The sequence below is a fragment of the Microchirus variegatus genome (assembly GCF_963457635.1).
Source record: "Microchirus variegatus genome assembly, chromosome: 1".
NCBI lineage: Eukaryota > Metazoa > Chordata > Actinopteri > Pleuronectiformes > Soleidae > Microchirus > Microchirus variegatus.
In genome coordinates, this window is record NC_139802.1 from 3,187,387 (window position 1) to 3,259,475 (window position 72,089).

Below are 72,089 nucleotides of genomic sequence, written 5' to 3' on the forward strand. Positions count from 1 at the left end.
GAGAGCGGGAGCAGGAAAAGAAATCAATCTGAGGTTGGAAAGAGGAAAAAAAAACGGTCTGAGATTTGAGACGCTGCGACAAAAGGAACACGAGGGAGGTAAATGTTGTCTAAAAACACACATGTTCTTAGAAATCACACGGGAGGGCACGGGGGAGGAAACACATCACAGTCACAGAGTGAGTGAGTGAGTGAGTGAGTGAACAGGGAGTGGGTGTCGAGATACTCTCAGAGATAATGCAGAGAGAACAGGGGAGGTGAAGACAGGAAAATCTAGTCCCAGTCTCAAACAATCTGTGCGAGCAAGGAGACATGAAACAAGAGTCGAGCCGAGTTGAGTTACAAGGGGGGAGAGGAGAGGAGAGGAAGGGGGGAGACAGAAAGAGAGGAGGGAGAGAAGCCGTGACGCCACGCGACGCCTGGGAGATGAACGGAGCCGTCGAGCAAGAGGTGAACACACATGCATGCAGCCACAGGAAGTAGCAAAGAGAGTCCTTGCAGGTGTGTGTGTGTGAGTGTGTGTGTGTGTGTGTGTGTGTGTGTGTGTACAGATGTCTGAGGGAGAGATGTGGTAGCAGCCACCGCTATCATTAGCATCACCAAAAGGGAGTTTCAACCTAAGATGGAGAACACACGCAGATGTGAGAGAGGCATGCTGACACAGTGGTTTCACACTTTACTCCCCTTCTCTCTCTGAGCTCCTTATCTGGTCAGCACTTTCTACCCCCAACACACTAGACAAGGTGTGTGTGTGTGTGTGTGTGTGTGTGTGTGTGTGTGTGAGTGTGTGTGTGTGTGTGTGAGTGTGTGTGTGTGTGCAGAGGCGATTCTAGAGTCTGTAGGGGCCCAAAGCAAACATTTCCGGGGGGCCCTTCCAGCCAGTGTTCATCATGTTATAAATAATCTGACGAAAAATGTATGCGTTCAAAATATTTCTTTTTTTTCCGAAATGAATGAAATAACATGGAAATTAATTAATTAATTAATTAATTAATTAATTAATTAATTAATTAATTAATTAATCGATTATTGTAATTAAGTATGTGAAAATATAAATGTAAAGAACAATAAAATACTGTAAATAGCTTTTTTAAAAACGATATAAACTTAGTTTAAATAAAAATTACATTACACTGTAAAGAACCCACATAGAACATTGGTTCTCAAAGTGCAGCCCGGGGGCCAATGGCGGCCCGCAGAAACATTTCTGACGGCCCGCAATGAATTACAGTTGCTAGTTTTAATCCAGGAGCGACTAAGCTTGTTAAATGTTTATTGGACATTACTGGATACAGACCAATAAGTGTAAACAAAAATACTGGGTATTTACCTGGTTTCTATAGGTGAATTTTAGTGTATTATTGTGTTATAAGCTGGTAATAAGCAGGTAGCTACAGCCCCCAATTACTAGCTATTTACCCAGTAAATATATGGTAACAGAAATGTGTTACTTTGTATTAACCTGTAATTAGAAGGTAAGAACAATGGCCAAAATACTGGGTAATTACCCAGTAAGTAAATTATAAAGAGTTATTATATTAATGCTTAAATTACATTATATTAACGCTTATATTACTAAACGCTAAACTGTAGAACTGCAATCTGGTCATTGAAGTTATTACAAATGGGATTTCTTTCTGTTTTTTTTTCCTTTGGCGGCCCTCAGTTCAAAGTTGGGTTCCTAAATTGGCCCTCGGGTATCAAAACTTTGAGAACCCCTGATATAGAACAATACAATACTGTAAATAGCTGAAAAAAACATATATAAACTGAGTAAAAAAGGATATGCATTACTGCACATTTCAGTAAAAACAGCCCTCAGGCTCCGAGTGTCGGGGGCCCCCTATCAGCTCGGGGCCCCAAGCAGTTGCCTGCCTTGCCTGTTCACAAGCTGCGCCTCTGTGTGTGTGTGTGTTTGTGTGTGTGTGTGTGGGTGTGTGTGTGTGTGTGTGTGTGTGTGTGTGTGTGTGTGTACCTGTGTGTGTGTGTGTGGGTGGGTGAATCACATTCTTCATTCTGCACCAATTAATAAGTCAGAGCAGGAAAAGGAACTTTATTCTTGTGCAAGTTAACAACGCTGAGAACGACAGCTGATTACACAACATGTGACACATTGGAATGAAAGATCAGATCAAATATCAGTGGAGCACACACACCGAGGGGGCGCTGTTGTGACGATTTGAGTGTGTCACGGTATTTGTCACTTTCATTTAATAACAGACGATAACACACGAGTCGTATTTTCCAGTCTGACATTTGTCAAAATAGAATTAGAAAGTGATGCATAACATGAGCAACGCAATGTTTTTTTCTTATAATAACAAACATGCAATCGGGTCAAGTAGGAAAGTACAAGTGATCCTAATCTTTTTTTCATCACTTGCTCATACTGTAGTTTCTGTAAGTCACTGGGGGTGTTTTAATGCGTCAGTCTGAGGTGCAAATAGAGCTGCAACTAACTTTAATTTCCGTAATCGATGAATCTGTCGATTATTTTCTCGATTAATCAATGAATCGTTTGGTCCTTAAAATGTCAGAAAATGTTAAAAAATGTTGATCAGTGTTTGTCAAATCTGGAAATGACGATGTTCTCGAACGTCTTGTTTTGTCCACAAACCAAAATGATTCAGTTTTAATGATTTCTTTGTTACGTGGAGCAAAGAAACCAAGAAAATATTCACATTTAAGAAGCTAAAACAATAAAGAATCTTGTTTTAATCATGAAAAAAGCTTCAAACCCATTATCGATTATCAAAATAGTTGGCTATTCATTTAGTAATCGATTAATAGTTTCAGCTCTAGGTGCAAACAAATCCAACTTAACGGTGGAGACATTTACATAATGCGTTTACAAAGTGAATAAATGAAATTCTTCATTTGCACATCAACTTAACACTGCCTACATATATTTAATATCTACATTGGAGAATATTTATGTCATATTTTAGTCAGATGGGTCAGTTTCAGACTCCTAATCCTAAAAAACAAATATTACAAAATGTACATTTTATAAACTAAACACTGCACTAAACCCTTTGTGTGTGTGTGCGTGTGTGTGTGTGTGTGTGTTGGTTGATGTAACAAAGACTAACATTTGTATCCATTATGTAAAACTGTTAAAGCAGATATCGTTTTGAAAATTTACATAACATAGTGTACAGTGGTATTTTTTTCATTTCATTTTACCCAGTGAGGACATTTTGGCCGGTCCATACAACTTTAATGGGCTTTTCTTTTTTTTTTTACCATTAAGAACCTGTTGTAGAGGTTAGAAGTAGAGTAAGGGTTAGGGCGTTTAGTTTAGTGATGGTTAAGGTGAGGGTAAGGAGCGAGGGAATGCATTGTGTCCACACAAAGAATGCAAAACCAGCCTGTGTGTGTGGGTTTTTAACTCTTTGATCACTTTAAAAAAAACAAAAAACACCCTGTTCTCTTGCTCACTTGGACAAAACTCCAATATATACTATACTATACTATATATATACTATATATATATATACTGTATATATACTATACTATATAATAATTTATACTCTGCTCCTGCTGCATGGAACGCGTTGCAAAAAGACTGGAAATTACCTGTACTTATTTCATTGGATGTGTTTTAAATCCAGATTGAGAGCACTCGAGACATCCTCCTTGACATGTAACTGTTTTTTATAATCTATAATTTTATGTAATTTTGTAAATGTAATTTTACTGTAACTTTATGTAACTTTTGCTGCCTCTTGTCCAGGACTCCCTTGAAAAAAGAGGTTCTTAATCTCAATGGGACCTTCCTGGTTAAATAAAGGTTAAATAAAAACAAAAAAAACATTCGTCAACATAAAGCAGAATTACAAAACAGTGGACCCAACTATCTCTGTAAAAAAAAGTCGATAAATGAGCAAAAACAAAACGAATACTCATTATTGTCCCGTCAGATGGGGAAGTGTCGATGTGTGTGGGATAGGCTGGTCTGAAGGAGAGATGAAAGAACATGTACATTAACGGTTTTATAATTTTCATAATGTCTTCCTGTTGTGAAATGTCGCTCTTGTAAATATATATATATATATATATATATAAATATATATATATGCAAAAAAAAAGAAAGGAAAACCAATGTGAGAGCAAACCTGTCGGCCTGCAAACATCTGCTGATAACAAGACCTGTTTGACATGTAAATTGTTCATTTGCACAAGTGTGAGTGGATCACACTGGGTTACCACATCACTGGGAGGGTCCCAGCAACAACAACCGCTGCTGCTGCTGCTGCTGCTGCTGCTACTCTCCCACACAGCAACATTGCAAAAGTGCCGGACCCACACACACACACACACACACACACACACACACACCCCCACACGCACACGCACAGATATGTCGCAAAACTAACTGATCTCGATCAGTTCCCTCTTCCTGTGCTCAGTAAAAGATGTTCGACCACTAGAGCAAGATGCAGAGATCGACGTGACAAAAACAACAAGTAGAAGTGTCACGGCAGAGGTGAGGCACAAAAACGAGAAGAGGACGAGAAGGAGACGATCAGAGGACAAGTCATCGTCGTCATCGATGCGTCACCTTCCTGACAAATCAATGACACGGGAGAGCGGAGGAGGTTTTGACTTTACTGTAACTACAGTCCACGAATGCAAACTTCACAGTAACTTTAGGGAGGAGCTTGTGGTCCAGATTACTGGTGCATCACCCACTGACAAACATGAGATTAATCTTCTTTTATTTCTTTTTTTTGGACGACGTGTCACAGCACAAACTTTGGATGAATGGTGGTGTGGTGGGTCACTGAAGAACAGCAGCCATTTTATAGGCCACAACAGGTGTTGTCATCAAATGAATGATGACAAAGTTCCACACTGTCCTGAACTGAACACAGCCAACATTAGTGTTGTGCTTTTTCCTGCTCCTACGATTGTGTAGTTCAGGCATGTACCAAAGTCCGGCCCGGGGGCCAATCACGGCCCTCTGTCAGATTTTGTCCCAGGAGAGACTGGTAACATTTCCTGTTACCTTATTATGTTATTAAATCTGACTCCAGATGTGAAACAAAATGCAGAATTGTTTAATTTGTTCACTCCTGCGTGACTTAGATTGGGTTACATCTCCAAAGCTAAGATAAATAATTGTGACAAGGACAATACAATTATTATAAAACATGGCCTTTGTGTGTAAATGTGGCTGTTAGAAAAAAAAAAAGACTACTATTGGTCCCCAGAAATCTTTGGCCCTCGTTAGAACAAGTTTGCACAGCCCTGTTCTGTTGTAGTTCAATAAATAAGCTTGGTCCAAAAGAACAGCATTTAACTTTTTTTGTTTCATAAAGTGAAGTCAAAATGAACACATTAGTTTTTATAAGTACCACCTGAGGAGATGCTGAGCTCTCAAAGTAACTCTATTATCACCAACGTCACAGGAGGCAGATTTATTCCCAATAAGATAATTTTCTCTCTCATCGTCCTCCTCTTCCTCTTCCATATACTTCACACACTGCTAAAGTGAAATTACATTTATTTTAAAGGTCCCATATTATGCAAAATCATAAACTTTTTAATCATTTAAATCCTTATATTTGGCACCCTGGAGGCCCTATCAGTCGGCAAAGATGACTCAGTCATGTTTTTGTGCTCCTCCTCAGTCTAAGTACAGGAAATGAAACACGCGATGTTGACTTCCGCGCTCACTGGGACGTCACAAAATTCCTGGAGTCGGGAAGCTCCGCTTTGTCCGTAAAACATGCGAGAGTGCAGGCGAGGGCAACGGTATCCGAAACCTAGAACCCACAGAGCAGCACAGAGTACAGTGGAGGATGACCACGGATGTCACCACACCATTGTAAGAAGACGCCGCTCTGCACCTCCACACCCTCACTAACTCAAGGAGGAAGTGAATAATGATGGAGTTTAAGGTGGAAAATCCTCATTTTTAAATGTGTTAAGCCAGTGTTGATGGAGCCGGTGCACATTAGTCATGGATGGCTAACGAAACGTACAAGTCAGTAGCTTTCCTTGCTACCAATATATATATATATATAAAATGTGTATTGTAGAGGACAATAGACTCAAAGAAATCATTGAGTAATCATCAGGAAAATAAAAAAAATGGTGGTCACTGGTCAATAACCACTTTTCATCACAACAATCTCCGCTGTTCAAGATCGTAAACTGTCACCGTTTGCAAGAACTGTGAGTAAAACAGTGTCATGTTATAATATATATAATATATATTATAATCATAATAATAATAACAATAGTATACGAGTGAACATAATAAAAAAAAATGTTTCCCCATGTACTGATGGTTCTTTAGTTTTGCCTGATCTTTGTTTTTCTGTTAATGTGAACACAGTAAATGCATCGAAGAGAGTTGATCACAATTGTTGACAACTTTAAATATCAGGGCATAATCATTGATTCTAATCTAAATTTTAAAAAGCATATTAAAAAGATATCCAGAAATGTCAGAGTTAGTTTGATTAATTTTAGACACACATTACCAACACATGCTGCTAAATTGTTTATGCATTCAATGATCCTTTCACATTTGTCCTGCTGTGCTAAGAGTTGGTCCATGGCAGGTGTGACTACTCCGAAAAACCCTTGTATACTCTTTACAAACAGGCTGTGAAAGTTTTTGATAAAAAAAAAAAAAAAAAAAAATTACCATCACTGTACCATTATATAAAAAAAACATAACCTGTTAACATTTAACAGTTTTCTTTGGTTCTCTGACATGTGCCTGATGTACAAAACTGACCCATGACCTTGCACCACCACCACTCAAGCAATGTGTATCATTCTGCAGGGACAATATAATAAGGGTATCTCGGGCTGCAATGAGAGGTGATTGTTCAACCAAATTTAAGAAGACCACTTTTGGGCGATCAGCATTCTCATACCAAGCAACTGGAAACTCAATTTTGAGATTGTGCAAGTCTTAATAGGTTTAAAAAGTCTCTGAAGACGTGGCTGAAAGAGAATCGATCTTGCTATCATTGATCCTTGTATATATTTATAACACCACATGTATTTTGTATGTTGCTGAGCTGTTGTTATCTGTTTTTTGATAATTGTCTGTAATGTCTAGTATGTTTTTATATAGAACCTGTTCTATACATGGTCCCTGTTAACAAAAACCAATTAACTAAACTAATTTCCATCTGATTTAAAGAATGATGGTCATGTCATTTTTCCCAAGTGTAGCCAATGCAACTTTTTTTTTTTTTAGGAATAAAAGCCACCACTTGCTGCTGGAGTTCCCCTTTAAAAGAGCACATGTAAAAGCGGTCAGCTGCAGCACTATCGACTCCCCCGAGCTGCTTCAGTTTGGGTGTTTATTCTCACTTTCCCTGAAGCATTGTCTCACTGTACCTATTTATGATAACCGCCCTCTCGAATGTGTACAGAAACAATCACACCGTTACTAGAAGAGCTGAATCATGAACCTTCAAACAGTCTGACTCTCTGACTCTTTACAAGAAGAGGAGTCTCAGCGCGACAGGGCTCGCGCCGGGGGCGGCGTGGGCTGCGAGGCTGGTGGTCGAGAGTGAGTGAGGAATGTCAAATGCGACAGAACCTCATGACTAAAAAGAGGAAATGGCACATGCATAACTTCCTCTATTGACACAAATCAAGTGGGCGCAAGACTCAACTGTAGTATAGCGGCAGATTACGGACAGTGTGTAGTCACCCCTGTGTCACTGCTGCCTTCATGTGAAGAAACATCCACCATATATGGTGAAAAGCCCGTGTTTGTCCGGAGGTCAAAGGCTAAAGGAGGTGTACGACAGTGCATTTATTTAAAAAAAATAAAATAATAATGCAGGTATACTTTGCAGGTATAGCGATGAGTACCGTGTAGAAGTGCCTTCCTTGTTCCCCAAGTTACAATTATTAAAATAAGACAAGGGAATTTCTCTCAATGATAATAATAGGTAATAGTTGGAGGTTGAGAACAAGGGTGAGACGCCTTCAAATATAAAAGAAAACAGAAACCTCACGTACTTCTTTCTTTCTTTCAAGTGCCACGTTCTCTCTTTCTCTCCCCACCTTCCTCCCACTCAGTCAGAGTGTATGAAACTGAAAGGCCAATGTCTGAAAAGGGGGAATTTATAAGGGCTTACATGCCCTAATTAAAGCATTTCCTGGAACTGTGCGTAACATGCGTGTGCGTGTGTGTGTGTGTGTGTGTGTGTGTGTGTGCGCGCGTGTGTGTGTGTTCCTCATCTGACAGACCACTCAATGCCACTTCCCCCTAACCCTCCAGTTAATGGACACATGGTAGTCACACACCAGCGAAGCCATGGTCACATGATTCTTTTCACACCAACAACAACGAGCACACAAACAAATTGCATCCTATTGTTGGTCAATAGCATTTCGTCTAGTAGTGTATTCTTCCATTTGTCCCCCATCATGTGTCATTTACATGCAGCAAAATTGTGCTCCCGTCTGTGCTGATGTATACTGTATATCTTTATCACGAGGGTTACATTAAAGAAATCAATTTAGTTTAGTTTATTTTCGAACATGTGAATAATAACAATAACAAAAGAAGAAATGAAAATTAAAAAAACAACAAAACATTTTTTTTTTAAATAAAAATTAATATACAAAATGAATAAACAGTTTCAAATCATTCTTTAGATAACCTGTTTTATAGGTTATAAGAGTCAAATTCCAGTTGACATAGGGCAAAATGGGGGCTACACACTGGACAGGGTTGACCAACATACAGAGATGAACAACCGTTTACTCTAAAGATGAAACAATTACTCAATTAATCGATTATTAATCGATGACTAAATTAATCGTCAACAATTTTGATAATCAATTCATCGGTTTGAAGCTTCTTTCATTATTAAAACTAGAGTTCTGGTTCTTTCAGCTTCTTAAATGTGAACAAACGGAGTCATTTTGTCATTTTGGTTTGTGGACAAAACGTCATCATTTCCAGTTTTGACAAACGCAACATCAACATCGTTTAAAGTTTTCGGACATTGATTGAACTGACCAAACAATTACTCGATTAATCGTGAAAATAATCAACGGATTAATCGACTATGAAAATAATCGTTAGTTGCAGCTCTAATTTACTCTCACACTCACATCTACAGTATGGTCAGATTAGAGCAGTGTTTCCCAACTCTGGTCCTCAAAAAATACATTTATTTTATTTTTTTTATTTTTTAAGACAAAAGTTGAAAAATTATTTTTTGGGGAAAAAAATTGACAAAAGTAAAAAAAAAAAAAGTTGAAAAAATGAAAAAAGAAAAATACAAAAGTTGAAATCTAAAATATATATATATAAATATATATTTTTTTTTTTTACAAAAGTTGAGCTTGATGATGAGCCGACGATTCAGTTGAATCAGGTGTTTTTGGAGCAGGGCAACATGTAAAACATGGCAGGGCAGAGTTCCCTGAGGACCAGGGTTGAGAAACACTGGATTAGAGTGTAGAACATTTTTGGACTGTGGGAGGAAAACCCAGAGAAACCCCACTCGCACACGAGGAGAACGTGCAAAGGCCCTCGGTCAAACTCCTATCGGGATCCGAACCGGTGACCTTCCTGCTGTGAAGCAACAATGCTAGCCGCTGCACCTCCCCGATGCCCACTTTTCACTCCTACACGAGCAAGTTTCTTTAATTGACCAACTACACTTTAACTGGAATTAAAATTCAGGAAGTTAATCTGTTGAAAAACAACAGAATAATCAAATCAACAACATTATTGTTAAGTCATTATTGATAAGAGGAATCAGCAACTGTGCCGAGACCAAGTCAAATATGTGGTACCAGATTAAAAAAATGTATGTTTTTCATATCAGGGTTTTATATCAGTGTTTCCCCAAAGCTGAAGAATAATGTGTTGTTATCTTTGTCAGTAAGATTTCAAAGCTTCCCAAAAGCACTGCTGCTTTGTGCACATTATCCACTACATTAAACACGTGCAGATAGGCGGGTTTAAACACAAGCTTATTTTTGGCATCATTCCTGAGGCATCTTTAAAAGCCGATAGCAGTTAATAGAGCGCCTGCAGTCAACAAACCACAGTGGAGTTAACTTCCAGTTTGCCTATAAAATATTTAAATGTTTGACCACTTTATTCGGCTCATATTGTTTTTTCAAGGACGAGGAAGGACCTCGAGGAGCCCGGCCCCTTCCACTCTTACAACCATAAAGGAGGTTCAAACCCCCCAACCCCAACAACTCTGTGTTTGTGAAGTAAATAAACACAAATATGATGATTGCTGTGTTAAAACATTACAGAGCAGAACCACACGAGACACCATCAACACACCAACTTCAATAATGTAATGATAAGAACTTCATTTCCAATAAGCATGTAGTACACATTTTTAAATTGGACTAGAACACAAGAACAATGATGCCTGCCTTTGTGATATATATATATATATATATATATATATATATATATATATATATATATATGCTAATTGTGGTGATCAAGTGATATTTGTAGGATATACGTAGCTGCAGCAGTGAATAGCTTTCATTAGAGCTGCATTAAACGATTATTTTCATAATCCATTAATCTGTCGATTTTTTTCATGATTAATTTAGTTATATTTGGTCAATACAGGGTCTCTGCAGGTTTCAACAAGTCAAATTTAAGACTTTTTAGGACTTTTTTTAAGACCATAATGAATACAATTTAAGACCCATTTCAAATCCATACTGGCAAAAACATACAAAGACATGAAGGAAAATTGGAACCACAAATCGTTGAACTTGCAATTCGGCTTAGCTGTGGGCTTTCATTAAGTTTTCTCCGCTGCTATGCTAAGCTGTAACACACCGCGGCGCGCGCACGCAGCCCGCTAGCTAGTGGTGCTCGATAAATTGTCACCGGGCAGCACAGGTGACGTACTTTAGTTCCGTGTTGTACTTTTGTTATCACATCCTCAAAAATAGAAACATTTCAAAGCGAGACTGAAGTTTATGCATGTTTTAAATAAAAGTAACAAAATTGTATTTCAGACCTTAAATGAGATTTTAGGAGAATTTAAGACATTTTAAGGCCTTAAATTCAAATTATTGGATTTAAGACTTTTTAAGACCCCGCGGATACCCTGCAATAAAATGTCAGAAAAAGTGTTTGTCAAACCTGGAAATGATGATGTTCTCAAAGATCTTGTTTTGTCCACAAACCAAAAAGACTCACTTTTAATGATTTCTTTGTCATCTGGAGCAAAGAAATGAAGATTATATTCACATTTAAGACGCCGAAACCATCAGAAATCTTGTTTTAATCATGAAAGGAGCTTCAAACTCTCTCAAAGCTCTAGTTTTCGTTTATTCATTATCACCTTTTTTTTTTAGAAATATTGAAAAGATGTGGTGATGTTAATTAACGTATTGTACAGAAACACCTGCACACACGTACTAACTCATTCAGTGTGTTTTTGACTTTATGAAAGTTGACATCACCTGGCAGCTCCATAACGTTTCGCTGCAGAACAAAACTTGTCAAACACCGATAATTCCATTTCTGCTTCGTGTGTGTATGTCGGCGGCGCGGTGGTGCAGCGGTTGGCACTGGTGATGAATCCCAGTTCAGCAGGAGGCCTTTGTGTGTGTGGAGTTTGCATGTTCTCATATTATGTGTGCGTGGCTTTCAAAGACATGCAGATCCTGAATCCTGGCTCTGACCCAACGGCTGGGACTGAAGCAAATGTAAAGCACGATAGAGAATGGATGGATTCATGTATGTACCTGCAGGATGCGCTCATTTTTGTTGGGGAAAAAATGGCTGCACTCGCACACAACCCTGGAAATTACTTCCTTTAGCAGCAGGCGGTGATACGAACGCCGATATGTTTCAAGTCGTATTCACACCCAATAGTCCGCTAGACTCAGTAAGATTGGGGACTCGGTTCAATTGGGGGTTGCAACATTCAGCCGGTCGGACTTTGCTTTCACACTTTAGTCAAGCGAACTGAACCTTTTTTCAATAACATATTCCCCTCCTCGCCTGAGGTGGCGCTGCATCAGCAATTACTGAAGGAGAAGATAAGACAACAATGAACAAGACAACAAATCCTATCGTTTTATGTGAACATACGACACATATACGCTCGACCCATGGATGTATAATATGAACTGGATAGAGCACCTTGCCCCCTCTGCCTTGAAGACAATTTTTACATGGTGGCCACTGTGGGTACTGCAACAGAAAACCCCATGGAGCCCAAAAAGCAATTTTCCCATCGACCGCAATAGTAAAAGAGACGCCTGTAAAAGTGTCCACAGGACACCTCGAGACATGGACACGGGCTTTTGTAGATCTTTATATGGTAGTGACACTACTGCGCGTGCTCTATGGGCCCCATAACCCGGAAAAGAAACGCGGAAGTCAAAAACTTTTTTGGCATATGCAGCTGGGTGAGCAGCGTCATAGGAATGAACGGAATTAAGGAGCGGTGCTCTATCCTAGTTCATATAATACATCCATGTATTGACCTGATATTTGGTTGCGTTTACACACAATGCCCCGCGTTGTAGTCCGCTTCCTGCGTTTGGTTTACTTGAAGCGAACCGAGACCTATGTGTTACCCTAGATTTCCACTGGACGCGGAACAGCCGCGGAATGGCCGCGGAACGGCGGCGGCGCGGTTCTGCTTCGTCCTCTGCCCGGCGTCGATCCCCACCGGGCGCGTTAAGGCAGCGGCGCGGAGCCTTGGGAGCCGGCGGTGTTCACGGAAGATCGCGCGATAATCTCGAACGGACGCGAGTTCGCGAGATCCAGCGATAGACTGTGTGTATAAAGGAAATAACAACAACAACAGCTTCTTTTCATTCTCCGACGTGGAAGAACTGTTGATCTGGTGTCATGAATTATTTTATGTTTCTCCACTTCAACAATCAGTCTCTCGTCGTACATTATGACTCTCCGAGACGCTCTGATTAATTGAGTGTTGACCTGGCAGCACCGGACACGACGCGATGTTCGACGTTCACTTTGATTCTGTGTCGCTTTTCCCGTCCGGTGCGAAACTGCTCTGTTGGAATTTACGAGGTTCAGCAGCGGCAACGGCAAAAATAGAACTGCCACCTATCGATAGCGCTGACGTTCCGCGGCCGTTCCGCGTCCAGTGGAAATCCAGGGTTAGGCGGACCAGAGTTTGCTTCTTTGGTGCGGCTCAGAGTTCAGTTGTGCATTCACACCTCCCCAAACGAACCAGACTTTCCGAGCAGGATTCGAATTAGAAGGGCTGATGTAAATATGACATAAGACGAATGTAAAAAAAAAAAAAAAAATCTATTTATTGTGAAATAAACTGCTCTGTTCATGTAAAACTAGACTTTTAGTTAGTCCAACTGAAATTGTACTAAATCCAATTTCTTTAAACTCAATCAGATGTTCAATCTAACCCAAAGTGGTGAAACCTTTCACAGCTCACAGCTCTGGAAAGAACAGAAGAAGAAGAAGAAGAAGAAGAAGAAGAAGAAGAAGAAGAAGAAGAAGAAGAAGAAGAAGAAGGCAACGGTGAGTAAAACCTAGTGACCTGTGCGTTTTGGACTGAGGAGACTGTTCTGTCAGCTTAAAGAATTTAATATTTTATGAAGTTAATGAATGGGAGAAAGATTCTGACAGGTGCTTCACATGGTGCCAACTCGCTACCAGCTGAATCGCCACCTGAGCACATTTCTATCAATAAATTGATTCCTTGCTCGTCGTCCAATGCGATGTCACAGTCGAGTTGCAGACGTAGCCTTTAAATGTGCACGGAAACACAGCGAATGACTCAAACTTGGGCGCCGAAAGCATCGTAAACACACAAGTACGCTTGAAACAACTGTCAAATCCGAGTTCATGCGACCGCTAACCATTCTTCCCAAAAGTGTTTCCACACTCCCCGAGCGCACAAACGCCGTAAATCAACAGGGAACCTTCAGAGTGTGCCATGTTCCACATTTGTCTCTTTGATGGCAGGCATTTTTTGCCACACCTTTGAGCGACGGCGCTGTCAAGGGAGCATACTTTGTATACTTTGGTGCCTGTTGCATGGTCAAACAGCTTCAGAAACCTCCTCCCGCCGCCGCACCTTTCCAAAACCAACAATCAATCTCAATAAATTTTCACTCCGCGCAGTCGAGACGCCCCCTCTCTCTTTCTCTCACTCATTCCACAAGTGCTTCTGCTACTTTTCATGTTCCCACATGAGAGCGATGCAATGAAAGTCTTGGAGGAGAGAAAACATGCACCATTATCCCCACTTATAGAGACTTATCTCATCTCGCCACGCTGACAAGCAGCTTTCCACCCCACCTCCACCTGTAGCTCTTTTTTCCTTTTTGACTTCAGGCACGTTCAGAATGGTACTTCATAAAAAAAAACGAGCGGGCTTAACGTAAACACGATCATCAAGGATATTTAACGTCTATCACGCGTCTATTAAAAACAACAGCGCCTACAGAAATCCACCTGGAGACTGATCCTGAAATCAGTGGTGTTGTGCAGAAAACATGTTTTGTGATTCCTACCTCCAGTCCATAAAATCAGGAGAAGATGGGTTGCCGGATTTTCTGTCCCTCTTGCTCAGTCCACTCTGTGTTCTTTGGCTCAGAGGTCAGCAGAGGTCAGACACCTGAGGACAAAGACACGGAAGTGATTAAAGGTGCCATATGTAAGAATGTGGCCAAAAACGGTTACTACATTCAAATTCAAAATACCGAGGTCTTTTAGGTTTTCGTTTTCTGACGTAACTGGCAACCCGTGGTTGCTCGGCAGCCGAGACTCTACCGACTGCAATGATTGGTAGACGGCGGTAGGTGGCGCCGCATGCCAAAACATGATTTGCAGTCTGCAAAACATTTTTTTTTAATGCAAATATTTTGTCTGTACTGTTGTTGTTGGTGAGTTCAGTTTGTTATATGAACATTATTCCTGAGTCTCTGTGACATATTAGGAGGATTTTATGGTCCAGTTGCTTTAGATTTATTACATAATGCACCTTTAAATAAAATAATCATATTGTTTAAGCAGAGACCAGTGGACACACACAGTCACAGAGTTGAACAGCAAGTGTAACTGACTAAGATGCACGAGTCATTTTTTTTTTTACAGTATAGTGAATGTAGATTAACACACACACACCTTTTATATACGATATAAAACTATACGGTTGCTTTTATAGTCATTTTTCACCCATAGAGAGGCTGCTGTATACCAATCACAACGTCTATCGTCAATTACAGTCGAGCAGAATATGCTCGGCAGGTTTGCGTTCGTCCTAAAGGCAGAACTTGTACGATTTAATGAGTTCTACATTACGGTGTAAGAGGGGTGCAGAGGGGACGGCAAACGTGCAAAGGCGCAGGACTAAATTTGGCCAAAATGGTAGGGTCCATCAGAGGCACACACACAGTCATGGAATAGGATACATCAACATTTAAAACTGCACTGAAACAATGGTTGAAAACTAAACAGACATGCACTCACAGTTAGATTATTCACTTTTTTGTAATGTCTTGTGATTTATGTATTCTTTTGTACCATGTCCTGTTGAATGTCTGCTGTACTAACCTGCCTTAGGACTGCCTTAGGATGAAAATTAGCTATTGTGCTAACTCTACATTGTTGCTCTATGCTGACATGTTGATGAATATGCATTGTCCTAATTCAAATAAATAACTAAAAAAATAAATATGCACGCATGCGGTTTAAAACCCCTAAAACTTTGGTTGTAGAGACACTGGACGCTCACAACCGACAACACAATCTAACTTCGGTAAAAAATGCTCACATTAAAGACTCCAGGAGTCGTGTTCTCCATTACAGCGTTAAGGGTAAACTCTGCTCAGTAAGGCAATGATAATTGGGTGGTGGAGGTGGTGGTGTTAGGGGGGGGGGGGATTCTTGTCAAGGAAGACGAAAAAAAAAAGAGACGCAGATAGAAACCAACCGCTTCCTAATTTGACTTCTCATGAAAAGAAGTTCTCCAACAGACAGCAGGGTGAAGAAAGCACGCACACACACACACACACACACACACACTGTAGTGAGGTGATGACATTATTTTTTTATGATTTCCAAAAGCTCATAAAGCAATAAAAAGTCTGCAGACCTGTCATACGTGAACGGAGTGTCAGAGAGAAGAAGAGATATCAGCCGCATGAAAGAGGCAGGCCTGTTAAAGGCAGCACAGGAGGAGGAGGTGGAGGAGGAGGAGGAGGAGGAGGAGGAGGAGGAGGGGGGGGGGGTCATGTCAGGACAGCAGGAGCAGGGGATGAGGCACAGATGTCTAATTATGTTGCAGACAAAGTTAAGACAAACAGAGCGGTGGCATTAAGAATTTATTTCTGACGGATCTTCCCCGTGTGACAGAACGCGTCGTCAGTGTACGTGAGAACGACGCTGAAACGAGGCATGTGTGGCCCCGTGAAACAACTGTCCTCACAATACAGGGCCCCCGAGATGATGAAGCGAGACAGGAAACAAACACTGCATTTAACTAAAAAATACTTTGTCAAACACCCGAGCCTAGAAGGCACATAAGGCATGAACTACCTGCATGGACGCCTAAATATTTAACCGAACAGGCTGCGCCTAAGACAGGGAAACCAAACTCAAGCCAGCTGAGCCTGTTAGGCCGGTCTGTCAGAGGGGCGAGTCAGCTACACAACCACCTCAGAAATGACACACAAACAAAGCCCACTGTCAGACACGCACTCAGACCTTAGACCAACATTACATTACATTATATTACATAGAGCAAAGCCACACTACTGACACACCACTGAAATGTGCAGCTGCAGTTTGTGGGGCCTCGTGTGGACACACACAGAGGGTGTGTACTGAACATTATTAAAAAAAAAACTATGTCTAATATTATGTCCAAGGCTTTAAAAAGCGATCAAACCATGACAAAGTGCTGGACAAAGGAGGATCCAATCAAATTCTGCTTATTGCCTCATAATGAAGGGCTTGTATCTGCTCTGGGACAGTGCCAGGATTAAAATAAAACACTGGGTGCGCCGTGATGATGATGATGCTGCTGCTGCTGCTGTTGTTGTTGTTAATGATGATGATTAACAGACCACTGAAGAGATCATTTAGGTGCAAGAGGGTAAATCCAATATGAGCAGCAGCAGCAGCAGCAGCAGCGGAGGAGGAGGAGGGAGGTCATGTGCGTGAGAGCAGAGCAGGTGAGTTTTGGATGTCAGCCGGTGTTCTCGGCTATTATTAGAGGCCGAGGCTCCGTGAACGCACCCGCCGACCCCCGCAGTTCCCCTACCTCACCTGTGCGCACACACACACACACACACACATATATATATATATATATACGTACACACACACCTGCTCCAAACACACACACTGGGTCTGTAGGTTCCAGTAAAAGCACGCATAAGACAAAAAAAAGTGCGCGCCTGTTTTATCATAAAGGGGAATAAAAGTCGACGGGAGTTACCGAATACTCGTGACGCGAGAGTCCTCCCGTGACCCCGATCAGAACCGGGAGGGAGGAGGAAAGAAGGAGGGAGGGAGGGAGGGAGTGAAGGAGGCAGGGAGGAGTGAGAGTACAGGCTACAGACTGAGGAAAGCCGGTGCTGTCATGGCAAAACAGACATTAAATCACATGTAACACAATAAAGAAGTGAGGTGACTTGTGCAGGTGGAGCAGTTACCTGAGCACCGGTGAGTGTGAGCGAGGACACCTGTCCTGACGCGTCGCCTCCCACCTGAGCGACCTCCACACTTCCTGGATCACTCAGTCCCACCCTGACTACTTCTTCTTCTTCTTCCACTTCTTCTTCTTTAAAAAAAAAAAAATTCTCGCAGCTTTTTGCAGTGTCTCTTCTTCTTCTCTGCTGCTGCCGTCGTCTTCAGCTCTGCTCAGCTCCACACACACACACACACACACACCTGAGCGGCTCCTCTTGACCAAACCTTGTGCGTCTCTGTGGCGCAGACCTCGGGTCCTCCTCTCTCCGCGTCTCTCTGTGTCTGACCCCCGGTCTCCTGTGAGCCTGCGCTCGCTGCTGTTTGGCCCACTCCGACTCCCAGCTCCTCCTTTCTGAGAACCAGGAAGCGGCTTGCCCTACTTACACCCAGCCAGGCGCGGATTGGCTCTGGCAGGGCTGGAGAAGAGACCGCCGGGGTGGGCAGGGCACTCACAGGGGGGGGAGGGAGAGAAGGAGGGAGGGGAGCGCACGGTCGGTTGGGGGGTCCGGCTCTGGTGCGGATAGGCCAACAGCGATGTCTATCGCGGGGATGCTGGCGGAGGGAGGAGAGAGGTGAGCAGGGTTTGAGACCCCGCTCCTCCCCCTCTGTCCTTTGGGCATCGCCGCTCCAAGGCAGGTGTAGTCACAGACAGGCAGAGGCGATTCTAGAGTCTGTAGGGGCCCTAAGCAGAAAGTCCCAGGGGGCCCTTCCTTCCAACCAGTGTTCATCACCATGATGTTATAAATAATCTGACACCAACGAAAAATTCGAATTAAAAAAATTTGTTTTCGAAATGACATGGAAAAACATTGTAATTAAAGAGTATGTGAAACTATAAATGTAAAGAACAATAAAATACTGTATATAGCTTTTTAAAAAAACTATATAAACTTAGTAAAAGAAATACATAACACTGTCAATAACCCACGTTATAAAACAATATAAATATATAGAACAATAAAATCAATCAATCAATCAATCTTTATTTATATAGCCCACAGTTTACAAAAAAAATACTGTAAATAACTGAAAAAAAACATATATAAACTGAATAAAAAAGATATGCATTACACTGTAAATAATCCTCTTCATTTTCCAACTTGCAGAACAATAACTTCACACAGGTTAAAGTGAGGTGGGGCCCCTTTAGGGAGGTTTCCTACTGAGATATCATTGCAAATCACCCATTGTTTTTTTAAGGGGGACGGGGAGGCGGCTGGTCACTGCACATTTCAGTAAAAACAGCCCTCAGGCTCCGAGTGTCGGGGGGCCCCCCTATCGGCTCGGGGGCCCCAAGCAGTTGCCTGCCCTGCCTGTTCACAAACTGCGCCTCTGCAGACAGGAAGAGAGCGTTCAAGTGAAATGTTCCTCGTAGAACTCCTTAAAATAAACCATAAGAGAGGATGATGCACCATCCAGGAACAACAGAATATTCAAAAAAGAATTCTCTCCACCCTTAGATCCATGTTTGTTTCTAAGTTTGTTTCATGCAAAGGACCAAACACAGGTGTACAAATAAAAGAAATGAAAAATATGCATGGAAATATGGAAAAATAATTACAAAAACAAAGACAAACTTCACAGCTATACAAAGAAAATAATACAATTTAGCCAAAGTAAGGAATGAAAAAAAGAGGACATACAGAATAAAGAATAAGAAAATACCATATACTGATAACCAGGACAATAATAATAATGATATGCATGGTCATGTAGCTGCAGAGTTGCAGGGATTTGTATGTTGAGATGTGTTGTAAAGTCTTATGAATTCCTGTGACAGAGAAGCACCTGTTCACAGAGACTCGTGCAGCTTCACTGTCTCACTCCAGTGTGTGGACCTCATGACACCGGCATGAAAACAGGACCGAGGCGTCGCTGCTGATGATGAAGACGATACAAAGATTAAACGCACCTTGTTGTGACAAATGAAACTTGTGAAGGATGCGTCACGTCCAGGGCTGAAGGCGGCAGAAGAAGAGCAACATCAGAACAACAGGGGCTTTTTATGACAAAACACTCAGACGCACTGACATCTGTGAGCATTTTCTTCCCCCCAGTGAGAAAGAGTGATGTATATGTTATTCTGTGACACAAGCACAGACACTGAACAACAGCCTTATTTTTGCTGAAGAGAGGAAAAAAAAAAAAAAAAAAACATCTCATCTTTGTTAAGCGTACACATCCTGTTTGAAGTGGTTATGAGGCTGGGATTCACCTCGCTCCTTCAAAAGTTTGAGTCTCATCTTCGTCAAACTGTTTGCTCCTGGAATGTGTGTTAGTGGGTTTGAAGTGAAGCTGCAGGAAGTCTATATATAATTTTGTGGTGAGCTCAGTCAGCCCACCCATTACCACCCCCCTAACCTTAAATCTGTGCTTGCTCTGTGGTCGTGCTACCAGACAAAGACCTTAAAATACATATGCAGCTCCGACTTATTCAAAAAGCAAAAGTTTAGTTCCCCCAATCTGAGTCCTCCCTCCATGATGTGATAGGTCATAAATATGGGGGGATTGTTGCAGCTACACTGCTGCTTATCAGATTAAAGTTTAAAAATACATATATTTAAAAGAGATAAAAGTATGAGCAACATCTACTTAGAATATTAAAAAGTGACAGTACTCATTATGCAACAAAGTGTTATAAGTGTGTGTACTATATTTTATTTATTTATTTATTTATTATTTCAGGACAATGCACATTAATGAACATATACAAAAGTACATGTAAATGCGCCAGGGGCTAATTTCCACCTGTAGCTCATATTAGGCAGATTGATGTTGACATAAAAAGAACAAATAATAAAACTAACTTTTATTATAATAAAACTAATGATACAAAACAGCAAGGAACAAAAAATGCAATATTATAATGCAATAACTTAACCTGTTTGTTATTGTGTCTCGAGCTGCAAAGTTCTTCCTCTGTCATGCACTGAAGCTAATATGAATATATTTAATCGTCTACCACTTTATCCCCCACATGAGGGTCAATCCCGGCTGACATACACTAGGCTAAAAGGCGGGATTCACCCTGCACAGGTCAGCGGTCCATCACAGGGAGACAAACAAGCATTCGCTCACTCACACGTTCACACCCACAGTTAACAACCGCTGCAGGAAACCAGAGAAAACCCTGCACACGTGGGTGAACCCAGCATATATAAAATGTCTTAAAATGGAAAAAAACACAAGTGTTTTAATATCGTACAGTGCAGTACTGATCATTTCTAGTGTCAAATTCTGCATAATTCATTCACTATAATTCCTGGATATAATAAGAACAAGTCAAGTGAAGGCTGTGCAGCTTGGAAATGCCGAAATAAAAGAGGAGAGATCCTTCAGGCTGTTGTTGTCGATGATGATGATGATGATGGTGATGAATGCATTTAACATCACATCAATTCCAGTGATTAAACTCCGCAGGATTCTCATTCATCCACATCATAGTTCAAATGCCATTAAATGAGAACTGGACTTACAGGCTTTGTTCTCGTTTCATCTGGTGTTTACAGAGGTGACGACAGGTGAAATGAGTTTAATCCAGTTTGCTGCCGATTCAATGACACCTGGGGGGAAACTTGTAATGTACAGACCGTGAGCTTTAACTGTGAGTTGTGTGGGCCTCAAACTCAGTGTGTGCAGCCTCTGTCTAGTTTCCAGTGCAGCCTCAGAGCAGAGACTCCTCTCTCTGAGTCTATTTCAGAGCCAGAATTACAGGCAGCAATTACAGCCCTGTTTATCCCCTCTACCTCTCTCCATGACTGGTAATCCAGGCTGGTTAACCTCTTCCACCTCCTCGCTCCACAGAGGCCTCTCCTCTTCACTTTAAATACCCCCCATTTTTTTTATTTTTTTTTTACAAATAAATGATCTTCCTGTTCACTCATGATAAAGATGTGCTTGGGAAAATATGAGCAATAAAACAAAAGCAGACACAATGGGAAGGTTTCAGATATGTAGGTGTTATTTAGACTAATAATTCCTCACAACTATATCCAGCAAATAGCCTGAGACTCCCACAAGGAGAAGGATGAATTAGCCCCACCTCATTTTAGAAATGACTGCTGTGTGTCACAATTTGTGATTGCGGCTTCATGGATTAGGCTCGATGGAGATGATGTAAGATGGGCGACACATTGAGCAAGGCGGTGTCCACGATGTGTCAATTTCAGACGGAGTGGATCAAATACATGTAAAAGAGCAACTAAAAATGGCTTATATTTGGGATTTTTCTACCAACCACAATAGACAGTGGTTTTAATTAAATGGGCTGAGATGAGTCTAATGACAGTGAATGAGTTATTTGAAGTCTTTCTGTCATTATCTGCTTTCACACAAAGAATTTGATCAAATTAAACAGCCTCCAACCAGTTTTAACCAGTACTGGATCGATGTGGTCACATGGGCATCAAACATGTTTGAAGAAAATATGTCTATATAAAGCAATATTGGATGATAATAATAATAATAATAATAATATAATATCAATATCATAAGTGAAGATGTGGAATGGGAGAGAGCGTGGATATATTCATATGAAATTTTGAGTGGCCCAATTTGGGCTGGAAAGTAAGATTATATATTTATATATATATATATATATATATATATATATATATATATATATATATATATATATATATATATATATATATATATATATATATATATATATATATATATATATATATATATATAATACATTAATATCCAGATTTGACAGAAATTCAAATCAACTTGATGGATGTGGCTTAATAAGAGATTTCTCCCGCATTGTTGGGGATTGTCTTAAATTGCAAACTTACTGGTGGAAGGTAAACAAGTAGATAAACCTTAAGCAGTTTACTTTTTTGTCCTTTATGTCAATTTTTTCCATGTCTTTCATTTTTATATGTATAGTATATAGGTTTATGGTTAATTTTAAACATAATGTACATGGATATCGTGCTTCTATGGGCATATATGTGGACTTTTGCATTGATGTATATCCATGTTTTGACATATTTATAGGGTTATATTATATTAACCAATGTGTACTTTTTCAATGGATGCTGTTGTGAGACAAGAAAAGTAAAAAATAAATAAAATAAATGATAACCCTATATTGTGCAAGATACTTCTTCCTATATAAACGCACTCATCTCATTATTAAAGTAACATCGCCATCTAGTGGACACTTTGCATCCAGCAAGTGTTTCCTCGTCTAAAACCTCCAGTGCTGAACACATGGTAAGAAATCCATCATTCATGTGCAGCCTGCAGCCTCAGGGCTCTTCCTCAGCAACACTTTGAGCACTAAACAGCGAGGAAACTAGAAAATATTGGCATTAAAATCGTGAAACAACTGTGAAAGCACTTCACTTTCGTTTTCACTTGATTACGCATCATTAAAAGAGGCTGATATTTAACTATCCGCTTATTTACAAGCTTCACCTTTCACCCGAGTGTGCTTGACCTCTGCTGAGTGATATGGGATTAGAATACAGGAAGTGCAGAAGTAGGAGGCAAGAGGCAGAAGAACAGCCACACTTACTCAGTTTCACACTCACACAGGTTCATTTTTACCACACACACACCACTGCTGAAACTGAGTCGCCATTTGACATTTAAATATCCGAAACCTCAAAGATAATGAGTCTAAATCTGAATCACCAAGTTCATTTTCCAAAATAGATTCTGTGATGAATAGAATAAACACATTTAAACTGTGATTGTGGTGACAAATGTGATTATTTTTTTAAGTATTATCTGACAGCTAATTTCAGACATTCAGAAGATTTTACAATAAAAACATTAACAGGTGAAATAAAATCAAGGTCCAAAAGGTCTCCTCGTTCTGCTAGGTAACAGGCAGTGGATGTCGTATTGGCTGGTTCTTCCATTTTTACATTATTTAGAAAGAAATATCTCAACTTTTTTTTTTTTCCATTTACGCTGAAATTTAACCAAATATTTCATATTGTTTTAACAACTCCAAATGTATTCAATGTTTGTTTTTTTTAAAGACTATAGTAAAAAAGCCCATCAAGTTAAGGCCTGAAAGTCGATGAGCTTTTATTTCAGTTTAACCCTTTAAGGTACGCGCCAAAGAAAAATAATTGATTTGCATTTTTTTTATTCACTTATGATAACTTATGATAATAACAACAATCAATACATATTTGTTTTAATTAGACCTTACAATATTTCAGATACAGTCCTCTACCAAACGATTGAGACATCTGTTCATAAGTGCAATTAGTAATCATTTTACCAACATTAACTAGTTTCTCTACCTTTACCATAAAATGACAAATCAACTGTTTGGTAGAGCATGTTTTGAAAAAAAAATGTGACCCTTATAAGACGTATTTTTGTTGAATTAAGTCATATAATTGTGTACAACTCGTCTGAAACTTTAATATTTCAACAAAATAGTCCTAACTTGGAAAGTCCCGCCTATATGTGTCATCAAAGGACGAGTGCATTTTTCGTAGTGTCACAGGCGCAGTGCCATCTAGTGGATTTTCTTTTTAGCATTACACAACTACACCAAATGGTAGAGATTGCTCATTCAGGTTGAGTTCAGCTTGACCAAATAGTTGAGTACTACCTTAAAGGGTTAAGGGGAAGTAGATCCAGATTACAGTTTAGATTTAATGAATAGAATTAAGGTAAAAAACATATCTTATAGGTGCCATATGTAAGAATGTGGCCAAAAACAGTTACTACACTCAAATTCAAAATACAGAGGTCTTTTAGGTTTCGTTTTCTGACGTAACTGGCAACCTGTGGTTGCTCGGCAGCTGAGACTCTACTGACTGCAATGATTGATAGACGGCGGTAGGTGGCGCCACATGCCAAAACATGATTTCAAAACATAAACTTGATTTGCAGTCTGCAAAATATTTTTTTTAATGCAAATATTTTGTCTGTACTGTTGTTGTTGGTGAGTTCAGTTCCTGAGTCTCTGTGACATATTACATTATATTATGTATTATGTTATTATTAGGAGGATGTTATGGCCAGATTTATTACATAATGCACCTTTAAGATTTATTTACCCGAAGTATTTCACTGTTGAGGTACAACACTTGTAGGGATTCTAAGCAACACTCCCAACAAGCTGCATGTCTGTGATTTAGCACAGTTTTGAAAAAGAATTGAGAGTTTAGAGAAATCATCTGCTATGGAGCCAGTATACTTACCCATGATAGCCTTTATGTGTTAGAAAAACACTCATGTACAGGCCTGAAAGACACAATCAGATGCACAAATGAGCTCTTACTTCATCACACTCGACAAGATGATATCTAAATCCACTTTATTCTTTCATCTAAATATACACCATCAACATCACCGTCATGGCTGTTATGAATACTATCATCAGCATCACAATCATCACCTTCAGTGCCGCCCTCCAGACCATCATTTTGACAACATTATTAGCTATTTTGTTCCTGTTCAAAAGCTAAAGCTGTGATAAATAAAAAATAAAACATTTGGTCCGTTAATATTATTCTAGGCAACATGGTATCAGGGGATTAAGACAGAAATGCCTTGTTGCTACGCACACGAAACATCAAACATCACTGAATATGGCGCCGGGCACTGTCACAGGGCGACAGAGGAAGAGGAGACCGCCGACTGAACATGAGGCCGATGGCAGCAGAGAGAGCAAAAGTGTTAGGCAATCTGAGGAAGAGGGAGCGAGTCTGTGAGAGTCAAAGAAGCAGTTAGCAACCAGAGCTGTGGAATCAGATGAAAGGCAGCGAAACAAACGAGAGATGAAAGATAAAAGAGGGCGACGAGTGAGGGGGAAGTATAACAACAGACCCACACAGAGGCACGTATTTACAGTACAGGGAGCCAGGTGGATCAAGATTAAGGCCCACTTTACATTACTCTTTTCGCGACGGCGGCAAAATTTGGGGTCGTACCTATGTTCCCTGGGTCCTATGTTCCCCGTTTTTCCCAAAAAAGGTCCACTTTGTATGTGACGGGGGAACATAGGACCCTTTTTTTGAAAAAGGGTAGGGTTAGGATTAGGGTAAGAGAAAGGGTCCTATGTTCCCCGGTCACATACAAAGCGGGGAACATAGGACCCGGGGAACATAGGTACGGTCCCCAAAATTTCCCGCTGTCTGGACGCGACGTCTTTGGACACACCGCCTGGAAATCTGGCAGGACACCCTCGGCGCTTACAGCTTTCCTCTTTACTTGCTCGACTGTACGATCGTAACCGGCCTCATCCGCATCCGCTGTTGCATTTTACTAGGGTTGGGAATTTCACACATTTTTAGAGTCGATTGTCGAGGTCCACGTGTCGAATTTTTACAGCAGCACTAACAGCAGCAACGCGGGGGGTGGAAATTATTCTACAGTGTACTATGTCATTTTAGGCTCAAAAACATGGCTGTAATGTCCATTATTGACCATCAGAACAGCGGGAAATAAATATGAGGAGCAAAAAAAAAAGAACGCGTGTGTCGCCGCTCGCCAGACGGCTCAGGTTTTTGAACCTGCGCTCGTTAGGTGTCCACCAGAGTGAAGTACAGTGATCCTGACTGGGTGAGATGCCGTCTTCATTTGTGTAGCGCTTGTGGCATGTCCCCCACCCCCGTCCTAAACTTAAGCGCAACCTCGTGCCTCGCACCGTCATGCGCAGAGCGCAGCAGGCTCCCTGCAGGATCACCTTTTCGTGCACAGCTTCCTCAACCTCCTTAGTTGTGAACTTTACGTGTTTGTGACACTTCGAGGTGCGCACGTGTCGATTGTCGATCGGACAAAAAAGTCCCATCCCTAATTTTTACGTCGGCCATCTTGTTCCTGGATGACTCCAGCTTCTTCTGGATCTCGTCCTCCGACCAGATACTGATCAGGCACTTGGTTTCGGAGGTGCTCCACGTACAGCATCCAGCGCCCTCCTTCACCCCCGCCATTTTTTTTTGGGAACAAAAGTCCCGCGGTATATGCTAATTAGCGTGCGCTATATGCTAATCGCCCAAAACCCTGACCTCCCGCTGTCGCGAGCCCGACGCATTCACTTTATACGCAATTTTGGAGTTGTCGGGGACTCCAGCGGAGTTGTCGGGCGACCACTTCGCAGGGGTTCCCGCTGTCGCCAGTTCCGCTGTCGCGAAAAGCGTAACGTAAAGTGGGCCTAAGTGGACTACAGTGCACAGCAGAGCAGTATTGCGTGTCACACAAAAACACAATTTACAGAAGTCGTCCGAGCGAACCTGTAGGGATAAAAGGTTTTTGTCTTCTTCAAAAACTAAACACCACACACCTGGGACAACAAAACTACCAGTGGACTCCTCCTAATATATTAAAAGAAACTGTATATGTATATATATATATAGGCATTGATTTTACAGTGATTTTTTTAAATGCTATATCCTTTCAATAATTATTATTCCGAAGAGAAAATATTACACTTTGGTGAAGAATGGGAGGCAACAGGGAGGTGGAGCGGAAACCAGAAAGTGTCTGCTCTATTGCCAGCATTTTGAGATCACAATACACATTCTTCTTCACAGCTGTTATTTTCTGTCATTGAGAGTCTTTGCATGTTTCACATGTATTGCTGTTTTCAATCTTTGAGTGTCAGCAATTGCTCAATCCTGTTTTACTGCGTACAGTACAGTACAGAACAGTACAGTACTATTTCCACTTCAGCTCCCCTGCCTGCTCACAACAATCACTAACACAGATATGTGTGTATACACCTGTATGTCTGTTTTTGACTCGACCTCAGCCTGAACCTCTCAACACACCCACATTAAGTCAAGTCTTTCTCTGAGATCGATGGCTTGGTTGAGTGACGCATGAACACCTGATGTTCTAAGACAATCACACCCTAGAGTGAATGCATACAACATATATCTGTTCAAACAAGACCTTTGGAAGTCTGTTGCCAACTCTGTATATCCACGGTTTGATTAGCCACAGCACAAAGTCCAGCATCCTCTGATATTTTCCTATATTTCCTTGTTACATGTTGGCAGGCAGTTTGTGTCTCAGCCCCTCTGAGTCTTTTCTGCCAAGTTCTAGCTGAGAGTCTTTTTTCCCATCTTTCGGCGAGGTGGTGTTGGCAGGGTGTGCTGCATGTGTTGACTGGGTGGGTGCAGTTGTAGACGCCTGAGAGGTCTGAACAGGGATAGAGGGTGTGTTGAGTTCAGGGGAGAGCAGCGTAGTGGCAGCTAAAGTGGTTGGCATTTGCTTTGGGTTGTGAGAAGAGACAGGTACCACATTTGGAGAGGTGGTGGTGGAGGAGGTGGCGGTGGAATTGGGGTTTGGGCGTAAAGTTGTTGAGGATGAGAATGTTGATGGTTTGGTGGAGCGACCAGAGCCTGAGGTGGGGCTTGGAGTGAGGACAGGAGGGGGTTGTTTTACAGGATGAACTGAGAATTTTACTTTAGTAGGTGTAGGAGCTGACGTTTGGTTTGGGAACTGGCTGATGGGGCCCCGGACTGAGCTAGAGACAGAGGGCTGCAGGCAAGTTGTTTGACTCTGGGACTTACTCAGCGATGGAGCATCTGCAACAGGGACTGAAGAGGTGGGCAGTGTAGAGGTAAGGGTCTGTGAAGGAGTGACAGGTGCGACGGTTTGCGAAAGAGTTTGGGAGGTGGTGGAGGTGCGGCGGGTACGGGTGGGATGAGTGGGAGTCAGGGCTGGAGAAGGGATTGGGGTCGGGGCAGGGCTGAGGCCAGACAACGGAGAAGCAGAAGGAGGCGTGTTGGATGTCTTGGCTCTGGGGCTGGATGGATGTGGTGGCGAAGAGGTGAGCAAGGAAGATGGAGGAGGAGAAGAGGTCAGAGATGATTTGGACCCATAAGGATGAGGTAGTGGAACAGGGGTGGACGGAGGTGGTGTGGAGGAGGGAGAAGGGGAGGAAGAGCGGGGGGGAGGTGTCGGGATCGGTTTGGGACGAGGCGTAGAGGAGAGCGACAATGGCCTTGTTCCTGCTGAAGGTGGAGTGGAGCAGGGAGGTGGAGAGGAGGAGCGAGAGGGGGTCATTGGAATTGGTTTAGGGCGAGGTGCTTGGGAGAGGTTGGGGATGGGCGATGATGGGGTGGGTGCAGGAGAAGAGGTAGCAGAGGAAAGGGGGTTTGGAGGGGAAGAAGATGGCATAGAAGCTGCAGAAGGCATGTGTGTAGCAGTGGGTGTGGGAACAGAGGCAGTGTGAGGTCCAGATTGTGTGAATGTGGTTGTGTTTGCAGATATACCCTGTAACATAATAGGGTGGAAGGGAAGCGTAGCCTGTGCTTGTGCATTTAATGGTATATTTGCTATCAGCTGTATGGGAACATTGGATGTCAGCATGCCTGCGCTGCCTCCTCTGGCTAACTGCCCTGCCAGGAAAGGAGCTGCCAACAAATTACCACCAGAAGCCTTCCGGTGGAGAGGCGGGTGTGGCTGCACCCCTGCCCATGAGCGGTGTGGCAAAGTGGGCTGCGAGGCAGACAGCAGCCTGGCCTCCTGGGTGAGTCGGCCCAGTGCTGGCAGACCTTGTGAGCTGTTTCCTCCATGACGTAACAGAGCTTCTTTCGCTCCCTGTTGACCTGGAACCGAACTGTTGCCATCTGCTGGGGCACAAGAGGCAGCTACAGGGTTGGCAGTTGGCACCTTGTGGAGGGGTGGAGTCAGTGGTGGTCCTCCTCCTGTTGGGGTTCCAAGTGATCCAGGTATCACTAAAGGGTGATCTGCCTGGAGACGGAGGCTGTAATGAAGAGTCCTTCCTTGCTGGACAGATGTTGGGACAGAGGACGCCGGCATGGGTGGTGTTTTAGCAATAGGAGGCGATGTTATTCCACCAGGGGGGGCCATGGTTGATGGGGAGGCAGGAAATCCTCTTGGCGACAAGCCACCCATTCCTCCCATCGTCGTCATCATCCCAATGAGGGAGCTCACAGATGGTCGGAGGGGTTGTAACACGGGAGCGCGCGGGGGTGACAGAGGGAAAGAAGACGAGGGAGAAGGGGAGATGAGAGGGGAAGGAAGGAAAAAAGCACCACTGAGTGCATGCTGCTGCTGCAGCTGCTGGAGATGCTGCTGCTGTTGCTGCTGCTGGTGCATGAGGGCGATGGCTACATTGCTGGTAGCGGCTGCAGTCTGCAGAGGAGCGTGGACCAGCGGCGCCCAGATGACGGGCCGCGGCCGAGGAGACACCGTGCCACTGCCCCCGATGACTCCGCCTCTCCCCGCAGCAGCTGCAGCAATGGCGTCCTGCATGGCTGGCATGCTGTCGTGTTTGACAATCTGCTGAACCAACATGCTGTCACAGGATCCCAGACTGCCTGCTGCAAGGCCTCCGCCTGCCCCGGGACCCCCTCCACCCCGGCCACCGCCGCCACGACCCATGCTGCCTCCAAGAGAGCCGGCCTGAGATGATTTCCTCAGGAGCATGGAGTTCTTCCTACCTGTAGTGGACAAAATGGAGACATTCAGAGATTTTAGGTGAAAAATAAGAATCTGAAAGCAGAGTTATCCTACGAATGCACAACAGACAGCTGGAGTTTAAGCCTCAAGGCTTTTCTTTCCGAGAACATTTCTTTTATTTCTTTCAGCTTGTTTTCAAGGATGATAGTCGACGTTTCCTGGGATGACGTTCGACAAAGAGAACTTACAAATGCAATAGAATTGGATGGAGAATTTGTTTGCCAGTGTTTGTCAAGGTCACAGCAGAATTATAAAGCTCTGCAAGTCACCGATGCAACGATAAAGTGCTGATAAAAACCTATGCCGCAATCTACAACATTACCAATACGGTCCAGACGGTCAACAGCGACAGTTTCAAAGGCACGCCGCATCATGGGATGTTCCTCCAGCACCTCGTTAAAGCTGTCCACACTGAGAGAGTACAAGCGGCAGTAAGTGTCTGCCCGGACACTGGCTGTCCTCCGTCCACGTGTCAACAAACAGATCTCTAAATGTGGGAGGATAGATAACAGGAGGTGGAGAAAAAGGGAAAGGACACAATTTGGTTTCAGAACCACCATAAACCCCCCCCCTGCCCTGAAACCTCACTTTTCTGTTGCCCAATTATTTTGTCCTCACCTCCAAAGTAAGACCCATCGCTCAGCTTGGTTTCCTTGTTGCCGCGGGTCAGCACACCGACTCGCCCGTGTTGGATGAAGTACATCTTCCGCCCGACTGTGCCCTCGCGGATGATGAAGTCGGCGGGCTGAAACACCTCGAAGCGGAGCTTCGTCAGCACCGCGGTCACAAAGTTGGGATCGGCGTTGGCAAACAGCGGCATGTTAGCCACCAGGCTCCGGCAGTTAAAGCTGACAATTTGCTGGAGGAAGAGAGAAGGGGGGTCTGAGAAATTTGGAAAACGGCGTTTATGGTTTGTTTGTTTGCACGAGCAGCTGTTTGTGACTTCTTTTACCTCTTTGAGTGGCTCACTGAGTTCTCCCAGGATGTTCTCCTCATCAAACATCTTCCCCTGGAAGCGGTGTTCGTAGTACTCGTGGATCTTCTGCCGAACATCTGCAGGAAGCTTATGGAAGGACATGTACTGCTCCACCTGCTTGTACTGCAATCACACACACACACACATATATACAAAGGGTCACAGATGCATACAACCACACCGGGTATGGGTAGGCAGATGCTTGAAGGAACAGTTCAAGTGTTTGTGTTTGTGACTGTATGAAATACTGAACTAGCTTGAGACACTCAAGAGAAAACATGGCCACCGGAAGGAGTGAGCTGGATGTGATTATTTATTAGGGGTGCAACTGTTCACCAAAACTTTGGTGTTTGACTCACGGTTCAGTTTAAACCTCGGTTTTTAAAAACATACTGAAAAATTTCCAGAAAAAAATGAATGGATTTTATTTATTTATATATTTTTATATATTTTTTACATTGCAATATCAAGAACTTGAACGTTACTAGTATAAAACTTCTCTTTAGACCAAAATAAAGACTTCTATTAATCTATCCAAAATTAAAAACTTTTACACTCGTCTGAAAAGCACTTTTCTTAACCCTAGAACACCATTGCTTGGTGGTTTTATGTGATTTTCATGAAAAACAAGTTTTCATCTTCATTATTTATTTTTATCTTTTTCGAAATTTTTTGTTCCCGAATTCCTAATTTTCCAGTAATTTTGGAGCATTTTTATATGGTTCCCTCACGATGCTTTTCTTTCATTTTGTTAGACATGACACAGTTTAAAATAAAAGAACACAAATTTGTCATGTTTTCATATATTTTGATATACTTTTTATTGGGTGTATTTATTATCTCGGGTGAAAATCACCCGACGTTAGTGATGGTGTTTTGAATTTGAGCGATAGTGTTCTAGGGTTAAGACCAGTCTACACACTCTAAATCTATACAGGCGTCTTGCTACAGGCATGAATAGGTGCAGTGCCAAGTTCTGATGTTCTGTGGATAAGTGATGCAAAATATAGCGGTAAAAGAAGCACACGCTGTCTTTTGCTGCTGTCGCCGCTCAGCATCGTCTTTGCAAGATAGTTTGACTCAACCATGTGTGGTGGCTGAACTGTGAAAATTGTGCGAGGAGAGATGAATGAAGTAACAGATGGGAGAGCCCGATGTTTCACCTTTTCCTGATATTGTCGTCTGGAGGAGTCCAGTGACTGGATCAGAGCGGTGGCATGGCCGATGAACATGGCGTAGCAGGTGGCTCCTACGATCATACTGAGCATGGTGAGCCACACATCTGTCATCCCCTCTGGAGCCTGTGCACCGTACCCAATGCACAACATGTGGCTCATGGCTTTGAATAGAGCATAGGAGTACTGCACGCCCCATGTGTCATTCTGTGAGTGGGAGACACAGACACACAGAGATTGTGACGGACTGAGTAGAAGAAGTTTGGAGTGTTAATTATCAAGGCTCTGTAATGCTGAACTGTTCTTATTTTAGTCAGATTTCAGGATTCTTTTTTTTCCCCTGCAGAGGAGCTCTGCCACAGCACTTCACTGAACAGAGAGGAGATTATAACGCGTAACAGCCGAGCAATTTGACAGTCGAAAGCTGCTCGGCTTCAAAACACGCCAGAAAGCATAATAACCACACAGACAATAAAAAGCAGGAGCTCATGTAATTAAATGTTAAAAAGGCGACAAAAAGACCAGCTTCTATTTCAACCGGTGTGTTTGTCACCTCTGAAATCCTGAACTTGTCAGGACCAGCAGTCCACATGGAGACCAAAACCTGGCCCTAATGAGGCAAAACCTTTTATTTAGGGTTTTTCTTTCTAATACTACCACTTTTAACCACTTTAACTATCCTTTTTAATGATTTTAATAATTTTAAAATAATGATTTTAAATTGCATTAATTTTCTTAATTGTTTTAATTTCATAATTGATTCTTGAATTTATTGTGTTTTTTATTTCAGATGATTTTAAATTGCATTAATTTCTGCTTGATTTTAAATTGTTTGATGTTTTAAAGGTACCGTATGTAAGAATGTGGCCAAAAACAGTTACTACATCTAAATTCAAAATATACCGAGGTCTTTTAGGTTTCGTTTTCTGACCTAACTGGCAACCCGTGGTTGCTCGGCAGCTGAGACTCTACTGACTGCAATGATTGGTAGACGGCGGTAGGTGGCGCCACATGCCAAAACATGATTTCAAAACATAAACATGATTTGCAGTCTGCAAAATATTTTTTTTTAATGCAAATATTATGTCTGTACTGTTGTTGTTGGTGAGTTCAGTTTGTTATATGAACATTATTCCTGAGTCTCTGTGACATATTAGGAGGATTTTATGGCCAGTTGCTTTAGATTTATTACATAATGCACCTTTAAATGGTTTTAATTTCTATAATTGATTTTTTTAATTGATTGTGTTTTAATTTCAAATGTATTTCCTGCCTGTAAAGCACTTGCACATGAAATACAAATAAACTTGCCTTGCCTTTATGTAAGTCTAGGTTAAAGTAAGGATTAAAAATGTTAATTGCGGTTCAGTTAAGGTTAGTCGTGATCTGGTGTGTGTGTGTGTGTGTGTACTGTATGCTTGCATTTAGTTTCAGGTTGTGTGTGTGTGTGTGTGTGTGTGTGTGTGTGTGTGTGTGTGTGTGTGTGTGTGTGTGTGTGTGTGTGTGTGTGTGTGTGTGTGTGTGTGTGTGTGTACTGTATGTTTGCATTTAGTTTCAGGTTGTGTGTGTGTGTGTGTGTGTGAGTCCAATTATACTAAGATATTAATGGTCCAGTCAGAGGGGAACTTTCTCTGGGGAAAATCCCAGCATCAGCCTGCTTAGCAACCGTCACCCCGGCAACCACTGAGACATGAGTCAGCTGTTCATACAGCAGCTGTGTATCTGTGTACGTTCACTGGTGTCCGGCCGGTCCCTTGGCTTTCCATGATGTTGATGATTTTAATTGGACGATCTTTTTTTATTTTTTGTGATGATGATAGTCGATTATATTCCAATCGGACGTGTCGCTGCACGAGCCAATTAACACAGATAAGCGGCAAACAATGTCTAATCTGATTAACGGCCTCACCTCACCCTGCACACACACAGATAGCCCGAAAACCAGGCCTTTGCTTTCGTCTGAAATAAATACTGCGCGCACTGTATAAACAAGCCGAGATAAAGGCTTGGTGTGATTCATTCAACAACGTTCCACTGAAACGGTCACATGCAGGTACAGGGACGATGGAGACTCACCACCATTAGGTTTTTGGAAACCCAGCAGTCAGGAGGGAATTCCTGAAGCATGGGGACGAGGAACTGAAGACAGCCGTCCCAGTGGCACAGCAGCAGCATCATACCGATCAGGTTTACTATCCTGACCATGGCACTGGCCAGGTCGTAGGTCATGTGGAATATCTTAGAAGGAGCGAGAGAAAGAATGAGGCTTTTTAGACTTTATCTCAGAATCGCTAATCAGAGCAGTATTCAAAACAAACAAAAAAACATTGACTCAAACTTAAATGAGTCGATGAGTCATTGTTTTCAGACTGACTGGGTTGTTTGTGACTGAGATGCTGCCATGACATGAGCAGCACTGACTGTGCGAAGCATGCTGTCGAGTGTGACACTGTTTCCACACGCAAAGCTGAGACTCAGACAGTTGCTCTCACTGATAACACGGCGGCTGCCACCAGGGACAGAAGGAGAATCTGCAAGATTTAGTGATATCTTGTGAATGTGTTTGCCACTTTGGTTCACACCCGTAGACAGTCTGAAAAGTGAAGTTTGTGTACCATTCACTCTCTGCACCAAAGAGAAATTCAACCATTTTACACCAGGGCACACTGTAACTCCAGGGGCGATTCTAGAGTCTGTAGGGGCCCTGAGCAAAAATTCCCAGGGGGCCCTTCCTTCCAACCAGAGTTCATCACCATTATGTTATAAATAATCCGACACCAACGAAAAATGTATGAGTTCCGAAAGGAATGAAATAACATGGAAAAACCTTGTAATTAAAAAGTATGTGAAAATATAAATGTAAAGAACAATAAAATACTGTAAATAGCCTTAAAAAAAACTATATAAACTTAGTAAAAAAAAAAAGAACCCACATTATAAAACAATATAAATATATAGAACAATAAAATACTGTAAATAACTGAAAAAACATATATAAACTGAGTAAAAAAAGATATGCATTACACTGTAAATAATAGACTTAATTTTCCAACTTGCAGAACGATAACTTCACAAAGGTTAAAGTGAGGTGGGGCCCCTTTAGGGAGGTTTCCTACTGAGATGTCATTGAAAATCGCCTGTTGTTGTTTAAGGGGGACGGGGAGGCAGCTGGTCACTGCACATTTCAGTAAAAACAGCCCTCAGGCTCCGAGAGTGTCGGGGGGCCCCCTATCGGCTCGGGGCCCCAAGCAGTTGCCTGCCTTGCCTGTTCACAAACTGTGCCTCTGGTTGCCTCCACCAGTAAGAAAAAAGCACTGTCTTGTGACTTTGGTGTTCAGCGGCTCTTAATTTTTTTTGCTCATGAATCTTGTGTGGGGAGTAGGTAGTTTACAAACTTCACTTTTCAGCCAGAAAAGAATGTCTAACACGGAGATAAAACGGCAAACATATTCATAGAATATTGTGGATTCAACGTCTATTACCGAAACACTGGCAATTTGAGTGTTGTTCAGCAAAGTCAATGTCGATGATGCGTCAATACCTTAAACAACCACACGTCATAAAACCCCCAAACTAGTCATTTAAAATGAACATCTCTTTCCCTTTGCAGCCACCGTCCTCACCTCCTCCCACTGGTGGATGTAGCGGATGAGTCTGGACAGGCGGAGCAGCCGCAGCAAGCTGAGGATTTTGGTGAAGCGCACGATGCGCAGAGCTCTGGCCGTCCTGTAGACCTCCGAGTCCAGACTGTCTACCATCAGGAAGATGTAGTCCACTGGGATGGACGACACAAAGTCTACGAGGAACCAGCTCTTCAGATACATCAGGCGGATGGCCCTGAGAATCACAATGAGATGGCATTTGGGCAACGACTCCAACATTTTTGGCTGGCATAAAAAAACGATCCTCATCAATATTCATCGGTGAACAGAACTGGACGCTGAACAAAGCTCTGCCGGCGGCTGCCTGTCACCTTTTCACATTGATTTGTGTAAACACTAACGCAGCAGATGGGCCAGAGGAGCACGTTTCAATTCGCGGGGACAAGAACTGCTGCGGTGATCGTACACAACTTCAGAGGTGGAAAAAGTACTAAAATATTGTACTCAAGTAAAAGTACCAATACTTTGATGAAATATTACTCAAGTAGAAGTAAAAGTAGTCATCTGAAAATTTACTTAAAGGGGAAATAAGTAGTTTATAGTGCCATCTAGAGGAGAGGCTGAAATTTACAACAAAGACCTGCTGCTCTGCTCACCCCTCCCTATACAAAAGTGGATTTTGGGTTATATAAACCCATAAATACTTTTTTTGGTTATATAAACCCATAAATACCCATAAATACTACATATTGTACCTTTAAAGGTACATATTTAAAGGTACATATTTAAAGTGGATTTTGGGTTATATAAACCCATAAATACTACATATTGTACCTTTATCCACTTTTTTATACATATTATGTGCTCCTGCATTGTCTAGTCGCTGTATAATAGTTTTTGTTTCATTTTCGTAGTGTTTCAAAAAGTCATGTAAAATAACATGGTCGCGGACCGCGGTTGCATAGCCACTGTTAGCAGCGAGACGCCATGTTTCTACCGGAGCCTGTAAGGACAAACGCGAGAGAACAAATTAAGCGTCTCTTTACTTGTAGCAGGAAGTCCCGCCTCCACTCTCTCCGCTTCGTCTGCTACGGCCGCGGTAGCTCCGCCCTCTCCCTCACCTCACGAACCTCATCTGCTGACACGGAGAAAGACGACGAGGACGACATTTGACCAGCTGAGGATACCGTAGCGCTCAGGGAAGGGAGGGGGTGAGCAGAGGAGCAGTTCTTTGTTGTAAATTTCAGCCTCTCCTCTAGATGGCACTATAAACTACTTATTTCCCCTTTAAGTAGAAGTAAAAAGTAGTTCATTTGAAATGTACTTTAAGTAAAAGTTACTTAGTTACTTTGCGTAGGGTGTTAGGGTAGTAGAAATATGACAAGGGGTCAGAAATCCAAAACTATTTTGGAGCTCCAACCATTTGGAACCAACCATTGGTCTGGTTCTGGTGTATATTTTCCCCCTGTAGGTCTTCATTGTGCTGAATTTTTATTTTTACTCAGTAACGGATAGGATTTATAAAGTAACTAAGTACAATACTTGAGTCAATACGTACTCAAGTAAAATACAAAATCCTGATTTTAAATTGTACTTAAAAAAAATACAAAATACACAAAAAAAAGCATTCAATACAGTAACTTGAGTAAACGTGTTTAGTTACTTTCCACCTCTGCACAACTTACACACACACTGTACGTGCACACACTGTACGTGCACACCAACAACATCTACCAACCTGGGGTCCAGCAATATCTCAGTGCTGTCCTCCTTCACGATGCCCGTCCTAAAGTTCAGAACCAGGTCGACCATAAAGAGCGTGTCGGAGACGACGTTGAAGATGATCCACGAGGGAGTGTTCTCCTCTCTGAAGAAAGTGATGCCCACTGGCAGGATGATCAAGTTTCCCACCATCAACAGCAACATCAACAGATCCCAGTAGAATCTAGAACGAGAAGAGACGCAGATGTTTTGTCGTATACTTTTCCATCACAGCATTTATCTTCTTGATCTTGGGTTTGTTCGATGCTCTTGGGCCTGTTGCACACATGTCATTTTGACATGTTGCAGTAGGAAAAGCACATGGAGTAATAATAACATTAAGTAGAGAAAGCACAGAAAGCACAGACCTCCACCAAGTCACTCAGTGTCCCACAGTGTCAGTGGAGCTAAATCAAATCAGTTTTTTCTTAGACCAGAACCTACATCCACAGAAAATGTAATAATAATAATAATAAAATCTGTCCTTTACTTTTTTGAGTTAAACTGCAAACAGAGAGACACATTCAGCAAAGACAAACCTCCTTGTCAGAGGTGATAATAGCTGAAAATGTTAGACCAGATGAGTGACACTGAAGTATACTCACAGTATATTATATATTGTTATCTATTTTGTGCATTATGTGAATTAACTCACTGTAATTGTAAAGTTAAATCTATATATTTTTCTTCCACAGACTGCACAGCAGTACACTATAATGAGTCTGGGACATACAGTGTCACATCTTAATGTGAATAAACCAGAATTGTTGTTTCTGCTATGACGAAGTAAAACCTGTGAAAATGGTTTATATTCATCCGCGTCAATGTCCTGCACACGACATGCGATTGAGCTCGACATCATATGAACTTCAACAAACTTTAAATAATAGATTGAAAGCGTCTCTTATGTCATCGTATCCTGACTGGTCCACATTTGCTTCTTGAGAAACGAAAATAATATGCGCTCAAAAATAAGAATACCAAGTAATTTAAATCAATCACACTTAAAGCTCACATAGAGTGGTCCTGTTACACATTATATGTTAGTTATGGAGGTCTACTTACATACATTAACTTGTTTTTATGTTCAAAAACCTCCTAGTTGCTGTAAACGAGCCGATAGAAATCTCTCCTTACCGACGCTCTCCTCAGCCGCGGTGTTTCAGACTGAAATCTCACACCCAGAAGACAGACTGTGTTGTGATTGGCCAATACCCGGAAGTGACATAATTAGCACACCAGCTCTCAGAAGCGCAGCTCCCCCCTCTGGAACGGTGGATGCACTGCTACTCATTATCAAAACATTGTTTTAACAGTGTTTAAAAATAGCTTCTTCACGACTCCCCGCCGCAGTCCCTTTGACGACCTTTGACCCAGAGTCAGAAGACACTGTCGCTCGTGAAACACCTCCACAACGGACGTTATTCTTCTCCTGCGGTTCAATGTACGCAACCGGATGTGCCCGGACTAGTGCCCGGACCAGGAGGATCTGCTGTTCTTGCTGAGCCCAAGATTACAATAAAACACAGCGTTCTCAGCAGTGGCTGAACTGTTTGTTTTGAAACTTCAGGGCTTCGTGAACAAGGTAATGACACAGATACACACAGCGTTAATTGGAACTTCCAGTCTAGGTCCGCTTCAAAAGTAATTTGAAACATGAATAACGTGAATATAATGTGCTTAGAAAGAAATATGATGCTTTAAATGTCTATAGTGTATATCTTATTTATAGGCGTATTTTTAATATCTTTCTATATTGTACTTTCACATAATGTGGACATGGACGTTACATTACATTTATCTTTACTGTCTTTGCTGCTGTGACGATGTAAATGTCCCCACTGTGGGACTATTAAATGACTATCCTATCTTATCTTAAATTCCGTGACAAATACTTCCTTTTATCTAACACATTCTTATGTTCCATTTTCCCCTGACACACTGTGGTCAGGTACATGCCCTCAGATACAACAGGTGAAGAAGAAAAAGTTTCCTCCCTGTCGAACAGGTATAATATAAATGAATGTTTCCTTCCATCTGCAAATGTTCTGACCGCACAAGGTTCATCCTTTATCATTTATCCTTCAGTCCAATAATTCACAAGAGAAATGCACTGAATTGGATTAAAAAAGGGAGAAAGGCAGACAAAGAGGAACCGAGGGAGGTAGACATGATGATCCGTAACCTTGGGAAGCCTCATCAGTCTGCGTTTCTCATGGTTAACGGCTGACGCAGGCTCCTCAAAATGCAGGTACAGGAATCTGTCATGTGATTAGGAGTCTGGAAGTGACAGGAGAGGCAATCCAATCATCTGGATATGAGTCCTGTCATCTTTCTATCTCTCTCATCCTAATCCGTTTAACCATCACGCAAACCTGCATCAGTGACTTGCTTCTTCTTGTTCTACCTCTCTCTCTCTCTCTCTCTCTACCTATCCGTCTCCCTCTCTTCTCCTCTCACACTCAAGCTCTGTGATCAATTGCTATTGAGCACTAATTTAGTAACACAACCTCATGGTGCGATACTACCACTAGACTGATGAAGATTAAGTATGAGTCATCACTGCTACATACACCCCCCCTCCACACACAAACAAACACACACACACACACACACACACACACACAAATTCTTGTACTTGCTGCATACTGATGACTGGGTTGCTGACAGAGTGAGGACCAGCATTTCCACTTTATAAATCAACACAATTACAAATATCTACAAAGAACTAGTGGTTGCAGTACCATAAGATGTCTGCAGGTGGAGCCCCAGAGCAAAATGGGCTGGATAACTTTTCGTTTTTTTGTTTTTTTTTAATTTTTGGTCCAAAATTTGACAAAAACGTCATACTATACTATGTCTTCCAAAATTTGGAAAAAAAAAGAAAAAAAAATTTGAACTTTTTTTTTGAAAAAAAGATTTAAAACACATTTGAAAAAAATAAAAATGTTGGTCTAAAATTTGACAAAAACGTCATTCTATACTATGTCTTCCAAAATGTGAAAAAAAAAATTGAAAAAAAAATTTGAACTTTTTTTTTTTTAAATATTTAAAAAACATTTGAGAGAAAAATTTGGAAAAAGAAAATTGAAAAAAAAATTGAACTTTTTTTTTGAAAAAAACATTTAAAAAACATTTGGAAAAAACATTTGAAAAAAAATGTTGGCCTAAAATTTGACAAAAAAGTCATACTATACTATGTCGTCTGAAATTTGAATTTAATTTTTTTTTTTACAAATTCAGTATAGCATGTTATAGCAACCTAAGGAAGTTATTTCAATGAATACAAAGCGAGGACCGGCCAAAATGTCCTCACTCCGTAAAAATGTCCTCACTTTGTTGGTTAAAAACCCTCACTGGTCCTCAGTATGCTGCAAGTACAAGAACACACACACACACACACACACACCCTGACATTGTCATTTACAGATCTATCACCTCATTATTAGTAGCAATGTTTACATCTACACAGTCGCAGCAATTCTGTTGATAAGTGGAGATTTATTGTTTAGTAGTTTATGAACTCTGATTATATGGAACATTTGGATGCATCACATTATACTACAATGGTAGCTTAGGTCTGTCAATTACTGTCCATATTACACTTTGTTTAGACAATTTGGATATAAACTAGATAAGATATGTGATGTGTTCAGGCACACTGTAAATCAGACATAGTTTTAGAGATATTTCAAATTAAAACTCCCACATTTGCACTTTTTCCAAGTGGAAAAAAATCTCAAATGTGAGATGTAATAAAAACAAAATGTTCCATACATTTTCCATAGTGTTTTCAGTATATTATATGCACTTCTGTCAGAAATGATTGTCAGAGACTTCCTCACCTTTGTATCTTTGGCTCAACACCGTGTGTGATCCCACCTGTTACACTCAATTAACCAGAACATAAAGAGAATCTCAGAGTGAGTTCTTCACGATTTTATAGAGACGTTAATGAAAACAGTTGCTGCTTGATTTCCTATCAAATGATGTTGCCGTCAACAGCTGTTTAAATGGTTAGTCTAACTTCCACTAACTTGTGTGCACGGAAAAAATGATTTAGTCTGCTGAGGAACATCATGGATGGCATGAAATGTGTGTCTGCACATAAATCTGTCTCTGTGTACTACATTTTGCTGCGATGTGGCAGCTGATATGAGCTCAGTGTTGGAATCTGTCCCCAGACAGCCAGGCTGACAGATGAGAGAAGACGACAGGTAGACAACAAGAATGATCTGCAGGTTTGTCGTGTTGTGCTGAATTTATGGCAAGGTCTGAGTTCTGTTTCTCTTTTCTGTGGACTGATGCAACATCGGGACACACACACACACACATTTCTGATGACGATTAGCGGTTAGCACTGTTGCCTCACAGAAAGAAGGTGCTGGGTCTGATTTCCAGTTTGGTAGTTTGTATGTTCTCCCTGACTCTCCGGCTTCCTCCCAGCATCAAAAAACACTAGTGCAGTGCCCGTAGGAAGTATATATTCCTATAGTGCAGGGGTGTCAAACTCATTTTCACTGAGGGCCACATCAGCATTATGGTTACCCTCAAAGGGCCAGGTGCAACTGTCATGCTGTAACGCAATCGCCATGCATTGTGGGAAATGTAGTTTATGGTCAACGCACGCCTTAAAGCAGCATAGACCTATTTTAACACAGATTTTTAAGACCAATTAATCACTCGCGGACCACATAAAATGAAGTGGCGGGCCACATCTGGCCCCCGGGCCCTAAGTTTGACACAGTTTGAAGATTTTTCCGTTATGGTAATGCATGATAAGGAACATAAAGGCTAACATAATACAAACACTGTGCAACCTCATTAGGCACAATGCAAATTTCTTTTAATTTTCGATTAGCATTAGCGTAGCTTGCTGTCGTGGCTGGCGTGGCTGTCAGTCACAACAGCTATGCTAATGCTAAACGGAAAGAAAAAAAAAATGCCTAATGAGGTTGCACAGTGTTTGTATTATGTTAGCCCTATGCTAATGCTAATCATAGCCTCGCTAGCTTACCTTTGGAAACAGGTTCTCAAAATTAGCAAGTTAGTAGTAGCATGCTAATGCAAAATAAATATGTGCTCGCGTATTGGTGAATGGACACCTAGTGGTGAACCGTGTGAAAATGTCTCTTCGCTCCCACCTCCCCGCTCCAGACAGCGCAGCTGCTGCTGATGAGCTTCTGCCCGCCTGGCGTAGCGTGATAATTCGGTGAAAGTGCAGCATGATAAATCAGCGGAAAAATTTAAATTACTCGAGATATGCCTGTCACAAACAGACAGACAGACACACAGACACAACTTGCTTTATAGATAGATGTTAGACACACTCAGTCTGGTTTGTCCCTTGTGGCGGCACACTCAGTCACAGAAGCTCTGATCAACCCTTGTCTGACCTGATCAAGACAGTAAAGATAATTTCATTTAATTTCATCATCATATCAGTAATGTATGCTCCTGAACAATGTGCAATAACAATATTTGCTGGTTAGCAAGACAAGTGCCGGTACTTCCTTCCTCACTCTCCCTCCATTCCTGTTTCATACGTTTCGGTCCTCACAAAGACATACATACGAGTACATACACACACTCACTTAGGAATTGCAAATGCAATCAAAGTCGTTCTCCATGGCCTCATCAGTATTCCATTTTGAACATGAACAGGTGCTGCAGGAGAACTGACCTGCATCTACCTGCTCAGCTGTTGTCAAACCAAACACTAATTCTACTGTAATTGAGGCCAAGTGTCTCCTGAGTGGCCTCTCACTGGTTCCTAGATCACAGTTAGCCAGATGTCTGTTCTGAGCTAAGTTTCTTCCCGTCATTCTGACAGACATGCAGACATGCTGACAAACAAGCACAACAGCGACCGTCTACTATATAATAAATCTCCCTTACATGTGTTTTTGCTGTTTGAAAAGCCAAACCTTGTGGCCCTCTTGCCTCAACATGTCAGAGAGTTGTTCGGTGCTTTCTCGCCACCTCTTCCTTCCTCTAGTTATGGATTCTTACAGGTGCAACTGTGACACATCCTTTCTTAATGAGGTGAAGAGCAAAAGAGCGCGTCTTCAGAGTCAATAACGGCACACTGGACTCTCAAGTATACATATAACACAGAGGCTGGTGCGTTCAAGGTCAACACTGAGCCAAAAACACAAACGGTAAATTAAATGTATTTCTCTTCCCACTGTGACATCACAAACGTCCTCATCAGACGTCGCTGCGAGTACTTAACTGAGAAGTTAGATGACTAAATTATGCATAATGCATACTAAAACTTGCATAATTTAAAGACGTCATACATAATTGATCATCCAATTGATTTCCCTGACAGGGCAATTGAAACTCTTAACGTCTCCACTAATCATGCACGAGTATAAATAAGTGAAGAAGGGACTGAGATTCATCCATCCACAACCCTTCATCCACCATCTAACCATCCATCCATTCATTCATCTTTCCATTCCCTATGTTCCTCATCAATCCTCGTGCACAGACTCAGAATCGATCGTCACGCTGACAGACAGTAAAAAAATGACTAAAACTTTTTGTGTGTGTGTGTGTGTGTGTGTGTGAGAGTGTGTGTGTGTGTGTTTGTAAATGAGTGGCTGATGAGACAAAAGTGGGCCAGGAGCTTGGGGGATCAAGACATCCATTGTTGCTGCAGTCTGTCTGGAGATTGTGAATACGGCCTCTCCCTCTGCTCGCTGTCCACCTGCACATTTAAAGGTGCATTATGTAATAAATCTAAAGCAACTGGCCATAAAATCCTCCTAATATGTCACAGAGACTCAGGAATAATGTTCATATAACAAACTGAACTCACCAACAACAACAGTACAGCCAAAATATTTGCATTAAAAGAAATCTTTTGCAGACTGCAAATCATGTTTATGTTTTGAAATCATGTTTTGGCATGTGGCGCCACCTACCGCCGTCTGCCAATCATTGCAGTCAGTAGAGTCTCAGCTGCCGAGCAACCACGGGTTGCCGGTTACGTCAGAAAACGAAACCTAAAAGACCTTGGTGTTTTGAATTTGAATGTAGTAACTGTTTTTGGCCACATTCTTACATATGGCACCTTTAAACATTGAGCGTGGATGACTGGTGGGCCTTAACCACACATTAAATGTGTGTGTGTGTGTGTGTGTGTGTGTGTGTGTGTGTGTGTGTGTGTGTGTGTGTGTGTGTGTGTGTGTGTGTGTGTGTGTGTGTGTGTGTGTGTGTGTGTGTGTGTGTGTGTGTGTGTGTGTGTGTGTGTGTGAGAGAGAGGCATGTTGACATTCACAAATCTGACCTTCCACATTTCCATATTCCATTAAAAAAATCAAGGAATTATTTATCAGGCTCTGTTTACTTATCATTTCCATTTCCTGTAAATCTGCTCGGTCCTTTGTCACACCTGTTTGTGTCTACATATTACCAAGAAATAGTAAAAAAAAAAAAAAAAGGTGAAAACAGATTGCCTGAATTAAAAAATCTGTATTTCTTTTTCTGGAAAAAACATTAACAAACATTAGATTAGCCGTTTAATTGACTCAGAAATTAATTGCTCATTTCCATCCAAAACATATGCCGAAGGAATTTTGTCTTTATCTTCAATACATTACTAATAACACTACATGAAGGAAACCAGAGACAAAAAGCCCCCAATTGCTCTCTTCTCCTTAGGTGTTATTGATGGTTGTTCTGCTCAGGAGAAAAAGAAAAAATCAAGCTTCATGTGTGAATCCTCCAGAGGAAAGAGCCATGTTCATGTGTTTTCAGCAAATTGACATCTCACTGATTCCTGATCAGTTGTTTTTCTCTTTGGTAAAAGCAGAACTCATTGTTTTAGTGTCTGTCCTCGTGTCCTCGTCCCCTTTATAAGCTCTTCATATGCTCCTGCCTTTCTCCAGGAATTTTCATCCACATTCTTTTTTTGACCTTTTCATACATCCCCTGATTATTTACCCTGTTCCTCCAAACAATCCGTGGCTCACCTCTATCCTCTAACCCTCACCTCACACACACACACTACTGTTGTGTGTCACCAGCAATATAATTAGACTCCTGCTGCCCACATGTCTCTCTCCTCCCAGTTGTCCTCCTCCCCATTTTCCCTGTTACCAACCCAAAGAGGCTGACGATCCGTTTCTTTGCCTGCAACTCTGTCTGTAAAAGTGTCCGTCGTTAGACCTCATGTGTGCACGCTTAAATAAGCACCTCAGCTTCCTTTGATCCACGTTTAGATTTGCATGTGCGATAAGTGGAATTTGTCCTATTTATAAAACCGCACCAGTGTAAGCCCTAGTGCGTAGAGAGGTGTGTACTCATTTTGTTCCCCTTTAAGAAGCTTTTCTGAATATTTCAGAACCAGAAAGTCTGGTCCTAATGAGGCAGGAGCTCATTTCTGAGGGTCCAGTTAAAGGATTTAGGGTGAATTCCAATTCCTTGCTTAACCCTCAATCTTAACCCTCAATCTCAAAAATGTGCGCTCCCTCTAGTGCAAGTGCTGTCCCGATTCTCAGAAAAATTAAGTTGAGGGGCAAGTTTAAGGGCTGTATCGCCCTCAATATTGAGATTTTCTGAGACCACCCTTGGGAAAAAGGGCTACCCAGAATGCATTGCATGTTCACATAACAAAGATGGCGCCGAAAGCAGCGAAACGAGTACGCTACAAATTAAGTATTTTCTTTGAGATATAAAAATGATGAAACCCATTGTATTATCTTAGTTTAGGCCCATATTATGGATTACTGACGTCATTGTTGCGTAACATTTATTTTTATTTTACAATCTTTTGTCAATAGCCGGCCGGTGTGGACAAGCGATCGTTTGCTATGGTTTACTTTTCAATAAGTCGTGGTGTGTGGTAACTGTCAGCTGAATATGTCAGTGGTTGTGGTATTTGTATGAGTATCATCTTATAACTAACTGACAACCTAATAACTTGACTGAAATAAAATAAATGAATAATCGTGACGTAAATGTGTTCTTCTTCTTCTTCTTTTTTGGAGTTGACAGACTGGACGCAGCTTTCGCGTTATTCTGCCCCCCACAGTCTGAAGACGTATCTGCATTTAAAGGGGTGTCCCATTTCTAAGTGACAAAATAACCCTCAACACTTGGTTTTGAGGGCCAGTTAAGATTAAGGGTTGAGCTGGAGGGTTAAGATAGGAATTGGAATTGGCCCTATGATGTGGTTAAGTTAAGGGTGGAGTCATTATGGTTATATTTGGACATGATGCTTTTGTATGTTGTGTTGTATGGGTGTGTTGCTCCATACCTGAAGTCACTGTAGGGGTGAATGATCCACGCCCCTGCTGATTTCAACCGTTCTTGCTCCAGTGCCACGGCCTTGTGGGATCCAAACATGCGCAGACTGAACTTGTTGACCCCGGGCAGAAGCATTGCTCCAAACTGTCTCTGGATGAAGGTGCTCTGGTTGGAGTTGCTGTAGTCCTCGCCGTCCAGCATCATGCCGAACCCACCCAGTCCGGAGTGGCCCCCGAAGTCCGGGGTCCCCGCTGCGGTCGTGTTGCAGGTCGTGGTGGTGGTGGTCTCTGGACCCGTGGCCACGACCATGACTCCAGTCATGGAGGAGGAGGTCGAGGCCAAGGCGGCACGGGAAGAGGCAAAGCCCACCGAGCGTGGCGGAGGGTGGGCTGTGGCAGAGGAGGAGGAGGAGGAGGAGGGCGGCGGAGGAGGCGGCAGAGGCACGGGGGTGGTCGGTGTGCCCGCTGTGCGTGAGGGCAGACCGTCCCTGCAGGCGGAGGAGCTCATGATGGAGAGACGACGTCCACGACCACCCGAGGTAGAGTTGTCCGCCCCAAATGAGCCCTTCTCTCCTTCCAGCGAGGCCTGCGACAGCCTGTAGCTCGGAGAGGGCAGGCTGCCCTTACTGCGCCGCTTACACTCCCCTCCTCCGTTCCGCCTGGGCAGACTGTCGCCACCCGACCCAGAGGTCCCCATACCTCCAGCCACCCCATCCATGCCAACTCAGGGTGGAGGAGGTGGAGGAGGAGGTTGAAGGCAGGGTGAATATAACCTGTAACTCCTGTGCCCACAGGAAAAAACTACTGCTAAGTCCTGTCAACCGGCTAGATTACATAAAGGTGAGAGAGTCAGTGTCAAATCTGAATGACAGAGTGAGGATGCTCAGAAGAAAGTCTGCTCATTCTCTCACTCCTTCACCCTCTCACCTCTCTGCCCTTGGAGACATTAAACCCTTCAGGCTGCCGATGACAGTGACACCAGCAGCCCCCACTTTAACCTCTTTCCTCCTGAAAAAAAAAATGGTTTGTCCCCACAGAAGTCACAGAAACAATAGTCCTCCTTCCTCGTCCTTGAAACGCAGCAGCTCTCCGCCCGAGGCCCTCCTCCCTCTCCTCTCCACAGCCGCCCTCAGCGCTCCGACGCCGGTCATGTTGGCACCGGATTCCCGGTCTTTTGGAGATAACGGAGCTCGCCGCTGATTGGCCGACGGTGCTGTGTTCGTGTAGTCTAGATGTCCAGACTGCTCACACCCTCACCGTTTCACGCTCTTTTTTTTTTTCTTTTGTTGTTGCTATTTTCACCATATATCATTATGTAATAAAAGGTGATGTGAGCGCTAAAGGAGGCAGAGTGAGGGGACACATTCACGCGCGGATGAATGACAAGGACACTTGCTCCTCTGTCAGGTTGTTAATGGACAAAAGGGACACACGCACGCACGCACACGCGGACTCTCACACTGATTCATCCAGACACGCATCACCATTACGACAATCACGCACGCACTAAAACCACAAGAGACAGAGGACCCGGTCAAATCATCCAGACTCTGTAGTCCATGTCCTCACCCACTCCACGACACCTTGTCATTTCCAGCATCCGCGCAGTAATAAAAAAAAAAAAAAATCACGCTCATCGTGACGGGAGGCGCGCCGAATTGTTGCCTATACACCCGAGACTGAAGCGCGCACGGAGGAGACACCAGTGGATCCACACGCGCGGAATGAACTTGAGTCAAGTGTTCGGAGTCTGACGAAACCCGGAATCTGCGGTCGTCTCATCAGCAGCGAGTCCTCACTTCTGACGACTTTCAACGACACAGTGTCCAGACTACATTGGATGATGCGCCGGCGTCCTTTCTCTCCCTCTTTTGCGCCGCCAGTGACAGGAAACCGGGATGTGCACTTCAATGAAAACACGCTCCAACCCGAGAGAAAGCGGTGAGCTCTGACGCCTCATTCAAAAAAAAAAAAAAAAAAAAAATCTAAAATAAAACAACTTGTTGAGCTGCCATGAGGCGGCAGCTGCATCGCACGGACGCTCAGGGGCGATGAAGTCCGGCTTCTATTCACTTCTTTCTCCGACTCAACACTCAGGAGCACGCGCGCACATGCAAATAAATGATTAAATAAATAAATGTGCACATGAATGGTCTGGATCCAATCGGCCTGTTGCCATGGCACCCGCATCCCTCATCATCATCATCATCATCATCTTCCTTCCCCCAAAGGCCGCATGCCCGGCCGGCATGAAGCACGCACACATCCCTCGCAGGTACAGGTCGCGCGTCATCCTCTCTCTCACCAATACAGAGAGGGAGCGCGTGATGGAGAGAGTGATGTGGAAACTTTATTCAAATGTTTGGAGAGAGAAAAACAGAGCGAGTGTCCTCTTACACAGTGTGTACAGGGTGAGGTGAAAGTTTAGAAGAGAAGGGGAAAAAACCCCACAAAGTAATTATTATGTTTAGCTCAAATTAAAGGTGCATTATGTAATAAATCTAAAGCAACTGGCCATAAAATCCTCCTAATATGTCACAGAGACTCAGGAATAATGTTCATATAACAAACTGAACTCACCAACAACAACAGTACAGACAAAATATTTGCATTAAAAAAATATTTTGCAGACCGCAAAAAAAAGCATGTTTATGTTTTGAAATCATGTTTTGGCATGTGGTGCCACCTACCGCCGTCTACCAATCATTGCAGTCAGTAGAGTCTCAGCTGCAGAGCAAACCACGGGTTGTTACAGTTACGTCAGAAAACGAAACCTAAAAGACCTCGGTATTTTGAATTTGAATATAGTAACCGTTTTTGGCCACATTCTTACATATGGCACCTTTAAATTAAGTTTTATGCCCCTGGAATAACACATACACATATAAAGGATATCAGTTAATTATAAAACTTTGTGTTGCCATTTTTTATATAAAATACACAATGAGTTAACCCATTTGGCAGCCTGTTAATTCGTCTCCTTGTAGAACAAAGAGTAAACACAGTTAACAGATTTTACAGCCCACTTTGAGGTGGTAAATTGGCACTTTGTGCAGCAGCCGTTTCACAGACTACGGCAGGAAAATCACAGGTGAAGAATGACTATAATGAATGATGGCTGAGGTCCATTTAGCTCTACAGGGTGCTTTACTGTCACACTGTCCTGAGTTGCATTAAAACAGAACAGAGCCCTCATTAATGTGATCACTAACGTTCAAAACGTCTGCTCTGCAAAGGACACATTCAGTTTGGGTGATTTTATGTTTACAACATTAAAATATCACATAAAGTATAACGCATTGTTATAAATGAACGCACAAACGGTAAATAACTAATAGTATAAATCCAAGCAGCTCAAAACGGGTCTTGCAGGATGATGCATCAGTAATAACAGTAATCTACAACCACGGCAGTCATTTGGAAGCATAAAGATGAAAGTCCCGCGTTTGAAAAGATTTAAGTGCGGTTAAGACGACCACGAAGATATTTACACAGTGGCTGATGCTCCGTCTGCGTTAGAGTGGCTATTAGAGGTTGAGATAAACTGCAGGAAGAGGATTTGAGACACATTAGCACTGGGAAGGAAACACAACAGAGGAGGAGGATGCCTGCAGAAGGAAGGCGAGGACATATAGTCACATACAGTAAAAGACCATCAGACAGAAAGAAGGATATAATTAGTTTATGAGGGAACAGTATGCAGATGCAGGCATCTGGGTCATCTCAGTGGACAAAAGGAGGTGTGGTCCAATCGCCGCCATCTCTGCATGTGCCGGCACTGCTCATAAAAGCCACAGAGACGAGCTCAGGACAGAAGATTAAAGCCTTATCTCTCTCCATTCTTTGACGTCTGCTAATAATGATATGCTTCAATAACGTCCGACAAAGATAATGTTCATGTTTAATTCGCTGCTAATCTCTCAAATGGATGAATAGAAATGAAGAGGCTGGGTGCAGCTCAATGATCACAGCTCCAGTCTCATGTCTTCAAGTTTTATTTTAAAGGGAGTCATGGCTTCAAAACATGCTATTCACAGGGTTTCCAAGTAATGCACTTGGCTTTGAGTAACAGTGATGTTTCTGTAGTACAGTCAGTACAGTCAGTACAGTCAGTACAGTCAGTACGGTCAGTGTGTCATTCAGACTTTATGGAGTTCAGCTCACTTCAAGTTGTTACTGGACACTCACTGCCCTCATGATGTTAGTGTGACCGGACCCTGGGATCCAGCCTGTCACTATAATCACCATGTCACCCGTTTTGAAAAACCCTCTTGCTTTACCTGTGGAGGTGGGTGAGAGACACAGAGAGGCAGTGTGAGTGAAGACAATGCTATAATGCGGAAGTACATACAATAAGAGCACACACACACACACACACACACACACACACACACACACACACTCTTGTACTTGCTGCATACTGAGGACTGGGTTGCTGCGAGGACCAGCATTTCCACTTTATAAATCAACACAATTACAAATATCTACTTCATGAATGACATCTACAAAGAACTACTGGTTGCAGTACCTTTTTTTTTTTAATTTATGGTCCAAAATTTTACAAAAATGTCATACTATACTGTCATCCAAAATGTGCAAAAAAAAAATTGACCCAAAATATGACAAAAACGTCATACTATACCATGTCGTCAAAAATTTAAAACAATTTTGACAAAAAAACTTAAAAAATCTTTGACAAATAATTTGAAAAAATCTTTGACAAAAAATGTGAAAAAATCTTTGACAAAAAATGTGAAAAAATTTTGACAAAAAAAATTTGACCCAAAATCTGACAAAAAACGTCATACTATTCTGTCATCCAAAATTTGAAAAAAAAAATTTGACCCAAATTTTTTGTCCAAAATTTGACAAAAATGTCATACTATACTATGTTGTCCAAAATTTGAAAAAATCTTTGACAAAAAATTTGAAAAATCTTTGACAAAAAATTTGAAAAAATCTTTGACAAAAAATTTGAAAAAATCTTTGACAAAAAATTTGAAAAAATCTTTGACAAAAAATTTGAAAAAATCTTTGACAAAAAATGTTGGGTCCAAAATTTGACAAAAACGTCGTCAGTCGTGAGTATAGAATGTTTACAACCACAGGAAGTGATTTCAATGAAAACAAAGTGAGGACCGGCCAAAATGTCCTCACTCCGTAAAAATGTCCTCTCTTTGTTGGTTAAAAACCCTCACTGGTCCTCAGTATGCCGCAAGTACAAGAACACACACACACACACACACACTGACCTATGTCCATGCCAAAGTTGACTCTGTTGTCGACATCATCGGCCCAGACGGGAGCAGGCAGAGGGTGGAAGAGGGCAGGAAACACTCCTCTCAACAGCTGGGACTGACGGGCCACCTGAAGAAAAGTGAAGCAATAATTCATTTTAATGTTCACTCTTTAGAAGTAATAGTAGTTTCCTTAAAGCTCACATAGAGTGGTCCTGTTGCATTATATTTGAAGGCGCCTTTGAAGACACTCATAGTTATGGAGGTCTACTTACATACATTAACTTGTTTTTATGGACAAAAACCTCCTAGTTGCTGTTAACGAGCCGATAGAAATCCCCCTTTTTTAATGCTGTTCCTCAGCCGCGATATTTCAGACATAAATCTCACACCTATAAGACAGACTGTGTTGTGATTGGCCAGCCAGCGTAGAGCCTTCCCAACTGTCTTGTGATTGGCCAATACCCGCAAGTGACATATTCAGCACACCAGCTCTCAGAAGCGCAGCTCCCCCCTCTGGAGCGGTGGATGCACAAAAATTGTTTTAACAATGTTTAAAAGTAGCTTCGTCACGACTCCCCGCCGCAGTCCCTTTTATGACTTTGAACCGAAGTCAGAAGACACTGTCGCTCCACACCACAACGGACGTTATTCTTCTTCTGCGGGTTCAATGTACGCAACCGGATGTGCCCGGAGCAGGAGGATCTGCTGTTCAGGAGAACCGATGTTTTTGTAACCGGACCGGGTTTTTTCAGAGATCTCGCTGAGCCCGAGATTACAATACACCATAGTGTTCTCAGCAGTGGCTGAACTGTTTGTTTCGAAACTTCACGGCTTCGTAAACAAGGTAATGACGCAGATACACAATAAACAACAGCGTTAATTGGAACTTCCGGTCTAGGTCTGCTTTAAAGGTCAGCTGTTAGACTGTACAACAAGCACTGCTCTCAGTGGACCACAAATAACCAGGCTACTCATTCTTCCCTTCCACGTGCAATACACTGTAAATTCACATTAGTGCAATATACATATACTTATATAATTGGCCATGTTCAACCTTTGTTTATTTATACTGTAAATATCAAGTCCATACTGTGTATATTCTGCAAACCGTCTATAATGTACATTCTTTTTTTAACTTATTTGTCTTAGTCTTGGTGTTTTTTAGCCTTTTTTGGTAATACATGTTTATTATTTATTATCTGTGCTGCTGTAGCAATGTACATTTCCCCACTGCAGGACAAATAATAGGACTACCTTGTCTTTATTCTGCAGCACTTGCATACCACGAGTCTTGACAGTTGAGCACACATGCCAGACCAAAAGAATGTGACGGCTAATGCCAGTGAGCTATTGTGCCCAACCAGTCTAACTGGTCACCAATGAAAACAGACATGTAACATGGAGTGTGTGGGAGAAGACGCCGTGTTCTTCATCACAGAAATGCCAGTCCAATAATAACAGTGTTGTTCTGTCTCCTTGTTTGAAGCTTTTTTTTGCCAACATGTTTGTTTGGAGGATAAATAAGAGAGTCGCCTTCAGTTGGACACTTTCCACTGACATTATCTGCTGTGTCTGCTGCAACATTCAAGTGCAACTTGGACAATGAAAACAGTCCGTTATTGTGACTGGGAACTGGTCAAATGTGACCGTCTTATGAAGACGATAAACGAGCGCATTTGAATGCAGCATATTTATAACCAGAGTCTGGCTTTGGTACTCGAATGCGACAGCTGGACTGATGCCAAAACAGAAGCTCTGATAACATCAAACAGAAGAGGAGTGTGACGTCATACCCTGCTCTAAACATTTGAGTAGCCTTCAATGTTGGATAAATGTCTTCGTCTAGACTCGTTCTGTTAATGTGAGGAGCTCTGTGAGGCTCAGGTGTCAAACTCAGACACCTGAAGTGGTCCTGACTGTAAACATCTTTGACATTTTAATAATATAAAGAAATTTAAATTTGCTGTGCAGATAAATATTGCTACACACATTTCCTCTGATACAACCTGCAAAGGTCTTTATACCTCAGGAACTTTCCACCAACAACACAGTGAAACTGGCTGAATAAACACTTTTTACTTTAATTACCTTATGACTTGTTTTTTTTTCTAATTTCACGCTGTCATTTCTCTGTTTCAGAGAAAGATATATACAAGTTCTATGAATACATTATCATCACTTTGATTTTGGGTGATTTGTTTGCCTTGTTTTATTGAAGAAAGTGGCTTGATTGGTTTTCCATACACATCATTTCCACAGCGTCAGCAAAAATGGGTTCAATTACAACCTATATGTCGTATACCAGGGGTCTCAAACTCAAATGACCTGGGGGCCAATGCGCATCTATTGTGGTGAAGAAGGGGCCAGCCCAGAGAACAAAAAGTGAGAAAAAAAAAAAAAACTGTTCACAATATTGCATCATGATATCACATGTATATTTAATAATATTATTTATGATGCAAAATTAATGTATTCATATCAAAAACAGACGCTTATTTTAAATTACACCAATAAAAGTGTGGACAAGTATAATTAAAATTTGTGCCAGGAGCCGTTTTGGTCACTGCCATTTGTGGCTCGGGCCCTAACAAGTGTATTTATACTGTATAGGTCATTGAATGTTGTATATGATACATTTAATAATGGGATCATTATGACCAAATGTCTTATTATTACTGTTATAAAAACATTAACATTGCTAGCAAACGTGTGTTTAAATGAGGGTGAGGTCATGGGCCATTTTTCATTATAACATGATATTAAGTGGGGGGGGGCCGCATGTGGCCCCCTGGCCGCCAGTTTGAGACCCCTGTCGTATACTTTTATGTTAAAAAAAATCATTAAAGTTGAGTAAAACTTCATTTCAACTCCTGTAATTATGCAAGTGTGACTCTACGTAGAGTCACAGAGTCATGCTTCCGTGGAAGTGGCATCAGTTCCAGATGTGATGCTCTGAATCCGACTCCGACCCCTGACCTCTGCAGATTATCCCCACATGGTTTAAAACCACAGGTGTATCTTGACCTACTTTAAATGAGTGAATGAGACATTTTCAACAAACTAATCCGGCACCTTTCGCACTGTCACGCTTCACAACCGCAGACGGAGACAGCAAATACTGACTCCATCAAATACGCTTCAGATTGGAGAGTGAGTCATGTTTCTGGGAAGGACAGCGTACATTGCTCGTAAAAACACAATCGATTTCTAAACGTCAATCTGTGAGGCGGAGTTCATAGAGCGTACCTGAGGACTTCTGGTGACTGCGACGATGGGACAGCGAGGTCGGTACCTGGACAGGAGATGTGCCGATCTGCGAGGGACAAGGACGGGAAGTGAGTTGATTGTGGAGAGCATTTAATTCAATTCCGTTCAGTTTGATTCGTATAGCAGCACTGCACATAGTAAAGCAGAATCATATATTTAATATTGTAGAGCTCATGTGTCAAACTCAGGTTGCTCAGGGAACGGAAGCATTTCCATTCATTATGTATAATTATCTTAATTCGGTTATATGGTTCCATACGTGGATAAACGTTATGATATCTTCGACGAAGAGCTTTCAAAGCAAGCAGGCACAACTGAGAGAAATACACAGGTGGAACACAAACATTATAGTCAACAAAACGATGCAAAGGGAGAAAACAGTGCTGCAATATTAAATCTGCACCTCTGCTCACTGAAGACTAACTCATACCTTTGAAGAAAAACTGTAGGAAAAACATTGAAACTGTACAGTTGTTTACCGCATTATTTGCGTCCCAAGCCAAAACATGCACGAGTGGGTCTTTTATGTTTCAACTTTATGTTGACAGCAACATTAACGTTTCTCAGTTTCCTAATCTTAACGATAGAGAGAGTGACTTTACTGTTTCTGATTGACATCTGAACAGTAAATGAGAAGATATAATGACACGTTACACCTTGTTCAGTAAATGTGTATTAAACTGCTAAGACTAAACAGGATCATTTGTGCTGTTTCTATGTCAGACAAAAGGACAGTGAAGGAGTCACGAAATATCTTTAAATATGGTGATTGGGAAAACATTTAAAGTTAGGATCAAATAAATGAAGAAGACTCTCGGTTCAGATGTTAAATGTCGTCACATATTGACAGTAAGTATTTCTTTGATTCAGTCAATCAAATTTTACTTGTATAGCCCACAGTTTACAAAACATAGTTCGTCTCACGGGACTTCACAGGGTTGGTAACATCCGACCAGTGTGAGGAAAAACTACCAGGGAAAAAACTCTTATAACAGGGAAAAAAGGTAGAAACTAGGGATGTGAATCTTTGGGTGGCTCACGATTCGATTCCCATTCCGATTCTTAGGGTCACGATTCGATTCAAACGATTCCCAATTCAAAAATTGATACAATGCATAGTGCGTTAAGGCAAATTATGGCATCAAAACAATAGAGTTTGTATAAGATAATGTGATAATGTGATCACACAAAGGCAAACTTAAGACAAAAGTCAACATGTATTCATTCAAAACAAATAAAAACTTACTTACTGTACAGAAATTAACTTGCATAAATAAAAGCTTAAGCTAGCTGCCCTTTTTCTCCCAGAAGTTACAAAAATAAACTGTACACAAAGAACAGAAACTGGTGTTTTGTGTGGTTTTTCAAAATAGAAATCGATTTTTGACTAAGAAGCTCTCAATAGTGCCAGTTTTCAAAAGAACACGTTGAATGAGGTCTAGGTTTTTTGCAGAATTGTCAAAATACTCAGGGTTAGATGTAGAGTACACACCTGCCAGAGGTTGTGAGGACTATGATGGCTCCAGCGCAGCATTTGAAGGAGGACTCCACAGCTCCTATAGCTGTGACCTCTGTCGGATCAGAAGAGAGGGGAGTGAGGCGGCGCAACTCCTCGAATAGCTGGTGGTGGAAAATGGCCGCCTCCGCTTCCCTGCAGATCTGACAGACACAGAGCAGCGAGCGGGATTATCAGGGGGAAAGCTAACGTCGGACGAACCAGAACGGACAGAATCAGAAAACACATACCGAGTGCATCATTGCGACGGCCTCAACGGGAAACAGTCCTTTGGCTGTTTCTCCGGAGAGCATCACGCAGTCGGCTCCATCCAGCACGGCGTTGGCGACGTCGCTGCCCTCTGCTCGAGTCGGCCTTGGGTGGGCCACCATGCTCTCCAGCATCTACACACACACACACACACACACACACACAGATTCATGTGAGTCCACAGCCAAAATGTCACCATTTGAAAATGCAAATCGCCTGGATCGCTATCTAACCACGCTGAATCAAAGATGAGAAAGTGATGTGAGGAGCTTAAAGGTGGAGAATGTAGAAAAGAGATAATGGGTGAATTCCAATTCTTTGCTTAACCCTCAATCTCAAAAATGTGCGCTCCCTCTAGTGCAAGTGCTGTCCCGATTCTCAGAAAAATTAAGTTGAGGGGCGAGTTTAAGGGCTGTATCGCCCTCAATATTGAGATTTTCCGAGACCACCCTTGGGAGCAAGGGCTACCCAGAATGCATTGCGTGCCAAAAGCAGCAAAACGAGTACGCTACAAATTAAGTATTTTCTTTGTTAATAGAGAAATTATGAAAACCATTGTATTATCTTAGTTTAGGCCCATATTATGGATTACTGACGTCATTGTTGCGTAACATTTACATTTATTTTTATTTTACGATCTTTTGTCAATAGCCGGCCGGCCGGCAGCTTTTATGAATATTTCAGAACCAGAAAGTGGTTCTAATGAGGCAGGAGCTCATTTCTGAGGGTCCAGTTAAAGGATTTAGGGTGAATTCCAATTCTTTGCTTAACCCTTAATCTTAACCCTCAATCTCAAAAACGTGCGCTCCCCCTCTAGTGCAAGTGCTGTCCCGATTCTCAGAAAAATTAAGTTGAGGGGCGAGTTTAAGGGCTGTATCGCCCTCAATAATATTGAGATTTTCCAAGACCACCCTTGGGAGCAAGGGCTACCCAGAATGCATTGCGTGTTTTCACATAACAGAGATGGCGCCGAAAGCAGCTAAACGAGTACGCTACAAATTAAGTATTTTCTTTGTTAATAGAGATATAAAAATGATGAAAACCATTGTATTATCTTAGTTTAGGCCCATATTATGGATTACTGACGTCATTGTTGCGTAACATTTATTTTTATTTTACGATCTTTTGTCAATAGTCGGCCGGTGCGGACAAGCGATCGTTTGCTATGGTTTACTTTTCAATAAGTCGTGGTGTGTGGTAACTGTCAGCTGAATATTTGTATGAGTATCATCTTATAACTAACTGACAACCTAATAACTTGACTGACAAACGGATCAGAATAAATAATCCTGACGTAAATGTGTTCTTCTTCTTCTTCTTTTTTGGAGTTGACAGACTGGACGCAGCTTTCGCGTTATTCTGCCCCCTACAGTCTGAAGACGTATCTGCATTTAAGGGGTGTCCCATTTCTAAGTGACAAAATAACCCTCAACACTTGGTTTTGAGGGCCAGTTAAGATTAAGGGTTGAGCTTGAGGGTTAAGATTGGAATTGGAATTGGCCCAATGGCTTTACGAATGGATGAGCATCACAAAAGGAGGATGACCTTGTCGGATCATAGACATACCAGAGACTTCAGGATTGTGAGTCAATGATCAGATCTGCCTGAGAGACTGCATTTTTGTAGCAACCGAGAAGCAGCAGCTAAAGCTAATTAGTGTTTGTGTGTGTGTGTGTGTGTGTTATAACATTGTCACTCTGAGTCAAGGGCTGAAGCACAAATAAGATACAGCACGGTGACACTGCATGGCTGCAGGAATGTGTATGCATGTGTGTGTGAACTACAGAGAGAAAATGTGTATACGTGTTTGATGATGACTCAACTGGACAGGTCGGTGCCCGTTTGTGTTTCTTTTCAGTTCCTGTTATTACCGTTAAGTTTACTCCGATCAACGTCGCATTGGATTTTGTTAAAAACACTGTAGTTTCAGTGGAAATCTGCATATTTTATCACATCTAAACCCTTTTCTCTGTGGGCTCTGACCTGCGTGGCACAGATGACAGGTTTGCCGGCAGAGTTGCAGCGTCCAATCATCATCTTCTGTGCAACGAAGACTTTCTCTGCAGGGATCTCGATCCCCAGGTCACCCCTAGCAACCATCACACCGTCACTCTCAGCCAGGATCTCGTCAAAACTGACAGACAGATAAAAGGGGATGAGACGGTGAATGATGTGAGCATTTAGGATAATAAAAAAAAAAAGAAGCAGAGCACAAAGAGTGGAATTAGCAGGGTTCAGAAGGCAGAAACATAGAATAATACACCGACAGCACTTTGTTCTGCAGAATACATTCGATCAGGTAAACGGGATGTTGTCTCAGTCTTGGAACGACGATCAATTTCTTAAATAGATGAAACAAATCTATATGTCACAACAAGAAGCTGCGGATGAAGAAAATATGCAGCTGCAGGGGATTTAAAAAAGGACAAAAATCATGATAAACATGTAAAGCGATAACATAAACTGTCTGATATTTTAAAGGTCCAGTGTTATCTAAAGGTGAGACCGTTGTGAAGCCTTGAGATTTGGACAGCGTCATGTCCGTTTTTGAAACTGGAAATTCACAGACGTCACCTGCTACCAGGCTTCCTCACAATCAGAACATAATTTAAAAAAAACTGACATCGTTGTCCTGTTGAAGAAGAGCCGAAGCTAGTAAACTGACATCATCAACTCCTCAGGAAAATGTTTACCGACGTTATAAACCGAGTAAGAAACAGGCTAATTTTCTTTTTGCAACCAGCAGTCGCCCCCTGGTGGCTAACTGCTACTTCCACCCTACTGCTTTGTTTTCGAGAAGAAAGTCAGCTCACTGTCAAAGTGAATCAGGGCAAATGGATAATTTCCTGATTTTCAAAAAATCATGGCAATTAATCCCTTAAGAGCTTTGCAAATATTTTCAATGGATCATTGTTCAGAGCGATGCCGACTATTATGATGGTAAATTTCAAGTAATCCCGAGATACTTTTTTGTTTTTGAGACTAAAGTCAGCTCACTGTCAAAGTGCATCAGGATAAATTGATAATTTCCTGATTTTTAAAAAATCATTAAAATTATTCCTTAAGAGCTTTCTGAAAAATGTCTATGGATACTTGTTCAGGGCGATGCCGACTATTATGATGGTAAATTTCAAGTCATTCGGAGACACTTTTTGTTTTCGAGAAGAAAGTCAGCTCACTGTCAAAGTGCATCAGGGAAAATGGATAATTTCCTGATTTTCAAAAAATCATTAAAAATATTCTTTAAGAGCTTTGCAAATATTTTCAACAGATCCTTGTTCAGGGCGATGCCGACTATTATGATGGTAAATTTCAAGTCATTCCGAGATACTTTTTGTTTTTAAGACTGAAGATTTCTTAGAATGAGTAAGAAGCTCATTCTGTCTGGTTTGTCTACTGTAGAAAAACGAGGGAACAAGATGGCTGCCTCTGTAAAACAAGCTCCTGTCTGAAATAAATATAACAGGCTCACTCTAAGTCTATGAAATGCAAAAAAAAATATTTAAAAGCAGTTCTGCACTTATACAAACTTACTTGTGGGAAATGTATTCAATGTCTCCTAATATCTAAATGTCACACACTGGACTCTAAGTGGCAGCTATAACCCACACAAATATATTGATCATAGCTCTGTCACATCCATCACTCACTCCACAGGAGTGGGAAACTGCCATCAGCGGTGGATTTATAAATTCTGTCACAGCCTCATTAAGACAGACTCACAGTCTCGAGCTGCCTCATCACTCAAAAAACGCCCAAGTGACTTCAAATCAAAAGCGTTTTTCCTGCGACTCACTTCAGAACCCCTTGTCGGCTCTCCACTTTGCTGATCACTTTAATGTCTTTTCCATGCGCTCCCAGAGCTCGCCGTACATCCTTGACATCCTGCGCCGAGCGGATAAAGCTGGCGAACACCACGTCCACACCCTGAGACACACCAAACCTCAGGTCGGCCTCGTCCCGCTCGCTGACCGCCGGCAGGCTGATCAGCTCGCAGCCAGGGAGGTTGACGCCTTTGCGGCTGCAGAGCAGACCACCGGCCTCCACCACGGTGTCCACCCAGTCAGGACCTGCAAACCACAAGGAATTAAGGACATTTATCATTTTTGTTTACAATTAAAACAGATCCTGGGGTTTGAATCCCACTCATCCAACTTCCAGCTGTTTGGGATTAAATTATCTCGTGTGGGCCGCAGCTCCCTGTTGAGCTGTGAATGTACAACATGTGAGAACCCATTAAAAATACATGGAAAGTGTTTCTAACTTTCCAACTGTGAACCTAGTATAACAGATATCACTGCATTTGTTGACACCGTCTCTCGTAATTGTCCATGGCTGACGACGCATGACGGATCTGTGGCTTTCAGGTGGAAAAGAAATTCATGTGTGTTGATAAGTTGTGATTAAAGGTGACAGAGTGGTCCTGTTGCACATAAATGTTAGTAATGGAGGTCTACTTACGTATATTAACTTGTTTTTATGGTCAAAAACCTCCTAGTTGCTGTAAACGAGCCGATTGAAATCCTCTTTTCTGACGCTGTTCATCAGCCGCGATGTTTCAGAGTGAACTTTCACCCCCAGAAGACAGAGTCTTGTGATTGGCCAATACTATTCAGCACACCCGCTCTCAGGAGCACAGCTCCCCCCTCTGGAACGGTGGATGCACTGCTACTCATTTCATTATCAAAACATTGTTTTAACAATGTTTAAAAATAGCTTCGTCACGACTCCCCGCCGCAGTCCCTTTTATGACTTTGACCCAGAGTCAGACCCAGAGTCAGAAGACACTGTTGCTCGTGAAACACCTCCACAACGGACGTTATTCTTCTTCTGCGGTTCAATGTACGCAACCGGATGTGCCCGGACTAGTGCCCGGACTAGTGCCCGGACTAGTGCCCGGAGCAGGACAATCTGCTGTTCAGGAGAACCGGTGTTTATGTAACCGGACCGGGTTTTTTCCGGGAGATCTCGCTGAGCCCGAGATTAGTGATCAGTGTCTGAACTGTTTGTTTTGAACCTTCAGGGCTTCTTGAACCAGGTAATGACGCAAATACACACTAAAAAACAGCGTTAACAGGAACTTCCGGTCGAGTTCCGCTTTAAAGATTTAGTCTTTTCAGATCTAAAATTCTGCTGCAGTTTTTCTAATGTTTGGGAAAAGCTGAGCTGAGCTATAACTTAGAAAAACCCTGAACCAAGGACAAGAACAAAAACATTGTTACTCAAACCTAAAAAAAAAACAATTTATGTTATTAAAGAAGAATTTTATTATCAAAGAAGCAATGTGGGGAACTGAAAGACTCCAGAGTAACTGTGAATGATTTATTCAGCTAAGCAAGGTTTTCGTTAAATGAGGAAATCTCATTCACAATGAAACACAAAGGCAATCATTATGTGACCAAGTGGAGCGAGAGGTCATTAGGTGAACACGACTGAAGAGATGTGAAGGCTAATGAAATGAGGAGCAGAACGTAAAAAAGGAGACAATGCCAGACAGGATGTGTGTATGCAGCTACACGATGTAGGAGTATGTGTTTAAAATGCATATATTTAAAGGTGCATTATGTAATAAATCTAAAGCAACTGGCCATAAAATCCTCCTAATATGTCACAGAGACTCAGGAATAATGTTCATATAACAAACTGAACTCACCAACAACAACAGTACAGACAAAATATTTGCATTAAAAAAAAATATTTTGCAGACTGCAAATCATGTTTATGTTTTGAAATCATGTTTTGGCATGTGGCGCCACCTACCGCCGTCTACCAATCATTGCAGTCAGTAGGGTCTCAGCTGCCGAGCAACCACGTGTTGCCAGTAACGTCAGAAAACAAAACCTAAAAGACCTCGGTATTTTGAATGTAGTAACCATTTTTGGCCACATTCTTACATATGGCACCTTTAAATAAATGTGTGAATGCATACTGTAAACTGTATGCAGGTATGTACAGTATGTGTGCAAGCAGACTGTAAAACAAGCACACACTGTATTCTCTTTCTTTTTGTTTGGTTTTCAACAACACATTACTTTAGGGAGAAGTTTTAAACCTCGTTGGACTGCAAAACAAATAAAATATGAGAAAAAAACTAAAAAACTGTTCTTTCTACCTTATTTATTTCAGTGTAATGGATGTTTTACCAGTTTCTGTGACTCTGAGTCCGATGAGGCCGTCATCGATGTAGATCTTTCCTCCCTTCTTGATGACTTTGGAAAGACTGGGGTAATCAACCCAGATTATCTTTCCATCTGTCTTGTCTTTGTCACTCTCTGCCGTCACCACACGAACACTGCTGCCCTTCTCCAGCTCCACCTCCTCCTCCACTTTCTGTTCAAACACACACAGAGTCAACATCACAGAAAGACATACAGGGTAAAAAAAAAAAGAAAGAAAGAAAAAGTTATGTTGCCTTCAAGTAAACACCATACATCTCTTTTTCTTATCAACACAAAGCAAAGGGCACTGGATTGACAAGGTTTCATAAGAACTTTAAAGGTGTATTATGTAATAAATCTAAAGCAACTGGTCATAAAATCCTCCTAATATGTCACAGAGACTCAGGAATAATGTTCATATAACAAACTGAACTCACCAACAACAACAGTACAGCCTAAATATTTGCCTAAAAAAAATATTTTGCAGACTGCAAATCATGTTTTGGCATGTGGCGCCACCTACCGCCGTCTACCAATCGTTGCAGTCAGTAGAGTCTCAGCTGCCGAGCAACCACGGGTTGCCAGTTACGACAGAAAATGAAACCTCGGCATTTTTATGTCAACTGGATTTAAACAGATATATTGTGAACAGTCCTACATATAGTCAACCACACAAACACAGAAGAACCAACTAAACCAACTTTTACTGACACAAATACTGCACGTTACAATATATGGCAGTGGTTCAAACTCTGATGTCGTCATCATCTCCAACATCTGCAGAATATTTCAATCAAACAATCAATCAGCATTTATTTATAAAGCACTTTCCATCCACAGGGGACTGCCCTGGCCCCCTTTCCCGTTCACACCACACACAATGGATGTCATGCACCACTCTGAGTCACGCCACATCCAGAAATACTCAGATCACACGGTGATCGCAACATGTATTAGATATGGAGAGGAAGGGGAGTACAGGCAGCTGATGAGGGGTTTTATAAAAACGTGAGTGAGAAGAACTATTACTACCCCTGAACACAACAAAAACCAAAAAGATGGCAGTGGATTTTTGTGCAGGTTTATGTCCTCTCTTCAGCCAGTGAAAACTAAACTGGTCCCTGAACTTAGATGCTCTGTACTGAGGAGACTCCAGTCCTTCCAGGTGTGCAGTGACATGTTCCACGTGTTTAACCAGGATGTGTTGGTGACTCACAATCTTCTTCACGCTGCTCTTTGCTGGGAAGGCAGCATGAAGGACAAGGACAGTTTAACAGGTGGTTAAACAAGCCGACTAGAAAGGCTTCATCAGTGACTGGATGGAGGCTGGAATCACGGGGGAACTTTGTGGTAGCGATGCACAGGATGCGAGGAAGGCGCAGAACATGGTGGACGATAAAATGCATCCTTTCTACAGTAGGGGTGGGTCCAAATAGATGTATTGTCATCCTTCAACGTGAAATACGATAATCAATCCACCATCAATTTCTTAATTAGTTGAATTAACAAATTAAGGCTCTCTAAAGTAAACAGTCTCTGCCAGTTTCACTCGCTGGGCGTCACTACTTCATGTCTCCTCGCGGCGGTGCTGCTCAAATGAATGAAGGAAATTTGAGGGAGTGGAACTTTACAGTGTTATAATAGTGGAGAAAGCTACGTTAAGAGATGCTCCATTCATGTTCAATACATAGACTTCTCTGTGTTGTGAATAAATAGATAAATCCTGCACTTTCAACTTTTTGTTTTTCAACGTCTTGTTTGCTTCAGTTAGACAGATATGGTGATGTATATGATTGTCTTGCATTATATTGATTGTCATAGAATCGTTGTATCGTGATATCATGAATCGATTAATGGTTTATTAATCGATTGCTAAATTAATCATCAACTATTTTGATAATCGATTCATCGGTTTGAGGCTTTTCTCATTATTAAAACAAGATTTCTGATTGTTTGAGCTCCTTAAATGTGAATATTTTCTTTGCTTCTTTGCTCCATAAAACAAAGAAATAATTAAAAGACACATTAACACATGTTTTCAGACATTAGGGTCTGGAAATCCTCCTGAGTTTCCTCCCGCTCTCTGTGGATTTTCGAGAGTTTCTCCCTCTGCGTTCTCACAATGAGCTCATGTGGACACTAAACATGGACATTCTGTACGCGTACATACAATCTGTGGAGAACCTCCAGAGTCAAATACAGCTAAATACAGTAACAAATATTATATGCAGTGAAAACATAATGATTACAATTGAAGTAAACATGTGTCATCAGCCTGATATTCTTTTCCCACATGGTACCTCGGGTGATTATGATGAAAGCATCAGCTGCAAAAGGCCAATTTACAGCAACACAGGAAACATAATGACAAATTTAGTGTCCTTTGGGAAAGTGGGAATCCCTGGTATAGAGTGTGTTGATGTGTCACTCTCTGTTGTGTAACGGGCTCTAAAGGCCAGTGACTAAAGGGCTGTTGTAAATAATGAGCTGCTCACATGTTTGTAGATCATCATGGATCAGGACAGTGATTTGAATCTTGTTTCAGGTGTGAAGTGGGAACCTCACACTCCCGTGCTGCACACGCAGTGGTGTATTTGAGGGTTTTAACGGTGGAGAAAGCTGCACGCGGTTGGACTATGGCTAAAAACACAGACTGCTTCAAAAAAGGGATACAAATAAACATTGATGTTCAGTTGGACGCAATCGTGTTTTAATCACCCTCATATATTTTGGCTTGTCACGAACGCGAGTGTCCAATATTGAAGAGCTGTGCTCTGCCAACAGAAATAAAACACCCCATAAACAACTGGCTCCATGCCTGTTGTTCTCCAAGCTTTGTGGATACAGTCTGGATGAGAAACTCTACGTTCAAAGACAGAAATCTAATGTCTTGCACAGAAGAAAGGGAAGAGCTTTCTCTGCATACTCTACAGTGGTCTCCGTGTTATGTCTGTCCTTTAACCTCTTCTTCCCTGACCCTCTTTTTTGAGTCCCTGCCCGAAAATGACATGCCCAAACTAAATAGAGTAAATCTCTGCAGTTACAAGCTCTATGTGGATTATCTTGGTATCAAAATACAGATAATACTTGTGAGATTCCACCAGAGGTGGTATTTCACTGTAGATGCCACTGTGTCAGAGTAAATGTACATGGAACACAGCATAACTGAAGGATTTTTTTCCTCTCGCCTAAAAAAATATTGCATTTTTAAGCAAATATCACCTTTAAAAGATGCAGTAGGAGCTTAAAAACACATGGAGGTCATGTAACAACATGTGGACATGATGCTGCTGAAATGAAGCAGAGTGAAATTACAGAGGTTTTAGTAAAGAGATGTTTAGGCGTTCTCTCTTTTGGCACAGTGTTTGAGGACTTCTGGTGATTCTTTTCAGATATTTTGTACGACAGCGACAATAACAACATGATGGACAGTGTGCAACTTGCACGTCAAGCAAATCACAACACAGAGGGGCTTCTATCAGTCTGGAGTTATTAGTTCTTCAGCAAATACAACGACCTATAATGATGATAAATAAGGAAATGAGTCCATTCTACCTGCTCCTGTATGCATTGTTGGCATATTTTCTTCCACCTCAGGGACTGATTTGATTCAGATTGTGTGATAAATGATGCATAACACGCTCACCCCTTTCACTAATCCAGTGCGGATCTCTGGGCCCTTCGTATCCAAGGCGATGGCAACCGGCCGATAATACAAAGGATCAGAGGTTACGGTCTCCACCGCCTCTCTGATGTTTTTGATGGTTTCACCATGGTACTAACAGACACACAAACAAGGGAGGCACTATGAGAATCACTGCATGACTGCACGAACATTATGTGCGCGGTCGGTGCGTTACTGCGATTACGATTCCATTTATCAAGAGTACACACGTCACGTGAGCCATGAGAGAAATTCAGACGAGCGATGTTCATCCCTGCTTTCACCATCTCCTGGAGTTTGGGGATGGAACGGGACGCAGGGCCTGAAAGGAAGAAGATTAACAGACACTATGACAGAAAATTACAAGGCGATGATCACCGTTTCTGAGTAAAAACTACAAATGCTTAGCGACCGTAATATGCGACAGTTGCTTCAAACAAAATAAGGAATCTGAGGATGTCGGAGTGAAATACATTTTTGCAATGATTGAAAAAAAGTGAAGTGAATCAAAGCCATTCTCTTGTGAATCACAGCTCTGGAGTTCAGTCTTTTCGTATTCAGCGTCCACATAAGGTCAAACTCAAGCACTTTCAATGTTTTCAAGGCTTTTCAGACACTTTCAGCACTGGTAAATGCATATTAATATGAATACATAGAGTAGATGTTCAAAATGATCATTTCACTATTTTAAATCACACTAAAAGAGAAAGTGTTATGCTATAAGCAACTTAAACTGTGTTTTATAACCACAGGGGGATTCAAAACGTAAGGGAAATGTTGACGTGCTTTAAAACATGTCATCTGTCTGTAAGTGAGGATCAGATGGAGCAGTTTTCCTTTTACAAGTTTTTTTCATTTCTCCATCTAATAACAAACTACTCAGTCTTATAACCGTTTGTTGAAATACAATAACAATTTTAACCCTCTTTTGAGGATTTCATAGCAACAACAGGAAGTCACACCAGCCCAAAGGAGCTGGCGGTCTGACAAAAGTTCACAGAAAACAAACTTGAAAGACTTTCTGTCTGCAGCAGGTTGCTCCACTCACCGATGGTGCAGATTATGCTGGTGTTGCGCGCCGTGATCGGCTCTTGGTCGATGTCCAGCAGACACAGATGCTCCAGGAAGGTGTCGGCCATGCTGGCGTCCAGCTGCTGGCGCTGGATGAAAGAGTCCGGCAGTGGCATCGCCTCAGAGTAGCGTCTGAAGCAAGCTGCAGTGACAGAGAAAAGTTGTCAACGGAGCGACGGCGGGAAGAGAAGCTCACATGCCAACTCCACCTGTGAGTACAAATGAAGTGAATGCCTCAAACAGAGTGCAGCTAATTCGTGTTGCCACATGCCGGAGTTAGCTCACCCCAGCAGACTTTAGTCAGAGGGAAAACACACACGTGGGATAATGTGCACACAAAGATGGCAAACCACTGTGCCCCAATTCTTCATAGAAACTGTGCAAGTTTGTTTCTGACATAATGTTTCTGACAATTATTTCTGTAGCACTGAATCTGTCCCCATTCACCTCTCACCTGTTATGAAAACACACATCTAGTAATGCATTCAGCAAATGTATTCGCCACTCCATAAAAACATAAAAATTGCATTTAAATGTCCCATATTATACCCTATTTGTCCAAGTGAACCTAGTTCCCTGGTGTCTTAATGATCAAAATACCTTAAGTAATGAAGCACAACAGCAGTTCAATCACCCTGACAAAACAGCCCTGCTCAGAACGCTCGGTTTAGTAGTATAGCTTTAATGAAAAAAAAAAAACGAAACTTAAGGGACAGGAAATGACATCAGCCACAGAGGCTACTGGGAGCTAACAGCAGTTAGCATTTGGAAAAGTGATCATTTGCAGGCTCTAGCAGGCACATTGACGTCATACACAACAAGTATCCACTGGACAGATAAATCCTCTGAGGCTGGAACTTTGTGTAGAACTCTGTGCTTCACTGTGGAGCCAAGAACAGAACTTTTTCGCGGACTACCGGTTTTCGGATACCGCTGCCCTCGCCAGCACTCTCACGTGTTTTACTGACAAAAGCGGAGCTCCGCGAGACATCAATTCCAGGAATTTAGCGCATTGTTACGTCCCAATGAGCGCAGAAATTAGACTGAGGAGGACCACAAAAACATGAGTCATGTTTTTTCACACTTTGCCGACTGATAGGGCCCAAATATAAGGATTTAAATGATTATAAAGTTGATTTTGCATAATATGTCCCCTTTAAAAAACAAACCGAGGTTGATATTAACACAAAGTATGAAAAATAAACTGAAAAGTATTGATACATTTATACTGACATTTGAAGTCAAATTAGGGATTTAGGGAATCGTCCTACCGGCAATCTGATATAATATGGAAGGTTGTTTTATAGATGACAGACTTCACACATAATTTAATAAAACAATAAAATAACATTCCCCTCTATTTATGTATCAATGGAAACCTGGTATTTTCACGACCAAACAGACGGATTTGTCCAGTTTTCCTTCCTGGACGACACCAGCATCATCTAAACCTCATCACCCACTCAGCTCGTCTCCATCACTTGACATCAGCAGCATAAAGACCCTTCTTCCCTCACTTAATATTCCTTACATTTTGTTCATAATGAAACCTTTAACCCTGGCCATGACACGTTTAAAGAGTCCACAATTGACTCCTCTGGCAGCTGTTTTCTAACAGATATCTGGCTCTTGACTTGCTATCATGTTCACTAATGTGATGCTTTTTATGCTGGTCGACCGTTTGATGCTGGCCATGATGATGACTCTGACAGCTTTTTTTTTTTTTCAGATAAAACAGCTGCTGCTGCTGGAGGTTGAAAGTCATCCAAAACAATTAACATCAAGTTGTAAAACTAAAATAACAAGCTGTAAAAATATATGAATATAAAAACATTGCAGGGCAGCTTTGAAATGAAATTATCTCAAAATATAAATATATAGAACAGGGCTATTCAACGAAAATTTCCAGAGGGCCAGCTTTTCGGAAGGCTGTCCAGCCAGTGGGCCGATCAACCCCTGTGCTACTATTTTGTGTTGCATGTACAGTAAACGGATACAAAATGTTTTTAATTATTTCGCACTTATTTATTGAAATGGCTGATAGTTTTGTGCTAAAAAGGTAAGTAACAAAACCACCAACATTCAGGTACAATACAATTTGCGTATAGTGCAAAAAGGTCACAGTTACAGTCCCACCAACATTTGGGTATAACAGTCACAATCGGCTCTTACAAAATTAGAGGTAACAATATAAACAACATTAAGGTGCAATGGCCACAAAAGGCTATTTTTGCAGAAATATAAGTAACAGTATCAATAATATTCAGGTACAACTGCTACAGTTGGCTCATAGTGCAAAATATTCTGGTACATACATAGACTGCCTACAATTTCAGCTGTACTAGTATTTGCCAAAAAGGGACGCAACGTATCACAAAGTGTCGCAAAGTGCCAGAAATAGGCGAAGCTACGGTTTTATTGGTTTTTTAATAATACATTCATTATTTGTGGGTTAATGGGCCGCGGGCCGGTCCAAATTGCTTGAAGGGCCTGATCTGGCCCCCGGGCCTTAAGTTGAATAGCCTTGATATTGACAGGCTGAAGAATCACAACAACCCCCCCCCCCCCCGTTAGAGTCGTCTTTGTGGCGTAATCCAAATGACTGCTGTGACTTTGACCTTTACTCTTTATGGCTCTGACTGAACATCTTTGGTCCACACGTTCATGTTTCCCTCAGGATGAATTTAAATAACTTTGGTGATAATAACAGCACAGATTTGTTAGGATGACAACAGTATGTCATTCTGCACGACCTGGCTAAGTCACTGCTGCTGCTGCTGAAGATCTCAAAATACAAAACCATAAATGGAACCCATGTCTGCATTGTGCTACCTGGCAGAGTCCCTCAAGTCAGCACAATGGCGTCCATTTAAAAGGACGTCAGAGTCGGTCAAGCCTGAAATGTCTGCCAAGCGCAGAGGAGGACAGAGTGAAGACCTGAGCGTGACAGCCAAGGTCGGCGCTCACAGGACAATGGACGTTGAGAGGTGAGGACAAAGGAGGAAGAATAGAAGGTGAGATGGAGAAAGAAGGAATATGACAAGCCAAACATTTAAAAATATATAATCAGCTATCTGTGACCTCGTACGGTGTTTCGTTGTCTGGTGTCATGCTTCAAATGTATGGTCCACCCAAAGATAAAGTCTGAGATGTACCGATTTAGTGAACATTAAGAAGGGCATTTGCTGAGTAATAAGCTCTTCTATCCTGTAGGTTTTCTATTTGTCAGTATTTCCTCACGATTTGTCTTTACGTCCCACCCCCCCCCCCCCCCCCACCACCTCTGTGTGTGTGTGTGTGCACCTCACTGTGACCCAGTTCTGCCGCACGCATCGTTACTTGTCCCACTGAGATCGTCCCCTGACACATCCAGGAGTGTATGCATGGGAACACACACACAGACACACGCACACATTCTTGTACTTGCTGCATACTGAGGACCAGCATTTCCACTTTTTTTTTGTTGTTGTTTTGGTCCAAAATTTGACAAATACGCCCCAACCTATACTGTCGACCGAAATTTGAAAAAAAATTTGGCCAAAATTTTTTGATCCAAAATTTGACCAAAACGTCATACTATAATATGTCGACCAAACTTAAAAAAAAAAATTTGACCAAAAAATTTTTGGTCCAAAATTTGACAAAAACATCATATTATACTGTCATCCAAAATTAAAAAAAAAAAAAAAAAGACCCAAAATTAGACAAAAACGTCATACTATAATATGTCGACCAAAATTTAAAAAAAAAAATTTGACCAAAAAATTTTTGGTCCAAAATTTGACAAAAACATCATATTATACTGTCATCCAAAATAAAAAAATAAAAAAAAGACCCAAAATTTGACAAAAACGTCATACTATACTATGTCGACCAAAATTTTAAAAAAAAATGTCACCAAAAAAATTTTGGTCCAAAATTTGACAAAAACATCATACTATACTATATCTACCAAAATTTAAAAAAAAAAAAATTACCCAAAATTTGACAAAAAAATCATACTATACTATGTTGTCCAAATTTTTTTTTTGAAAAATTGAGT

General features: G+C 41.7%; 2 protein-coding genes across 2 annotated transcripts; both read right to left on the reverse strand.

The window, feature by feature from the left end:
- Positions 1–27,663: 27,663 nt before the first annotated feature.
- LOC310927108 (uncharacterized protein) lies at positions 27,664–47,600 on the reverse strand (the record flags this gene model as incomplete). The annotated part of the gene is made up of 9 exons (XM_083889371.1): positions 27,664–30,092; positions 30,434–30,598; positions 30,730–30,970; positions 31,064–31,210; positions 32,251–32,469; positions 34,339–34,500; positions 35,886–36,099; positions 37,603–37,809; positions 46,894–47,600. 9 exons carry the CDS (start codon positions 47,598–47,600, stop codon positions 27,664–27,666), a joined length of 4,491 nt encoding a protein of 1,496 aa, XP_083745497.1.
- Positions 47,601–51,055: 3,455 nt separating this feature from the next.
- On the reverse strand, positions 51,056–68,187 carry pklr (pyruvate kinase L/R; the record flags this gene model as incomplete). Its single annotated transcript, XM_083891649.1, has 11 exons — positions 68,025–68,187; positions 67,207–67,298; positions 66,959–67,090; positions 63,298–63,484; positions 60,951–61,224; positions 59,138–59,288; positions 57,136–57,288; positions 56,882–57,048; positions 55,369–55,435; positions 52,135–52,249; positions 51,056–51,162 (listed from the first exon to the last, which is right to left on the reverse strand). The coding sequence occupies exons 1-11, from the start codon at positions 68,161–68,163 to the stop codon at positions 51,056–51,058; spliced, it is 1,584 nt and encodes a 527-aa protein (XP_083747775.1). The 5' UTR covers positions 68,164–68,187.
- Positions 68,188–72,089: the final 3,902 nt, after the last annotated feature.